Here is a 72,089-nt window from a genome sequence, read left to right on the forward strand (position 1 = left end):
TAGGGCCCCCTGATTCTCACTGTTCTTCCCACCTTATACTTTCTGAAAATTCTGAAAGTGACACCGTAACTCCTTTAACTCTCAGCCCGCACCTGCGTGCAGTGATAGGCTGCCCTGCTATTTGCTCCTCTGCTTTCATCTCCCACTTTCCACACCTCGTTTAACTTTAAATCAAAAGAGTAAGTATGACTCTTGTTGTAGAAGGCGGTTGCATGAGCTTAAAAATTAGCCATTGCCGCTGGATTTGGACTTGGAGGAAGTCCAGATCCTGCAGGCAGCAGACACCAGCAACGCCTGCTTGCGTTTGCATCATTTTGTGAAATGTGAAATCACTCCCTTCACACCAACAGCGGAGATATTCTTAGTGTGTGGATTTTGTTTTTTAAAAGGGGGCAGGGGGATGTGCTTTGTTTGCAACTGGAGCTATGCAGTGACCCCAGAGTCAGACCATACCTCCTGCATTTCTCCCCCAGCTGCTCACCGAGGAGCTGGTGTGTGGAGCCACTGCTTCAGATCGGAAGTCAGGAGACCTGGGCCCCTGACCTGCGGCGACCACGACAGGTCTCTAGGGCCTTGATGGTCAGTTTCACCATCTGAAAAATGAGTGATTTGGACTTCGGTGTTTCCTGAAGCATATTTGTGGCTGGAGAGAAGGTCTCAACTCATCTTACATCACAAAAGCATGTATGTGCCCAACATTATGTGTGCTTCTAATTTTCATTATTGTTGGTATGCTACTATTTTCAAAAATATGGTTCTGAATGTACAAAGAACTAAAAAGTGGCCTTGCACATGTGTTAAATTACATATATATATAATATATATAACGCATATTTATGTTAAGTGCACAAAGTATATTTTATAATATGATGCTTTGTGCATTTAATTGAGATTTTCATTGAAATGACCCTGTCAAAGGCTACAATGAGAACATTTGTTTGTATTCAGGTTCCCAGCATTGAATAATATGTTGCTCTATTTATCTTATAATAAATTGTTACTACCCCTCAATAGATTAATCGTTAACGAGAACTTTACTAGGAATTAAATTCCTTAACAAATGATTTTTACCTTTTTCTTATAAGTTAATTTTCTACATGTGTTTGAAAGATGGTTATGGCTTTTGTCCCTCTGGAGGAATTTAATGATTAAGAGTAATTTTACAAAGTAAAAGGCAAGATGAGTCTAACCCAGAAAAAGCTCAGGCTTACTATGTGTGCTGATAATCTTTAAGGAGATCAATCAAGTTCTAATTTCATTCTTATCTTTTTAGACATTTTCTCTCTTTTCATGCCAAGTTCCTGATGAAGATGGTGTCGAAGAGTCACAGTGTATGTTGATTTCCATGCATGGGTATCTTTGAAGTTTAAAATCTTGTACAATGTGCCCCACCACCCACCAAAAAAAACCCTAAATCAAGCTGCCCTTGCATGTGCCTCAGGGACTTATTAAAGAGGCAGCCATCTAAAAATAATGTGATAAAAGTTCCACATCTAATCTTCTGAGAAGCAGATAACGCTTTAGCTTTTAGAACTTTAGACTCTAACCTTTTGTACTGATCCTTTTTATGTAACAAAGGTGGGAAAAGATGGAGGCAGACAGTGCCTTAAAGGGGGGTGAAGAAATAGAAGTGGGATCACTTTTGTCAGGAGAACGAGCTTTCCCTTTGTTAAGATGGTCTCTTCAGATTTGAAGAGTGAGGGAAACACTTGCTTAAGTGTGTACACCTTCAAAAGACTCACTGAAAGGTAATCTTGGCAGGAGTGCCCCTGTAACCACAAGGCAGGCTGATGGCACTTCAGTCTTTGGTCTGTTCGTGCCCCGTGATGCCATATGAGTCAGGATTCAGAGAAGCAGAACTCTAGATCAGATATACACATAGATGGACAGATGGACGGACGGACGGATGGATGGATGGATATGGGTTTAGTACAGATTTGGTTGTACCTAATTGTGGGCACTGGACATGTAGCCTCTCTAAGGCTGTTGTCTTCATTTCTGATACTGGTGCTGATATCTGCTGGACTGGAGGTTGCAGTTGGCAGGGACACTGATACCCAGTGTGCGGCAGTGAGGACAAACTGGACACACAAGAATGGACAGAAGCTCACATCAACTCTCATTTCTTCAGATCATAATGAGCAGGGTGTCCTCCAGAAGCTGTACCCTTCATCACAGAATGGAACACACACCTGACCCAGGAGTGGGAGACACTGAAAGGGGAACCAGGGGAAGTGGGTCATTAATAGACCCAGACGCTGTCTCAGGCAAATAAGGAGACTTAGCAGGTGGGCGACAACAGGAGTATGCAACAAAAGTGCTGGGGCTTCACTTCACCCTCCGGATCTCACAGCAGAATCTCCCAGACCACACACCTCCAGGAAAGAGGACTCAGAGAGGATGCAGGTCAGCCTGGCCATGTTGACACACACAAAGCTACCGCAGATATCGGGCTGCCCTATCTTTGCACCGGAAATATATCAAGAAGTTCAAACATGTGAACTAACTTGAGATAAGGCATAAATCTTCAACATAAGTCTATTGTGCTTTCTCCAACTTTAAAAATAGTACAACTACTCAGCTCATTCAATTAGAAGAATAAAACATAAAACAAATTCCTTATGAATTATATTTTAGCATAGTATTAGTTCTGAGCTTAAGTTATTCAATAGGGGTACCGTTTACTTACACACAGATGCTCTCTCACTTATGATGGTACCACTTACAATTTATCAACTTTACGATGGTACAAAAGCAATACGCATTCAGTAGAAATGGTACTTGGAATTTGGAATTTGGATCTTTCCCCAGGCTAGTGATATGTGGTCTAATCCTCTCTCGTGATGTGGGGCAGCTGCGGTTTTGGTCTGCCAAGTGATCCTGAGGGTCGACAGCAAACACACTGGTAAACACCCTCCCCATACAGCCACTCTGTCTCCCTTTCAATATAGTATTCAGTAGATTACAGGAGACACTCATCACTTTAATATCAATAGGCTTTGTGTTAGATGATTCTGCCCAACTGTAGGCTAATGAAAGTGTTCTGAACAAGGTAGGCTAGGTAAAGCTATGATGATCGGCAGGTAAGGGGTATTAAATGCATTTTCGACTTAAGGTATTTTCAACTTTTGATGGGTTTATGGAGAGGTAACCCCAGTTTAAGTCAAGGAAGATACCTACTCAGATTAAATGCCTTTTGAGTCCTCTTCCCGCTGATTTGGGGAAGCCTACTCTCTGTTTCTTGAGGACTCACTCCCAGGACCCAGCAGCTTCGGCGTGCTAATGGTGATAACAGGAAGGAAAATGAGACTCTGTTCTTCACTGCAAGTGCCTCTCTGTGTGTCATTGTTCCCCAGTGAGGAAGGGCAGCCTTCTGGTATTAGATATAAAACAGATGATATGGAGGTCTTCCCCCACCCACATTCATGGTGCCTGTGTAACTGGGTTAGGAAGGGAACAAGTATAACTCGCCTATTAGATGTCTTGATAGCAAAATTTAAAAGGTTGGTGTTTTGTCTGGGACACTAGCTTTAATCCCTCGATTCATTATGGTTAGCACCCTTTTGGGGTTTGTGTTTTGTCTTCTGCCAGTGGGTCCTAGTCATTGTTCCTTCTAACATGGTTTAAGAACACAGAAACTCAAGGGGAAGAGATCTGGATCATTATCCTCTTTCCCAGGGCTCCATACAGTTACTCTTTAAACTGTAAGGCAGGGAAAAAAGGATTTTTTTTTTTTTTTTTTTTTTTTTTTTTTTGTCTATTGGTATCTGATGATGGCATAACAGTCAGGATTCAGAGAAGCAGGACTCTAGATCAGATATACACATGGATGGATGAATGGATGGATGGATGGATGGATGGTTAGATACATAGATGATAGATAGATATGGTTTATCTATGATAGATAAATGGACGGTACTATCTCTAGAAATGGAAACAAGCAAGGACTTTTTAAGTGTCAATTTCCTACAAAAAGATAGAAAAGAAAAGACAAATAAAGAAAAAAAGAAAACAAAGAGAAAGAGAAGAGATTAAAGTTCTATCTCACTGGGCATAATGCTTCAAATGATATCAGGGGAAAAAAAAAAGACATCACTTGAAAAGGTTACTTTGTTAGTAATTCCAGCTGAGCATTTTGTAGTTAAGGTTTACTGCAGGCAAGAACAACTGCAGTGGGAAGAAAATTATTCATTGCATGCAGGATTTTCAAAATACCTTTTGTTAGCGCATATATAACATGCCCTCACCTATCATTATCAAATCTGGGCACTGCCAGAGATATCTAAATTTAACATGACAAATAACAGATGGAGAGAAACATCACCCCACTTAGGCTCTCCTGGTGTGAACTGTGATTCATTGAGGGGAAATTACGGGTCATAAACAAATTGGTAACAGAGTAACAGGCTGTGCCAAAGATGGAGGGATGGGTGGATGGGTGGATGGGTGGATGGGTGGATGGAAGGAAAAGAGGAAGGGAGGCGGGAGGGAGGCAGGAAGGAAGGCAGGGAGGCAGGAAGTTAGGTTATCAAAATCACCAGTGTGCTGTTATTAGGAAAGACATAAAATAATTTTGTAGGATTAGAATTCAGATGACAGGGAGGAGGTAGACATCAAGAGAAGAAAACTGAAATAAGACATTTCCTTGGAAAATTCTTACCCATTTGGAGAGCTATTAATAGGTATAGGATTAAAGTGGCCTTGGGGACAGTACAGAAGAAAGGAAAAGCTGGTTTGTTATTCCAGATTTTTTTTTTTTAATTTTTCTATTCAATTGACAGAAAACCAGGAGATATGCTTACAAAAATTACTATAGTCTTCCCTCAGCACTTTCCAGAAAGTGTGGAGACTGCGGGGCAATCTTTTTTGCCTTTTAAATTTTCCCTATTCTAGATCAAATCATATTTTGTAACAGTTCATAGCCAATTCTATTCTTTTCATTTTCCTTTGTTTCAGCAAAAAAAAAAAAAAAAAAAAAAAAAAAGGATTTGTAGTAACTTAATATCTTGAAAATTAGCTCAGAAACTGTTGCTATAACTCAGAAAGACTTATCGTACTTTTTTAGCAGTTTAATTCAACACTATTGGGACCACTGAAGGAGAATTCTCCCTGCACTTACAAATATAATGTGGTACTGTGTTTGTATCACCACTGGCAATTCAAGAAAAGGATTTGATTCAAGCAAACGTTAACAGCGGTTTTAATATACTAGAAGCATAATTAAATGATTATGACTGTTCTTCACACATATCTGTGGAAATTTCTTTGGAATTGTAAATTAAGAGGAATCGTGCATGTTTCTCTTGTTTATTTAAGTAAAACTGATATAACTGATAAATCACAGCTCTTCAAATTATAATTCCACAGTAGTCTCTGAGTTTTGAGACTATGATAATCTGCATCATAATGGTTAGGAGATACAGTAATTTTATTAAGTTTGGGGAAATCAACAGTCAGAGTGATTCACCAGTGTGAATGAGAGAAAAATCTGATCAAAATTATGACTATGGCTAGTTTCTCACAATGAGTCCAGAAATCTGGAACAAAAAGAAAGTAGCTGGGGTCGGGAGAAGATGTCCCACCTTCACCCCCAAACTTACCAACTTTAGTGTGAAAGGATTTGTTTGATTTCTTTATATTTGCCACTAGAAACTGGACATGGCATGGAGCATATTTGGCTATGAACGTTTGTGCAGTCCGAAAGTACACAAAATCCATTCATTTAATAAATTCAATCAATATTTATTAAGAACTTACTTTGTAGCAGGTATCATGCAGAAGGATACGAGGAAGGCGGGATGTCCACCCTCACGGTATTCACATGTCGAATGGTAACAACAGGCATGCAAATGATCAGGTGCAGTGTTCTGTAGAATATGGTCCGTGAAGATGGACAACCACGCAGCATCACAGTATCACTGAGGAAGGGCATCTCACCGAGGTCAGGGGTGCAAGAGCTATTTCTAGGAAGAAGGAATATCTACACCGAGACCTTCAAGAAGAGGAGGTAGATGGTATGGAATGCATGTTCCAGAAAAAAAGGAATGGCCAGAGATGAGAGAAAGCTTGAAGCATTGGAAGAAGTGAAAGAATTTTATGGCCAGAACTTACATGGCGAAGGTGGGAGATGCTGAAGAATTAGACCAGTGAGGTATACTGTCAGACCACCAAAAACCTGGTAAGTCCTGTAAAGGAGTTTGGGCTTTATCGAGGGGTTTAAGCAATAGCAACAAAACAACAGCAACTAACACTTATATGGTTCTTAAATAGCATGATTTTCCTATATTCACTCATTCAGTGGCCTAACAACTGCATGAGATAGGTATGATCATCATTTCTATTTTATAGAAAAGAAAACTGATGCACAGAATGGTTAACTAACTTCAAGGTTATGAATGACAGACCCAGGATCAAACCCAAGTAGTCTGGCTCCAAAGTCCCTGCCATAAACCCTAAACCATACCAGGAACAAAGGAGTGGCATGCTCAGATTTTCATTTTTGAATATTCCCTTGCTTTATAACATGGAGCTTGGCTGGGAGGATTGGGCAAGGAAAACAAAATATAGAAACCCCTTTAGAAAGCTGGTGGATTGATTCCTGAAGATAGATGCCAGAGACTGTACATTCATGGCAAAAGCAATGGGGAAATGATAAATATTTGAGAAATACACAGGATGGAAAGTCACTGGGTCTTGGTGATTAATTGTCTGTGTGGAAGGAGAAGTAGTCAGATGTGGTGCTCTGGTACCTGGCCGGCCACAGGACGGCTGATGGTGCCCTTCACCGAAACGAGAAACATGGCCTGTGACATTGGTCCTTCCTTCCTCCCTCTCCCCTCCCTTCCCTCCCCTTCCCCGCCCTTCCTTATTGTCTTTTTATTCTTTCTTTACCAAATTTGTCACGTTTACTTTCCAGAGAGGCGATGGAGTTCATTTCTGGACTTGTTGAATTCTAGACACTAATAACGTTTCTAAATGCAGAAGAAATGGTTGGAGTCAGGGAATGGAGCACCAGGAAGACAAACGCGCTGGGGGTGGGTTTTAGAGACAAGCGACATGTACATAATAACATAGTCCGTGCACAGGAGTGAGGTCACCCAGGGAAAGCAGATAGAGAGACGCAGGGACTACACTGGAATCTTAATGTCCAACAACCCAAATGTGAAAAACTAGAGTTTAATGTTGAATTCCACTATTAACAACTTCTATTTTATCAATAGCATATTTCGACTCATAGAATGGAAGCTAAGAAGACAAAGCTGTGGACGAAACGGATCCTAGGGTTAACTAGATTTAACCATTTGGGCTCCTTGGTGTACATTTTGTTCTCTTTTCCATGTTTAAGAATAATATTCTGTGAGGAAGAATAAAAGGTCAACAGGTTAATAGTGAATAATTCCCAAGCTTGTAAGAGAATAGGAATCAAGTGAGTTTGTTAAAATATTTTAAATGGCTGAATATATCAGCACAGGACATGGGGTCAAAATGATAGAAGTTCAAATCTTAATTTCACCTCTTAGCGTCTGAGTGACTTTGTGCAAATGATATCACCCACTGAGTCACAACTGTCTGGACTGAGTAGGTGGTACCTATTCTCAGTCCCAATGCAGGATAAATGAGGTAATGTTTGTGAAATGCTCAATGATTAATGATTGCTATTTTTCTTTTCTTTCTTTTCTAATTAATTAATTAATTAATTAATATTAGGGCTATTGCTTTTTATTAATTCTGCCTTTTCTGTTATTTCAAAAGAAGAATTTTTCTGTCATCATTTGGGGAATGGAAAGAAAAAACAGGGGTCCGTCTGCTCAGAAATTCCATAAAGAGTTGCTTAGGGTCATAATCTGAACACAGGAAACTGATCGACTCAGAAGTACTTGACTTTATAAAGAAAAACATTATCTTTGTCATTTTAGATGTTGAATCCAGAGAAAATAATGGCTAATTCCTTTTGGTAAGAAGACAACTTAAGGGAAAGGGACACACAGTGGCTAAGATTTTCATGTAGCAAACAATAGCTTCTATGAGTTTAGACTTAGGAGTAGACGTGTCAGTAGGGGGTCGGGGAAGACACTAGGGCTTCTACACACCATCTTCCCATGTTTCAATTTTGATTATTAAATGTACTTGTTTATCTCAGTTTCAAGAGGGTGACACAAAGGATTTTGGCACCATAAAGAAGTTTTCGCCATAATGATATGGCAGTTGTTCACAGTGTCTTCGAGAGTAGAAACACAGACTCTACTGGTCTTATAAACTTAACTTCTGTTTTCTAAGAATTTGAGAACACATTCCTTCATTGTGTGCCCACAAGCCTTGGAAACGGCAACCTACGTATATTTAAATCCACCTAAATTTGATGAGCTCATTTAGCTTGAAGTAACTAGCACTTAGATGTATAAGTGGGTCCTGAGAACCAGTCTAAGTCACAAACTCAGAGTCTGCCTAGTGGTTAAGGGTGCCAGTTTCCTCATTTGCAAAATGGCAGGGGTTGGGGGTGTGGCTAATACTGTAAATCCACAGGGTTACTGGGCATGGAAGCACTGAAATTATCAGCTGAACTTACTGTGATTATTTTAAATACACGTTAATAAAAAACATATTTTGGCACATTTAAAGGTAAACTTACATTATTGTGAAAAATCATTTAGATGAAAGAACCCTTTCTCATGTATATATATCTGAGTAAATACTTATTTAAAAATTTGTGTTAGGTCTATTAACATTTCTATTAAATCCATCATTCTAGCAATATGTACATTTAGCTTTTCCCAGAGAACACAATAATGTAGAATAAATGCAACAAACACCCATAGTGGGCTGCTGGCTATTTTTTTTTTTAATCTTTTTTTTAAATCTTTTTTTTTTCATTTTATTTTATTTTATTTCTTTTCAGTGTTCCAAAATTCATTGCTTATCCTCTCTACTTTTATACCGAAGACAAAGGGAATAATAACTAACCTCAGGTGTGAACTTTGGCCTTTTAACAGAATGTATGAGTTCTAAAGACATCTGAAATCCAGAAGTAACTATAAAATGTTAACATAACTCTCATCCTCTGAATGGACAATGCTATTGAATTTTAGGATGGTCCATAAAATGTCTTATTTGGAATTAAATAATAATGTCTTAAGTATATAATACTTTTCTATCCATTTTTAGATGCAAATTTACAAGGGTGAAATACACAAATTCTTCATGTGTAATTGTAAGAGGTTCTTAACCCAATTCCAACATGTTGTGTGAGGAGGTTTTCCCCCACCTCCAACAATTATTTGAACACCAGCTGGGTGTCCTTCAACTCAATTCAATTCAATTCTAACGCTACCTACCCAGAGGTAGCATCAAATTCCCTCAGGTTAAGGACTCAGTCTTGCAAAACAGACTCTCCCTACCCCTTTTCCCCTCAGACACTAGTTTCAAGTCCAGGTTATTACTTATGTTTCTGACCAGCCAGCTATAGATCAGATGTTCTAATGATCTTCACCTTGGGTTTGATTACTTTCCTAGAGCAGCTCATGGAACTCAGAAAAACATTTTACTCACTATGTTACTAGTTTATAATAAAAGAATATAACCCAGGAAAGCCAGATGAAAGAGATAGGTAAGGCAAAGTAAAGGGAAAGGTCACAGAGCTTCTATGCCCTCTCCATGCCTGCCACTCTTGCCAAATCTCCCAAGTGTTCACCAACACAGAAACCCTCTGACCCTGTTCCTTTTGAGGTTTTATGGAGGCTTCCTTGGGTAGGCATGATTGATTAACTCATTGGTCATTGATGGCTGATCAACTTCTATTTACAGAGAGGTCTGGAGGTGGGACTGAAAGTTCCAACTCTCTAGTCACCAATTAGTTCCCCTGGCAACCAGTTTCTGTTCTCTACTCCAGTCCAAAGCCATCATTAACATAACAAGAGACACCTTTATTGCTCTCACCGCTCTGGACACTCCCCAGTGTTTTAGGAGCTCTGTGCCAGAACCCATTCAAAGACCGAATATGTATTTCTCACCATAACTAACACACCGTAAGTTCAGAAAGATTTGACAAATGCATATACATTGTACTGCATATCTCTTTAGAGATACAGAATATTTTTGTGTTCAGAACATTTTTGTGCTCAAGGGAATTCCCTTGTGCTTTTCCAGCCCATTCCTGACCACTAATTCAAAAGCAGCCCTTGTTGTAATTTTTTTATAAAATTGGACTAATTTTTCAACTATTCTAACACTTTAAATACTGGAATTATCTAGTATAAATTCACTTTGATCTGGCATTTTTCATTCAACACTTAATTTGGGGGGATATAACCATGTTGTAAGATATATTACTCTGCCCCTTTTATTGCTAAGTGGTATCCATTGAATGGATATACCACTTTTTAAAAATTCTACTCATGGAATGCATGTTAATTTTTCTTAATAATGTCTAATGAACAATAGTCAAATTTATCACATTTTTGCTTATATGCTTAGTGTTTCTGTGTCCTAAGAAATCTTTGCCCAACCTAAGGTCATAAAGATATTTTCTTATGGGGCACCTGGGTGACTCAGTGAGTTAAGCCTCTGCCATCGGCTCAGGTCATGATCTCAGGGTCCTGGGATCGAGCCCCACATTAGGCTCTCTGCTCAGCAGGGAGTCTGCTTCCCTTCCTCTCTCTGCCTGCCTCTTTGCCTACTTGTGATATCTCTCTCTGTCAAATCAATAAAATGAAAAAAAAACATATTTTCTTATCCTTTATTTAAAAAATGTTACAGTTTTAGCTCCTATATTTAGGTCTAAGTTTATCTTGATTTAAATTTTTTGCTAGGAGTGAAGAAGGCATCAAGATTCATCTTTTGTTTCATATGCATCTCCAGTTGTTCCAGCATCATTGCTGAATAGACTTCCTTTTCCCCATTGAAATGTTTTGGTAACTGCAAAAATAATTGATTGGTTATACACATGCGTGTCTATTTCTGGATTCTGTGTTTCATGTCATTTATTTTTGTGCCAATGCCACACTAGCTTGATGAGTGTTGAATTACGGTAAAGCTTAAAATCAGGTACGGGAAAGTCTTCGTTATTATTTTTTTAAAGATTTCATTTGTTTGAGAGAGAGAGAGAGAGAGAGAGAGCGCACACAAGCGTCTCCTCCCCCAACCCCCTACCCCTGCAAGCATGAGTGATGGAAGGGCTTAAAGAGGAGCAGACCCTCAGACTCCCTGCTGAGTATAGAGCTCCAGGCAGGGACTCCAAAACCGGCTGAAGGATGAAGAGGGGCTCTATCCCAGGACCCTGAGATCATGACCAGAGCCAAAGTCAGATGCTTAACCAACTGAGCAGCCCCTGAGCCCCTGCTATTTTTTTTTTTTAATATTGCTTTTGCCTCAGTTAAGGTCTAAATCTTCTGTATTTCTACATAAATCTATAGAATCTGTCAAATTAACAACCACAAAAATAGTCACTGAAATTATGACTAGGATTGCATTGATTCTATAAATTTGACAGTTAAAAATACAGACTTATAAAACATAGTTCTATTTACTTAGATTCTCTTAATTTTATCCTCAGTAATACTGTGTGATTTCAGTAGGGCAGTCTTGCACATCTTTCATAAAATTTATCACTAACAATCTTATGGTATTTAAAAACTACCATATTGTTTAAAAATATGGTATTTAAAAAACTGGTATTTAAAGAATAAATTAAGTTTCTTTCCACATATTGACATTGGCTCTTGCAATCTTGTTGAACCCCCTTATTAGATTTAGTAGTCTTAGAAAAATCTACATAAACAGTTATATACTCTGTAAATAAAAATACTTTTGGGCACCTGGGTGGCTCAATCAGTTAAGTGTCTGACTTCAGTTCAGGTCATGATCTTGGAGTCCTGGGATCAAGCCCTGCCTCTGGCTTCACACTCAGAGGGAATTCTGCTTCTCCCTCTGCCTGTCTCCCCACTTTTGCATGCCATCTCTCTCTCTCTCTCCCTCAAATAAATAAAATCCTTTTTAAAAGATACTTTTACTTATTGATTTTAATGCTTATAGCTTTTCTTTTATTAATGTTTTTCATGTATCATATATATGCTTACTGATTTTTGTGTTATCACAGTTGCTGGTGCTTCTGGTACCATGTTGAATAAAATCAGGTGTTCCTGATCTTAAGGAAAACTTGTTTTGTCTTTCATGACAGATCTTCAAGAGGTATCTTTCAGATATAATGATACCTGTGTGTTTTTCATAGATTCCCTCAGTTATAATGATACCTGTGTGTTTTTCATAGATTCCCTCTCAATTTACAGATTGAGAAAGTCTCTGATTTTGTTCCATGCTTTTCTTCATCAGTTGTGATGATTATATGATTTTTCCTTTTTCTATGGATGGTTGAATTGAATTGAAGGCCTCAAATATTTTACCCCATTGTATGGTTCTATTTGGTGGGGAGGGGAGATAAGTCACTCATTATTCTGTTATGGTTGAGTTGGAAATCTGTTACCCACTCATCTGTGTACAATATGTTTATGATTTAATTGGTGAACATTTAATAATAAAAATAACAATGATTGGGGCACCTGGATGGCTTAGTCGGTTGAGTATCCAACTCTTGATTTTGGCTCAGGTCATGATCTCAGGGTCCTAGGATCCAGCCCCGTACAGGGCTCCATGCTCAGCAGAGAGTCTGCATGAGAATTTTCTCTCTCTCATTTCTCTCTGCCCCTCTCCCTTACTGTCTCTAAAATAAGTGAATCTTAAAAAAAAATAACAGTGACAACAATGGTGGAATCAACTAATAATGCATGGTGACATACTTACTATGTGTTGTACACATTCTCTCATGCAACAGAAACAGCAGCCCCACAAGGGAAGCCTTTGTGGAGATGTATGTGAACCCCAAGATTTCATTCAGCATAAGTCACGTCTCAAGGAAACATAGCTCGGAAAAGGAATAGTCTGAATTTGAATTATCTTATTCCCAGAACACACTTGTTTCAATACTAGATAATACTATTATTATCTGCGTCACCAAGGTTCTTTTAATGGATACCTACTATGTGTAAGTATTGTTGAGATATGGACTTTCTTTCCAAAGATACCTTTGAACTGCTGTTATGTCTACCTCACTCTGGGTACATTAATTCTCCTTGTAGACAGATTTTGTATCAAAATGTCTGCCCAAATTCTGAGTTTGACAGTACAACCTTCATTTTTCATTTCTAGGCCTTGGCTTGTAGATAACATAAAATATGCATGGATACTTTACACAACTCAGCCATGGCTCTATAGAAATGCATTCTACCAAAAATATATTGTCTCACTCAGATAGATACAATATCTACACACAACAAGCTACAGCCTCCCTTTCACCAAGTCTTCTCATCCACAGAATGTTCAACTTTGATGCAAAAAATAATGGTTTAATTCAAAGAGCCTTTAAGAGATTGTCATCTAATTGAGAATAAATGTGAAAGAACACATCATATCTGGGCTACAGATCATTGGAAACCAGCAGGTAAATGGTTCACCTGAGTAACTCATCAATTACATACTGAGCATCTGCTTTTTAAAAAAAATTAATTTAATAAGTATTTATTAATGGTCTACTATGTGTAAAACACTTGGCCCAGCAGTGGAAAAACAAAACAAAACAAAACAGTGATGAGCATTAAATATGGTTCCTATCATCCTCCAAAGAATCTAGATTTGCAAGTACCATGTGCAAAGCTCTCTGCCATGATAGACTGTATAGGTTGAGGATGACAGTGGGAGTTCATAAAAATCACTAACATTTAATGTGTTTGTTAGGTTTGAGGCTAGGAGATAATGGCCTATCTTAGGCATTTCTTATTTTAGAGACTGGGAGACTGAAGCCTAAATGTAACTTGCCCAAGGCCACGCTCCATGACATAATAGGGCTGAGGTTACTACCCGGTCCTTGGATTCCAGATCCTTTGCTCTTAACCACTGTGGTTTACAAACTCCAACGATGACGTATGTTAGATCCATACAGGCAACTGAATTGTTTGAAAAATGATAACAATGTATAAGGTTAAATCTCCCTAGAAAGGAGTCCTTTCCTTGGAATCTTGATTTCTCCCCCCTCTCCTTAAGCTCTCTTACTTTTCCTTTTCTTTACCTGAAAATCATCCAAATGCCTTTCATTGCACGAAGAATTATTTCAAACCAATGTCAAGTGTGACCCACCCCACCCCAGGTCTTCCATAAACTAACTCCTCACTAACTCTGAATTAGCTGCATGCTAGCCTACCATGTGCTCCCTGGTCATAAGTCACTGGGGACTTCTATTCATCCTCCTAAGTCCCAAGCTCTTCCTCCCACCGACACTAGCTGTTTCTCTGCCCACTACAGATGGCTTCCTGATATTAGCATTGTTGGTTTCTCCTCACCAGGTCTTGACTCAGAGGTCACTTCTTCCAAGGATTAGGACTTCAACACATTCTTTTTGGGGAACATAGTGCTACCCATAACACACTCATTCCTACTAGTCCTGGCTTACATAGGAGAAAACAGAGAACGGAGTAGAGGAATTTGCTTGAAATTACAGAGTCAGCAGATGGGGCAGCCTAAATCCCAATCCTGTGTATTTGACTGAAGAGTCTGCTCTCCCACAGTGGGGCTCACAACTTTTGTAGAAAGCACATGAAATTGTAGGAAGTGGAGGGAACACACAGCCCAAAACATCCGAAGACAGATCATAGACCCGTGGCAGTTCTCAGCGGGGGCAATAACCCCCGCTAGGGAGCACTTGAGAAGATGTATGTAGTTCCTGATTATAATGGCTGGGTGTTTTGGGAGGTCATGGAGAAACAGAACAAATGGGTAAAAATTGCTGGGGCCCAATGTCTCAATGTGTGTCTCTGGCCTGTGTACAGTTACCTTCGCTGGAATTGGATGCTTCTGCCACTGGTGATAGGGGCCAAAGGTACACAAAGCTGTGGTAATGTTTGGAACATTTCTCCTTAACAGAGCATTATCACACCCAAGATACCAGTTGCGTCCCTGTTGGTAGGTGGTCCTTACACCTCTCGTCTCCATGGGATCGGCATTTTTGATGCCTTCTACCTGCACTCGCTTTTTCTCTTTGTGCCTTTACTCAAAGTATTTGCCTCTTCTCCCCACGCTGGCATCCTCTTTCCCCTCCTCCTTTTATCCGAGTCTACTTATCCTTGATAACTCAACTGAAGTCCCATCTTCTCCAGTGTACTAATTCTTGGAGACCTCTTCTCTACGAAGTCCTGAAGCAGTGTTCACAGCACACAGTTTAACATCTCATTATATATTGTTTCATTTTGTTTTGATGGTATCATGTGTCTAGGTCTTATTTCCCCAATTAGATTCTGAACTTTTCCCTGGGTCTCCATGGTACCCAGGACAGTACGGGGCACACAGATAGTGATTTTTAGAAACAGGCAATATCCAGAGCAACGTTCTTAGAGAACAGTTTATTCCCCTTAGGTCACCTAGTGTGTTTTAGTTCTCAGAAATCTTGTTATGCAGAATTTAGAGTTAGAAAGGAATTTTCTGTGGTGTGTTTGGCCTACTCTGCTCTTTACTATGTCATCTGTATACCAACAACAAAACTTTGTATTATAAAAATATTGCACATAATGAAGTATAATTAAGCATAAGAAGAAAATGAAAATAGTCTGCAATCCTGCCATCTTGCATAGCCACGATTTTTGCATATACTTCAAGATATATATTTCTTCATACCAGAGAATGGGAATAAAGTGGACAAACCTTGGAACTGGCTTTATTCACTTAATATTTCATGAGCACCCAACCACATTAACAAACATACTGAAACTCTCACTTTGAAACAGATGGATAGCATTCTCTTTTATGAATGGAGCGTCATTTGTGCTGGATGTTTCAATTATTCATTCATTTCACAAATATTTACTGATTTCTTGCTATACAGCAGACACTATTGTTCTAGTGAGGAAGCATTTCCAGTCCATGCTCCTTGTCCAGACTATGTCAGTGATTCTCAGGGTGATCCTCCAGGAGTGATGTGTCCCCCAGCAGACATTTGGCAATGTCTGGAAAGGTTTTTGTTTTGTTTTCTGTTTTGCTTTGTGTTTGTTTTTGTTTTTTTGTTTTGTTTTTGTTTTGTTTTTTTGCTGTCACAGTTTACCAAGAGGCAGGTAGGGTTGGTAACTAGTGGGTAGAGGCCAGGGATGCTCCTAATGTCCTCCAAGGTCTAGGACAGACTCCCAAGACAAAAAAGTATCTGGTCCACAATAGCAATCATGCCAAAGTTTAGAAACATGGCTCCCCTTTGAGGTAACATACTTTTAGTCAAAACAAATACAATTATAATTTACTCTCCCTGTGTAGAAGCCCTAATAGGCTTAGGCACTTTGCTAAGAACTCTGTTCCCCTTTGCTGCTTTTTGCCAAGAATTGAGGCCCAGAGTCTGCCAGTTACAACCTATTCGTTGATCAAAAGTAAGAATATTAAATAATAGCATTTCAGGCACCAAAGAATAACTTAGGGAAGATGACTGAGCAAAGGGATAGAAGAGACCCCCGTTATCTTAGTGTTCCTCATTTGATTTACATCCAGCACCCCGGGTAATGATGACCCTGATAGCACGGGTGTTGTTTGAAAATTGTAGTGGGCTAAGTGTAGTTTCATTACAGAAAAACTAACTCGAGACCTCTTTCTCCTTATTGCTGTGACTTTTTAAAAACTTCCTTCAGAAAAAGAGTGAGTATTCACCTGAGTGCAAAAAATCAATGTTTTAAATTTTTCTTTTTTTTTTTTGATGAAGGAAGGTTATTTCACATATACTTTGAAAATACATTTTGTTTGACCTAGAAAGGGAATGGATAATTTACAGAGGACATAGTGAAAATTAAGCAGGTGGCTTTGAGCTACATATATGGTGCCAGAAGTGAACCGTTTATTAATATATGGGTTGGTAGGCATATGTACCCAAATCTTATCCCAAATCTCACCCATCCTTTTTGGAAGGAAGAGAGGGGGAGTAGGAAGAAAGCATCACACAACCAAAACAAAATTGTATTACAATCTCTTAAACTTACGCTTTGAGGAATTAATCATTTTTATTTATTTTGCTGCCATAGTGGTCATTTATTAAACTGAATTTATTGGTTTTGAAACATTTTATCCTACATGATTTAGACATGCAAATTGTTAAAAGGTGGCTATTATGAACACAGGAGGTCATGACTGAAATGTATTAATGGGCAATATTTGGGGGTAAGAGCAGTTGCTATATTATGTTCTTTTGTATTAAATAAAGCAGATTTTTAAAAAGATTTTATTTATTGGGGCGCCTGGTGGCTCAGTGGGTTAAGCCTCTGCCTTCGGCTTAGGTCATGATCTCAGGGTCCTGGGATCGAGCCCCGCATCAGGCTCTCTGCTCAGCAGGGAGCCTGCTTCCTCCTCTCTCTCTGCCTGCCTCTCTGCCTACTTGTGATCTCTGTCTGTCAAATAAATAAATAAAATCTTTAAAAGATTTTTAGGCAGAGAGGCAGGCAGAGAGAGAGAGAGAAGGAAGCAGGCTCCCCGCTGAGCAGAGAGCCCGATGTGGGGCTCGATCCCAGGACCCTGAGATCATGACCTGAGCCGAAGGCAGAGGCTTAACCCACCGAGCCACTCAGGTGCCCAAATAAAGCAGATTTTTAAATGGTGAATGATGCCCCTTCATTATGGGTTTGAATATACAGGATCATGAACTTACATGTAAACAACCAATTCACATATTTCATAGAGTAGAATAGTCAAATAATACCCTCTGTTTTCCACTTTACTTTGTGCATCAAATATGATGGAGTTCTTATATGAAACATAAAACAATAGATTCTTTCTGATTCTTTAAACCTGAAAACTTCAGTGTGTGAAACAGAAATTCCTAGTACTATCTAATGTCTAATCTTAGATATCTAATTAGATGTCTAATAGATAATATTATCTTAATATCTCCTATGTGAGATCATTTCTATCGTTTCCTAGAAAACTAGAAATATTTATTTGGTCCATTTTATAACTAAAAGAACAGCATATATTTATCCTCCCAAATAACCTTTCAACTTGATATGTTGCTTGGTGTGATGTCGTATGAACTAAGCAAGTTGTTTATATTCTATAAAACTCATTTTTTCCAAATGTGCAAGGACAAAAAATAGGAAAGATAAGATCAATTTCTCAAGCTTATTGTAAGTTTCTAATAAACTAGACAAAAGTCGAATGGCTTAGCACAGACTTGTATCCAGACAGCTGGTACAGAGATATTAATGACTCTCTTTCTTTAAAAAAAAAGTCACAGGTTGTTTGAATTAAAGCTACATATATTAAGATTAATAAATCTTGGAAACACTATGTTGAGTCAAGGGCTAGGACAAGGAGAGGGTGTAACTGGAGAGGACAACATAAGGTGATTTTATCCCTGTGGGTAATGAGGTGGGGTGGTAGAAGCCTCAGTACTGTTGCATCATGCTTTATAATTTGTTGAATGACTTCATTAAAAAATATAATTTTTTAAATTATAAAGCTGAGCCTGTTCCCTATTGAGTGATCAACAGGAAGTGGTTAATATTGGCCATACTTCATGGCTCCTTTCGCTTCATCTATTCCCCAGTGAGCAAAATTTGAGCTCAGTACAGTATTTCTATAGGACAGTGGATGGAAGCTTGGAACATGACTCATCCACTGTTCCCTGTGTATATTGAACTCAGTAATTTTTATACCCAATAAAATGGTTTTCTTTGTTTACTGCCGTTATAAGGTTCTTTTTCTCCTGTGCAAATCTCTGAAGCCAGGTGTTTATCTATGTTTATGTTTTGTAGCTCCCCACAAAAGCTCATGTCAAACAAGAGAAATATTATGTATTTTTAATATAGCTAGCAAGAATAGTGAGATTTAATGTTATTCCACAATAGCTGATGGGATGTTCCTGGGATTCCAAGTCCATAAGTTACCTCCAATTTGCCTATGCCTGAAACTTTTACTGGGCTATGTTTATGAGTTTCCGAAGGGTCTGTTTTAGGCTTGCCATGGTCCTGTGTTAAAAAAGCAAGGTTTTTGCATTATCTAAGTTTAATGCTCACATTAAAAGAAAAGCCTCACTTCGTTAGTATTTTTAATCTCTATTTTTTTTGGAACCAAGTCCTCCAATAAATACTTGACTGACTGACAGTTAGTAGGTGTTACCTTCTAATTTGAAAATGAATTTTAATTTAACCTTCACATTGTTGAAGGAAAGTATTACTATTCACTCAATAATTAGACTTAATTGGTCTGAGAATTTAAATGCAGCCTTGACACCAAACATTCAAACTGTGTATATTTCACAACTTTAAATGGACTCCTGAGACCACAGCTACCAGATACATTTTATCAGCTTGTGGTATACTTCTGTTAGCAAGCAAATGTAAAGCAAATTTGAAAGGATATTTGAAAAACAAAATCAAAATGAGGTAAAAACAATGGGTTTTATGATTTCTGGACTGCATACTATACTTTTTTTTATAGCAGAGATTGACTATATTGTTTTCTTATCTTTTAATTGGCATAATCATTAAATATCTACCAATCAATATGACACCAAAACACAAGCAGCAAAAGCAAAATTAGACAAGTGGGATTTGATTAAACTGAAAAGTGTCTGTGCAGCAAAGGAAACAATCAACAGAATGAAAAGGGAACCTGCAGAATGAGAGAAGATATTTGCAAACCATATATTAGATAAAGGATTAATATCCAAAACATGTAAGGAAACTCCTACAACTCAAGAGCAAAAAAATTAAATAACCCTTAAATAATGGGCAAAGAGTTTAAATAGGTATTTCTCCAAAGGAGAAATAGAAATGGCTAACAGGTATATGAAAAGATGCTCTGTGTAACTAATCACTGGAATAAGTGCTGATCAAAGCCACAACAAGAGGTTATTTTACTTATGTTAGAATGGGACTTTTCAAAGCAAAACAAAACCAAATCAAACACAACTCCTGTTGGTGAGGATGTGGAAAATTTAGAACCCCTGTGCACTATTGCTCGGAATGCAAACTGGCATAGCCACTGTGGAAAACTGTGTGGACGTGCCCCCCAAAATTAAAAAATAGAATTAGTATATGATCCAGTAATCCTGTTTTGGGCATATACCCAAAATACCCTGAAATCAGGATCTAGAAGAAACCTATACACTCTGATGATCATTGCAGCTGTTATTCAGGATAGCCAAGATACAGACACAACCTAATGTTCATTGGCAGATAAACAGATGAAGAAAATGTGGTATATACACAAGTAAAATATTATTCAGTATTAAAAACAAAGGAAACCATGATAAGAAGGATGAACTTGGAAGATATTTTGCTAAGTGAAATAAGCCAGATAGAGAAAAACAAATACTATATGAGTCTACTTATATGAGGTCTTTAAAAAAGTTATGCTATAGAGGGGTCTGGTGGGCTTAGTCGTTTAATATCTGCTTCTGGCTCAGGTCATGATCCCAGAGTCCTGGGATCGAGCCCAGCTTCAGGTTCCCTGCTCAGCAAGAAGCCTGCTTCTCTCTCTCCCACTTCCACGGCTTGTGTTCCCTCTCTTGCTGTCTCTCTCTCTCTTTGTCAAATAAATAAATAAAACCTTATAAAAAATAAAATAAAATAGTCATGCTTTTAGAAACAGAGAATAAAATGGCGGTTACCAGAGTTAAGGGAAGAGTGAAGTGGGGAGTTGCTGTTCAAAGGACATCAAATCTCAGTAACACAAGATGAATAAATTCTCGAGATCTGCTATACAACGTTGTGCCTATAGTAACAATACTTTATCGTGTGCTTAAAAACGTGTTAAGAGGGTAGATCTCATGTTAAGTGTTATTATCACAATAAAAATATTTCAAAGGTATATCTGCCAATCATAATATCTACCATTAAACATGTCCCATTTTTCAAATGTTCTGTCACACTTTTTACATGCATTAAAAATAAGCCTCACAATATTTATTGAGATAAATTATTGTTTCTATTTTAAAATAAGAGAGGGAATTCCAAGCATGATAAATGTTGCATTTGTCTGATACAGTTTTGCTCCCCTCACCCCAAAGACCAGTACATGGTCTAAGCCAGGATCGTTGTAACATCTACAGGGATTGAGTTTGTAATGATCACATGGTCAAACTTGGACCAATCAAATGAACTCGCTGGTATTTTATTCACTGAAACTGGCGAGGAAGACTTTTCTTCTATTAGGTCATAGAACTAGATATAAGTTGATCTCATGTAGACAGCAGCCATGTTTCCCACTATTCAAAAATAAAATCCAGCTTTGACCGAAGACATGCGAGAGGAATACCAAAGAACTCCTAATGACTTTGAGAGTTTAGACCTAATTATAATCAGAGGTTTAAAATTCTGGCACAGCTGACATTTTGGACCAAGTATTTCCCCACTGGGGAAGGGGACTCTCTTGTGGTAACATGTACACAGCACTAGATGCCAGAAGCACCCACTTTTCTGCAGTTGTGACAAGGATGTCATCTGACATTGTCAAAGTTCTCCCGAGGAGTGGGATGAAAAGGGGCAAAACCATCCTCTGTTGAGAACCACTGAGGGATAACTGAGAATATCATCACCACTGTGCTGGTGAATTATTTGAGCTACGAAATCTTCTCCATTTGCTTAAAGTAATCTGAATTTTCCATGTGAGTGAGTGAGTGAGATGCACTCCAGGCCTGGGGTGGAGAAGGACATGATGCACTGTGGGATCCGGGGCTGGGCGAACAGGGAGCAGGATAGAGGTGACCTTGAAGCAGCATTTGGAGGACATGATGAAGAACCCATCTATTGTTGGCGTCCTGCACACAGATTCACAGGGACCTAATCTGGGTTGTTGTGGGGCCCCATCAAGTGAAGCACACTGCGGGGGGTACCTGCTCTAGCCCAGCAAGCTGCTGAACTAACCTCAGACCCCACGGACTTTCCTGTGGTGTCTATAGAATCAGATAACGGGAATATTAGCAACCAGAAATATGATGGCATCACAGTGCCAGTGCACAAAGTGGCCTCTTGATAGCTCACATCATTTCTCCAGCAGCCTGTCATAGGGGGTTGATCCTACCTGTACTAATTATCTTGTAGAGAACTGTGAAATTTCCAGAAGTGAAGCCATTTATCTAGTGTGCATTGGGTACTTTTCTATTAATTATAAAGTAAGTTGCTTTTTGACACTCAACGGACTGACTTATTAAAATATTAGTAAGAAAGGCTCCTGTTTTGAAGCAGCAGGCTCAGGTCACTTTGTACACAGAATTCGATCATGTTCAATGAATCTGGTTGGAGGGAGAAAAGTAAAGTAAATTTTCCAGATTGTTGACCTATGAAACACGTTAATTGAGAGGCTCTTCGAAAAAAAAACAAAAACAAAACAAGTATTCTGAGTTCACCTGTGTTTGGGAAATGATTGGTTAAACTAGCCAGTCTGCTTTCTTTTTATAAGAGGATACCTCAGAGACTCTAGTAAGATGATGTGCTTTAATAATCTCCACCAGTTTCTCACGCTTCTTTGACAATTTTTTTTAATAGCCCCAGATAGCATCTTTTAAGACTAAGAGCAGACTCAACATGGTAAGTGCAGTGGCCTACCGATGTGAAAGGCAGGCCCCAGCAATGTAGGGATAAAGAATGAATGACATGTTCTCCGTCCATGGAGAAGCAGACATGTGCAAACTCATAGCCCCTTTGCTGAGTAGGTTTATCTGCATTTGGAGAGAAGGGGCGATTTATGACAGAGCCTCTAGTCTATAACAGAGTTGGGACACTTCCCTCCGAAGGCAACTAGAGTTCATGGGAGTCATCTGACCCCCTGTGACCTTGGGAAATCTCTCGGCCATGTGGTCAAGGGCAGATAGTGGGGTAAGACAGCAGGCAAGGCAACCATTTAGGACCCAGTAGAATAAATCACAACAGAAGTGGTAAGGTTTTTAACTAAACCAGTGGCAATGAAAATGGATGAAATAGAGTGACTTGAGAAATATTAATGCAAATTATTGCCTATTGCTAATCTTCCATTTTATAGTGCCATTTTTAACCACTTTGGTAGGTCATCTTAATTTCACAGATCACATTTTTGTCACAGCAGTGAAGAAAATTCTCTAGAAAGTTAATAAACGTATTGTAGCTTTCTTAAAATCTGGTCTCACTAGAAGAGGAATATTTTTTTTTTTTAAGAAATGTTTCTTGAGGGGCGCCTGGGTGGCTCAGTGGGTTAAAGCCTCTACCTTCAGCTCAGGTCATGATCTCAGGGTCCTGGGATGGAGTCCCACATTGGGATCCCTGCTCAGCGGGGAGTCTGCTTCCTCCTCTCTCTCTCTCTCTCTCTCTCTCTCTCTCTTTGCCTGCCTGATTGTGATCTCTCTCTGTCAAAGAAACACATTTAAAAAAAAATCTTAAAAAAGAGAAATGTTTCTTGAAGTCAATTCTATGAGCTCCATAATAGATGTCGATTTTATCCATAAAACATAAAAATACTAATGTATCCTATCCTGACATTCCAGTACATAGGTGTCATGTCTGCTTCGAGTCCCTTGTACATAGTATTCTTAGTAAAATTGCAAGTGGAAAGCATCAAGTCCCCCCATACCCTCCACCCCCTCCATGTGTTAAAGCCACTGGGGTTGTCAAGGGCATCTTTGGATCAGATACCTTCTGGCTCTTGCTGGTTTTGTTGCCTGCACGCTGGAAGATAAGGATTTGGCCAACCGGCAAGGGCTTGCACAGGGGAGCTCGCGGGGTCTCGCTCATGCCTGGCAGCATGTGAACACTCAGTGTCATTATGCAAGTTATCATCAATCAGCAGGCAGCTGCTTTTAGGACTTCCAGCCGGCAAGACAAACATTTGTGCTCCTGGCTCCCTCCCTGAGCATGCTGGACCTAGGGCCCATCAGACAACAGAACTGCACATACAATCACTACCCGCGGCTCTGGACCACTCGAACAGATGTTCCAGGCTGGTGCCGGGACGCTCACCTGGCAGCCCTGTTGGAGCTCAGAGGAAGATGTGGAGATTAGAGTCTGTTTGCTCAACACAAAGGGCTTTCTTTGGAAGGGTTGGGGAGGAAGAGGCAAAGCTGAGGGTAAATCCAACAAAACATTTTTCAATAAAATAGACCGGATGCTACAGACGCGGGCGTGCACAAGAGCAGCCTAAAATAAAATGCAAAAGATGACAAAAACCATTTGGATCCTGATGCAATGACAATGAGGCTGGTCAGCTGGGTTAAAGGAAGAGGAAGCATGAACACTGATTCCATAACCAAAAAATGCATCTGAGGCATAAACCATGGGCTCTGGCGTCTGAAGGATACAAGATAGAAGCTAGGACCTAGCTGCCCAAGAATTTGCTATGTTCTTGGGCAGAGAAGACAAGCCCAGGGGAACAAAGTAGGTATGAACAGAGCTTGTTATCTAAAGCTTGGCTTTACTCTATGGAACACACAGGAGGGGTGTGAACCAGAGTATTCTAACTCTGCAGTTTTCTGTGAGAGAAGTCCTTTAGGCCTCCCAGCAGATAGAGGCCTGTAACAGCCCTTCTTTAAAAGGGTGAGTCCAAATAAACAGGAAATGCCCGGGAGTGTGGGGTATATATACCAGAGTCTCCCAGGAGCAATTAAGATTTCATTGAACAAACACAGGATCACAGGGGAAGAGAGGAAAAAATAAAACAAGATGAAACCAGAGAGGGAGAGGAACCATAAGAAACTCTTAATCATAGGAAACAAACGGAGGGCAGCTGGCGGGGAGGACGGAAGAGGGATGGGGTAACTGGGGGACGGACATTAAAGAGGGCACGTGATGCACTGAGCACTGAGTGTTGTATAAGACTGATGAATCACCTGTACCCCTGAAACCAATAATACATTGTATGTTAATTAATTAAAATAATTTTTTAAAAAAAGATTTCATTTCACAGAATCACACAAATACGGTTGCTAAGAAGCAGACTCCTGGACCCCACACTAGAGCAACTCTTTAAAATTAGATCTGGGGGCACCTGGGTGCTTCAGTGGGTTAAAGCCTCTGCCTTCGGCTCAGGTCGTGGTCTCAGGGTCCTGGGATTGATCTGCTCAGCAGGGAGCCTGCTTCCTCCCTCTCTCTCTCTGCCTGCCTCTCTGTTTACTTGTGATCTCTGTCTGTCAAATAAATAAATAAAATCTTAAAAAAATAATAAAAAATAAAAATAAATCTGACATGAAGCCCCTAGGAATCTGCATTTTGAGCAAATAGCTCACATTTTCTAACGCAGTTAGAAAGTCTTTACTTTGAGAAACACTGCTTTATAGGTAAATAGTTTAGACTAAAGTTGTCCTAGATTATTAACCTGTCCCTGATGCAGAGCCTTCTATAATCTCTTTGGAGCTTCATTAAAGAACTCGTGTGTTTGTTTAAGGGCATTATATTCTTGAGGGAGAAAGTCTATAGATTTCATTACATTCTTCAAAGGGTCTGCCCACAACTCCACCTAGAGCTATTAATCTCTAATGATATTTCTGCTTATTTTGAAAACAAATTCCTTGTTTAATTCCTCCATCTCCAACCTAGACGTGGAAATCTCATTTTCTTTAACTTCTGTAGTTTCCAGCATTAAGAAGTCCTCTCCCAAACTGAAGGCCGTAAATCCCTCCAACATCTAAGCTTTCCAATCCTTGATATCTATCTGTCTTATTGGATTCATCACATTACATCATAATTATTGGCTTATGTGTGTTTCCCAGTGGAAATCTGAGGCAGCCGATGGCAGGGACCAGGCCACTGAACTGCTCTAGACAGTTTGCCTAACCAAGACCTAAGATGTGTCTGGTGCACAGAAAGAGTTCAATTCATAATTTTTAATAATTGAATGAATATGTGTGTATATATCAATGTTGAGAGATATAGGGAATAACGGAAATTTATTCCTATTTTTAATTCTTACTTAAAGCTATGATTGAAGAACAGTCTGGTATTGAAGACAATCTAAGACAGAGATTGCATAAAGGCATTATGTCCCGGGATATTGGACCAGAATCCTGGCAACTACCAGTTCCAATGGTGTGTGGTCCAGCTTTTCAAAAAGTCAGGGAAAAGAGAACCCTACATCAAATATGATACAATTGCCAATTATAGGCAAACTCAACCAAGAGAGATTTGTTTCTCCAATGACAGAACTAACCCCATCTCACGTTGAGAGGAGAGCTCAATCTTAGTGCTGCCGGCCTTGGCTGATCTCAGCGGAGGACCTCCCTGGTTTGAGGAACAACCGCTAGTTATCACTCCCCATGCCTTTCCCAGGCCTGCAAGCCATGCTCCCTGCCACAAGTCCTGCCTAGATTTTCCTCAAAACACATTTATTTTCAGCTGTGGAAGATATTTACTTTCCTTCAAACAGCGAACTGTTTCTGGCCAGAGGCTTTTAGCAGATGAGCAAGGGCTATAAACAACTCTTCACCCCCTTCTGCCTGTAATCTGGAATTTTCAATCACTCGACCTCGGCATCCGTAGACTTCAGCTTGGCAGGAGCAGCCACTTCAAACCATGTTTGCCGTTACCAAGTAATGAGGCTGTTTGTGAGGCTGACAAGAAGAGACTTTATTGGCACTACTTCTGTTGTGTGCCTGAGACTGCATTCACATCTTTGAAAAGGAACAAAGATACCATCTTGGCAATACCGGGACCCCTTGTGAGAGCGTGGTTAATCTCAATGTGGGAGATATACAGCCGTAGTCCTTGTTCTGTGTGTCACAGATAAGTCTACTAGAAGCTTGTGGTGGTAGAATTCTGGGGAGAGTGTTACTCTGGTTGGGAGAAACAACTAAATGGGTCATCTGAGAAAAGCTAGTGGTGGTGGTGGAAAGAGTTGAAAATGGCCCCCAGTCCGGGAAATGCTTGGGTCTTGCAACAGAAAAAGCAAACAGTAATTAAGTGAGATAAAATCAATGACTATTGATCTTTGGTGTTTATTGATTTTTTTTTTTTTTAGGGGTGTGTTTATCTGTAGTAGTTAGCAAGAACACTTTCAATTGCTTTTTGTTTTGCTCGAATTCTGTTTGATTGGTTTTATTGTTTGTTGTTTTTTATTAGTCAACCAGTGGCACAGAAGAAATTCTCTCAGGGTTAAGGATAGGGGAGTGCCCATCTATCTCAGGTTACTGTTCTTTTATTAATTATTTCATTTTAAATATACAACACATACTTATTGAGCACCCACTCTCTGGTGAGGTCTCTCTTCTAGATACTGAAGATTATAGATAGGAATGAGATGGGCATATCCTCACCTCCTAAGATATTATATTCTAGTCAGCAATAGCAGACAACATGAAAGTTACCATTGTAATCACTAGGAAGAAAATAAATCAGGATTCATGATAAGTGACTAGCGTTGAGAAAGTACTTTAGCCCGATGTCAATGAAGTTGTCTCTTAGAAGAGCTAAGGTCTGCGAGGTATGGAGCTAGCCACAGAAGAATAAGGGAAATATTTAAAATCAAAGAAAATCATAACAAATTCAAAGCCTGTAAGATGGTTAGGAATACAAAAAATTCACGGAAGAGTAAAGTGCCCAGTACGGTTTGAACAGACTGACCCAAAGAATAAATAGTATGTGGTGGGTGTTCTTTTGTATTATTCCTCAACTTTTCTACTTATTTTATAATAAAAGCAAAGCAAAACAAATAAAAATGGTATGGAATGAGAGTGAGAGCCAGGTAGAAGCAAGATCTTGCAGGCTTTATGGACATAGCAAAAGGCTTGAGTTGTGTAATGAGTGTAAGGAAATGAAAAACCAAAGAAGAATTTTATGCAGCAAAGTTGCACAATCAAATTTAAATTACCATACGATTAGTTTTACAACTGTGTGGGAAAGGACTGTGGAGGGACAGAGGAGGACAGCAGGCTGAGGACACAACTGTAGTTGTCCACAGTGGAGATCATGGTGGCTTAAACAAGAATGGTGGTGGTGTAGATGAACAAAAGATGGTGGATTCAGAATATATGTAAGAGTATATCTAAAAGGACTTGTTGATAGACCTGATGTTGAGTGTGTGAGAGAAGAATCAAAGATAAATTCCAGATTTCTAAGCTTTTAGATTTAGCAAACTTGCATATTGCCAATTTACTCTTTCTCTAGTCGGCATTTCTATTATGTTTTTCAGTATGTTTAGGGGTGACTTTGGTGATCACGATTATTTCAGACATATACAGCTTAGTGATGAGAAGGAGAGGAGAGGCATAAGCAGATGGCTAACTTATGCATGTAGAAGTGGCAAGAAATTAAATAAATCATAATGTAGATGGAAACAGAGACTGAGAGAAAATGGATTCTACATAATCAACTTTGGAGACAATGCTTCCAAATATACCTCCGTGTCCATCCGCTGAAAACCATGAACTAGTGATCTATAAGATCTTCTCCACCTCAAAGTGTTCATGATTTCATGAACATTGAAAAGACACGAAGTAGTCATGCAGGACAAGAATATATGTTAGTTAGGGTATGTTCAACTGCATATTGGAAATTCAAAATACCAGTGGCTGAAATAAGAAACTATTTCTCCCACATGTAATTGTACAGGAGAAAGCAATCACAAGATGATATAGTCTCCCTGTTAGGGAACCATACTCCTTCAATCTTAGGGTTTTACTCTCATGCCCACAATCCAAAATGACGCACCACTATGTCCACATTCCAGAACACAAGAAGGGAACACTTTTTCCCTTTGAAGGAATGACTGATCATTTTGATGGACACCCTGACCATCAGAACTTAGTCACTTAGCTAACTAAATGCAAGTGATACAAGGCTATTTATTTACTTTATTCTAGTTCAGGCTTTTGCTTAAGGGAAAAAAAAAGGTATCCTTAGAAGAAATCAAGTAAATGATCATAGGGTATAAGCACAGCTACATTTTTAAAATTAAAATAGAGAATTCCTTTCCTAGGAGTCAAAAAAATATAGCCCTGACCAGCTGTTTATTGTTTACATTAATTGCTGTCTCTTTCTCTCATCAAAATGTTAGGTCATGCGAGTAAGGTTCTTTTCTGTAACCCCATCACTTTGGGCAGTGTGTATTCATAGTATACACTCAATAAAAATTTTTCTTAAAAATACAGGTGGATGGAATGGATAAAAAAATGATTATCCAGTCTATGAAAGATCAAAAGAAGAGTGGAAAAGAGCTGAGGACTTATTTGTTCATATATTTTCTTTTGTCTTTGTTTTCTTTTCCTCTTTTCCCACAAAATGGAACCCAATCTTCAGGCTAGATGAAGGATGGTGAAGAAGATACACTTTTTTTTTTCTTCTAAGATTTTATTTGTTTATTTGACAGACAGAGATCACAAGTAGGCAGAAAGACAGGCAGAGAGAGAGAGAGAGGTAAGTAGGCCCCCTGCTGAGCAGAGAGCCCGATGCGGAGCTCCATCCCAGGACCCTGGGATCATGACCTGAGCCGAAGGCAGAGGCTTTAACCCACTGAGCCACCCAGGTACCCCAAGAAGATATACTTTTATGTGTAGAATATCAGGGAGACAAAGAAGTTATTCTTGCTTCAGGAGAGGTGGGGAATAATGGTTATAGTATTTAGCAAATACTCAAGACATGTATGTTGAATATTTAAGGGAGTAGAGTATCAGACAAAAAGAAATTGAAAGGCAGAAAGGAAGTCCATGGCCCCATAGGATAGGGCAGAGATAAAGAGTCTTCCTCCTCACCTGGGGTTATCTCAGGGTTTGGTGGGGCTGAGGAACACGAGACTCTCCTATGTGAGATGAAAGTTTGCATTTGCAGCAGTAGTGGGGCTCCAGATGCTTCCACCTCAGTGATCACCACTATAGAGGGAAGAGCCCTCCAGAACAGCTACCTTGAGGCAAAGCAAATACAGGAGAAATCACATCTTACCACAAAGTGCTGCCAAGTCAAAACTTTTGCCAAAAAAGTTTCCATAAAAGAAAGACTTCATGATACTTATCTCTGGGGAGTTAGAACCATCACTCTTCTTGTTTATAGGCACTATATATAGAGACTGAAGAAAAATTTCAAGGTCCTTGTACTAGAATGCCAGTCAACATCTATGAATCAGGCTGTGTCATGGCCCTACCACTCTTCATCAGTATGTATCCTGCTTTCAGTTTTGGTGGCTGATGAATCAGCATAAAGAATATCTCTTAGAAATCTATGGGCCAGATCCTTATTTGTCTCTAATGGCAGACTGTTGGAGATGCTCTGTCTTGAAACAGCCTTATGTCTTATTCCAAGTTCATAAACTCAAGAGTCATCATGATTTTTTGGTTGGTGCTGGCCATGATAGCAACACCAATCAGTTGAGTAACATTTATAATCCTCTGACAACTTCATGGTGCTGGTGGGAAGCCTCTTGCCCCTGGTAACACACCCATCCATACTCAATTGATGGCCACAGTGTGGCTTCTCTGAGAGATGTGAGATTTTCTCTTGGGTTCTCAAGAATTCCTATCACTTAGGTTGTCAACCCCAGTGGCTGGACATAGTGGACCTGAGCATAGACATAAAGTACTGTCCTTAATCTCTCTTGCTATTCTTTCTTTAAATATTTGCCTCTATCTTCTCTATTTTGGATGCTCCATGTTCCGTGCTCCTGCTCATGAATCCTGAGATGAATATATCCCTGCTGTCAGTGAGTACACAGTCTAATGAGCAGAGAGGAACCCAGAAATAAGCACTTAGAGTGGCTGATCAAGTTAGATACTAGCAGGAAATCAGAATTCGTCCAGATCTGAAAACAACATTCTCCAGGACCTGTGTCTGAGCTTTGTCTAGCTCATGATACAAACAGAATGAAGGGGAGGTGATAAAAAGGAAACAGTACTAATCAAGCATCTTTGCACAAGACTTCAGTCATATTAAGAAAATAAACTTGTTCTCAGAAAAAGCTGAATCTATACTTATATTTCTAACCATGATATGAAGCAAGGTTCACCACAGAATTCTTCAAACATGGGTTACCTGCCCGCCTTCACAATGAACATCTTTACCAGCTCTTCTTGTCGCTTGCTCTAAATAATTTGTGATCTCCAGGAGACGCTCTCTCTCCCTTCCTCATCATTTTCTACCAGAGCAATTTCCTTAAAATGCACATTAAATCCTAAATGAGGAATGGCAAACTGCTCATGCTTTGAATAGGAAAGAAATCTGCCAGGTCTCTTGCTCTAATCCTGCAAACAGCCAAAAGATGGGTGACATAGGTGAGAGCCAAAGAAGATCCATTATCATAACACCAGTGTCTAATACCGACAGTTGTGTCCCAGCACAGTGCTGAGACTTCTACATTCAGTGGGCATTTGGGTTCCTCCCATAACTTTTTTGTTAACGTTATCTGATGATTCTCTATGTCTAAAGATCCAAGAAGTGGATTTCAGCCATTGGGAAAAATTGCTTCCCTACTTGCATCTGACTCCACACCCTATAGTGCCATAGACAATGCTAATACACTGGCTCTTTCTTTTCTCCTCCCTTTCAAAAACAAGGTGCAGACTCCCTACCAGCCATGGTTCTTTGTCATTATTATTGAGATCATTAGTAACAATAAGTTGGTGTTGTAGACTGCTTTCCTTAGCAACTTAAAGCATTTCCCTTTGATATTAACTCAACTACTCTTCCAAACTATTTCTTCTTCTTCTTCTTCTTCTTTTTTTTTTTTTTAATGAAAAGATATCTTAATGATGGGGTGGGTAGAGGAAGCAATGTAAGATGCATATAGGCTCCTTAAAATTTTGAAATTACACTATTTACAATAAAACCCATTCTTCCCTTTGCATGGCTGCTCCATAACCAATTTTCTGTTTCAATCAGATTCTATTCATTTCTTTACACATCACCTTTCAAGAACTGTTAATGGAAAATGTAAGTATGGAAATAAATATTCCTATCTTGGTCCAATTGTACCTATTTTTCTGCCACTTCTTCATAAGTGGGATTATCTTTCTTATACTTAAGAGTCTCAAATTCAGAAATGATCTTTTGTGATAATGCTTTCTCTAGGTTCACTGTACATCTAATATGCTTATCTTCACTTATCCTTTTCAGCCTTATGAGATCCAACAGAAATCTCACTAAGACCATTTTAACTTTTATCATGGTCCTCACTAGTAATGTTTTTCCTTGTTTTCTTAAGATTCACAGTCACCATGACTTTATCCTTCTGTAATTTGACCCCAATCAATTTCAATTTTCCCATTTTTTTCATGTATTTAATATTCTTTCCTGTACTCTGCTGCCCTCCTGTTTCTGCAGGACTTACTGTCTTTTCCCCTTACTAAAATATTCTCTGTCCCCTGTTCCTAACTTGTTCATTTGTCTTTGAAGACGCAACTAAAAATCATTCTTTTTCTTTAATTCTTTCTGGACACCTACAATTATGAAAAACATAGTTCTTCTATGAACATGTGTGTCATTTTATTTATCGTTCTCATATATTATACACAGTATGACATTCACTTACATTTATGGATGTGTTCATAAGTATACTAAGACTAAATGTACCTTGAGGGTGGGAAATAGTCCTGGCCACTACTGTGTCTAACACATAATGATAATCAATGGATACTTGTTCTAAGTATTAATGCCAAGCACGTATTATTTACTCTCTCTCTCTCTCTCTCTCTATATATATATATATATATGTATATATATATATGTTGAGTATGAGGTAAATGAATGGCTTAATGAAGAAAGGTTTCAAAATTAGATGTCATCAGAAATAAGTTAATTGATAATGAAAGACAAGGACATTGTGGAGGGGGCAGTTGAGTCCTTCCTTATTCCCACCCTCCCCCCTCCACTCCTGTTTCTGAAGTTTCATCATCTCTTTGTGGATAGAACACCCTATGCTGATGGTAGCACTATTCTCAGTTCAAATTTAGGATCATAAATTACTCTTTAGCTTCAGAACCAGACTGGCCCATGTCATCAAACCACTATGAAAGCTTGCAGTATGATGAAAAATGCTAATCTTTTTTTGTATGTGTGTATTTTAAGACAATTTTTATTTTTAGAGTTTTAAGTTCATAGCAAAATTGAGAGGAAAGAAGAGAGATTTTTCCATATACCCACTGTCTTTACACATGCTTAGCCTCTCCAGTGGTCAACATCACACACCAGAATGGATATTTGTTACAATTGACGAATCTACATTGACACATCATTTTCACTCGAAGTCCATAGTTTACATTAGGGTTCACTCTTGGTGTTGTACATTCTATGGGTTTAGACGAAGATATAATGACATGTATCCACAATTAAATTATCATACAGATAGTTTCACTGCCCTAAAAATCCTCTGTGCTCAACCTGCTCATCTTTCCCTCCCTGCTGATCCCTGATGACCACTGATCTTTTACTATCTCCATAGCTTTGTCTTTTCCAGAATATTATATAGTCAGAATCATGTAGTGTATACATACACACACACACACAAGGGTATATATATACATATATATATGTATATATATGTGTGTATGTGTATATATGCATATATGTATGTATACAATATATATTGTATGTATATGTGTGTACATATACATATAAACATATGTATATGTATGTATACAATATATGTATGTATACATACATACACATATATGCATGTATACAATATATATGTATGTATACAATATGTATATATAATATACATATTGTATACATACATATATATGCATATATACACACATACATATATATATATACACACGTGTATGTATATATATAAGTATATATAAAAGCTTTTCAAATTAGCTTCTTTTACTTAATAATATACATCAAAATTCCCTCCATGTTGCTTCATAACTTGATAGCTCATTTCTTTTTAGCATTCAGTAATATTCCATTAGCTAGATAGACTATAGCTTATTTATTCACCTACTGAAGGACAGCTTGGTTACTTCCAAATTTTGGCAATTCTAAGTAAAACTGCTACAGACACCCACTTTTTGTATGGACATAAGTTTTCAGCTCCTTTGGCTTAATATGAAGGAGCCTGATTGCAGATCATATGGTAAGATAGGTTTAGTTTGGTAAAAAAAACACCCAGCTCTTCCAAAGTGGCCATGCCATTTCACAGTCCCCCAGCAATGAATGCAAGTTCCTTATACTTCCATATCCTTGCCAGCATTTAATGTTGTCAGTGTTCTTGATTTTGGCTATTAAAATAGGTATGTAGTTGTATCTCATTGTTGATTGGTTATTCCAATGATATATGATGTGGAGCATCTTTTCATATGTTCATTTGCCATCTCTATACATTCTTTGATGAGGTATTAAGGGGTATGGCCCATTTTTAAATTAGGTTGTTTCCTTTATTATTAAGTTTTAAGAACTCCTTGCATATTTTGGATAATAGTTCTTTGCCAGATACATCTTTTGTACACATTCTCTCCTGGTGTGTGACTTTTTTATTCCCCTGATACTGTTTTTTGCAGCATTTAAGTTTTTAATTTTAATTAAGTCAATCTTTTCAATTATTTATTTTATAGATTGTGCCTTCAGCAGTATATCTAAAAAGTCCTTGCCATACCCAAGGCAGGATTTTCTCCTATGTTTATCTTCTAGGAATTTTATAGTTTGGCATCTCACATTTGGATCTGTAATCAATTCTGATTTAATTTTTGTGAAGAGTGTAAAGTCTTTTTATAGATTTTTTTGCATGTATATGTCCAGTTATTCTAGCACTATTTATTGAAAAAACAATCTTTTCTGAATTATATTGCCTTTGCTTCCTTGACAAAGATTAGTTGACTGTAAGATGGTTCCCCTTTCTCCACATCCACACCAACATTTGCTGTTTCCTGTTTTGTTAATTTTTGTCATTCTAGCTGCTGTAAGGTGGTATCTCACTGTAGGTAGGAATATACACTGTTACAGCCACTCTGGAAAATAGTATGGAGATTCCTCAAAATGTTAAGAATAGAACTACCCTGTGACCTAGCAACTGCACTACTAGGAATTTACCCCAAAGAAACAGATATAGTGAAAAGAAGCAGCAGGTGCACTCCAATGTCCATAGAAGCAATGCCCACAGTAGTCAAACTATGGAAGGAGACAAGATGCCCTTCAACAGATGAATGGATAGAGAAGATGTGGTCCATATATACAATGGAATATTAGTCAGCCATCAGAAAGGATGAATACCCACCATTTGCATCAACATGGATGGAACTGGAGATTATGCTAAGTGAAATAAGTCAAGCAGAGAAAGACAACTATATGGTTTCACTTGTATGTGGAATGTAAGGAATAGCATGGAGAACATTAGAAGGAAGGGAAAAATGAAGGGGAGAAATCAGAGGGGGATATGAGCCATGAGAGACTATGGATTATGGGAAACAAACTGAGGGTTTCAGAGGGGAGGGGAATGGGGGATGGGTTAGCCTGGTGATGGGTGTTAAGGAGGGCACGTATTGCATACAGCACTGGGTGTTTTATGCAAACAATGAATCACGGAGCACTCATCAAAAACTAATGGCGTGGGGCGCCTGAGTGGCTCAGTGGGTTAAAGCCTCTGACTTCAACTCAGGTCATGATCCCAGGGTCCTGGGAGCCCTGCATCGCGCTCTCTGCTCAGTGGGGAGCCTGCTTCCTCCTTTCTCTCTGCCTGCCTCTCTGTCTACTTGTGATCTCTGAGTGTCAAATAAATAAATAAAATCTTAAAAAAAAAAAAAACTAATGACGTACTGTATGGTGACTAACATAACATTAAAAAAAAAGAAAGAAAGAAAAAAAAAGATTAGTTGCCTGTATTTATGTGGCTCATTCTCTGAGCTCTCTATTCTGTCTCATTGATTTACTTGTCCATTCTTTTACCAATATTTCATTGTCTTGATTGCTGTAGCTTTATAGTAAATCTTAAAATTGGGGGCCATCAGACCTTAAGCTTTGTTTTTCTCCTTTAATACTATATTGGCTATTCTAGATTTTTGCCTCTCTATATACATTTTATAGCCAATTTACTAATATCCATAAAATAACTTCCTAAGATTTTGATTGGGGTTGTATTGAATCTATAGAGCAAGTTGGGAAGAAGTGACACCTTGGCAATATTCAATCTTCTTATCCATCAACATGTATTAATTTACTTCTTTGATTTCTTTCACCAGGGTTTTGTAGTTTTCCTCATATAGATTTTCACATATTTTGTCAGATTTATATCAGCATTTCATTTTGGGGGGGTGGTACTATACATGATATTATGTTTTTAAATTTAAATTTCACTTGTTCTTCGCTCGTATATAGGAAATAATTGACTTTCATTTATTACCCCTGAATCCTACAATCTTAATAAAATTGCTTATTAGTTCCAGGAGTAGTTGTTGTTGTTGTTGACTCTTTCTGATTTTTTTAAATAGATGATTGTGTAACCTATGAACAAAGACAGTTTTCTTTCCTCTTCCTCAATTGCACACTTGTAATTTCCTTTTCTTTTCCTATTGCACTAGCTAAGACTTCTAGCACAATGTTGAGTAGAACTCCTGAGAGGGAACACACTTGACTTGTTCCTGATCTTTGTGGGAATGCTTCTAGTTTCTCACCATTGAATATGATGGTAGCTGTATGTTTTCTGTAGATATTCGTTATCGTGTTGAAGAAGGTTCTGTTTATTCCTAGTTTATAAGAGTTTTTATCCTGAATGGGTATTTGAGTTTGTCAAGTGGTCTTTTTTTGCAGCTATTGATATGATTATGTGGTTTTTCCATTTTATTCTATTAATGAGATGGGTTAAATTAACTGATTTTTGATGTGACTTAGCCTTCCATACCTGGAACAAACCCTACCTAATTATGATGAATACTTTTTTAATACACCATGTATTCAACTTTCTAACATATTGAAAAATTTTGCATCTATGTTCATGAGAGATACTGGTCTGTAGTTTTTTTTGTTTTTGTTTTTTTTAATAATGGCTGTCTCATTTTAGTATTAGTGTAATGCTGGCATCATAGAATGAATTATGAAGTATTCCCTCTGCTTCTATCCTCTGAAAAAGACGATAGAGAATTGGTATAATCTCTTCCTTAGATGTTTGGTGGAATTCACCAGTGAAACCATCTGGAACTGGAACTTTCTTTTTGGAAGGTTATTAATAGCTGATTTAATTTTTAAATAGACATAGGTGGGGCACCTGGATGGCTCAGTGGGTTAAAGCCTCTACTTTCGGCTCAGGTCATGATCCTAGGGGCCTGGGATCAAGCCCCGCATCGGGCTCTCTGCTCTGTGGGGAGCCTGCTTCCTCCTCTCTCTCTGCCTGCCTCTCTGCCTTGTGATCTTTGTCTGTCAAATAAGTAAATAAAATCTTTTCAAAAAAAAGATTAAATAAATAAATAAATAAATAGACATAGGCTTATTAAGACTATTTATATTTTCTTTTTAAATTTTTATTTTTTTTTTAATTATATCTTCTTATGTGAGTTTTGGCAGATGTGTCTTTTTTTTTTTTTTTCCTAAGATTGTGTCTTTTAAAGACTTGGTCCATTTCATCTAGGTTATCAAACTGGTACGTATAGCATTGTTCATAATAACAGTCCTTTATTTTCCTTTTAATGTTCATGGGAGTTATATTGCTGTCCCTTCTTTCATTTCTGATATTAATAATTTGTGTCTTCTCCCTTTTTTTCAAAGCTAGTCTGACTAGAAGCTTATTAATTTTATTGATCTTTTCAAAGAATTTGTTCTGAGTTTCATTGATTTCTCCATTGATTTTGTTTTCAATTTTATTGATTTTTTTTCCTCTAACAGTTTATCTTTTTTAAGCTCACAGTCACAGAATCCTGTCTCCCTGACAATCTCCCCACCTAAGGATATTTCCTGCTATCACTTGGGAATATGTCTCAAAGTACAGACCTATAAGTGCAAAACCACAGGGGAAAAAGGGGGCTTGCCTTTCAAGTTACAGTGTCTACTTTGAGCACCTGACCTTCTCTGCCTGGGGGGCTGAGAGTAAGAATTTTCCCCTCTCTGCAAGGAAGATGTCATCTCCTACTCACAGGGGTGTCCGGGGATTTTATTCTAGGAAAGACAGCCAGGTCATAACAAAACAGTATAGTATCCATAGGAAAAAAATGTTCAAATATAGGAAAATTATTCAGTTTTCAATTTCAATTTAATTATTAATTGAATTATAATATTATAATTCACTTATTCAGTGGAGGCATTCAGCAAATATCGGTAAACTAAAGAGATGTTTAGATGACTGAGATTTTACATAGTCTTCCCAGGCCTTACATCAGTGGCTTTTAAGGTGTACCAGAACTCTTTACCTGAGAAATCTTACCCACTGTCACTATCTCTGACCTATTCACTCAATTTTGGTTCTTTCTCCTTACCAGAAAGTTTAATATTGTAAACATCATCTCCATCACCTCAGTTCCTCTTGTCTCTCCTAAACAGCACTTATGCTCTCGAGTAGAGGAAAACATTATATTCATATAAGCAATGGGGAAATTCAGGAATTAAAAAAATAACTATATTGGCCTACAAAGAATATCTTCTTTGTTAGCTCCCAGTTCAATAGATCTTCCAGTTCAAAATATTCCCATTTTATTTTTTTTAGATCTTATTTATTTATGACAGAGAGAGAGATCAGGCAGGGGAAGGGGGAAAGCAGGCTCCCTGCTGAGCAGAGAGCCTGATGTGGAACTCAATCCCAGGACCCTGGGATCATGACCTGAGCCGAAGGCAGAGGCTTAACCCACTGAGCCACCCAGGTAACCCTATCCATATATTTTTTTAACCACAGATAAACAATGCTGTCTTTCTTTTCCTTGATGTTACATTTTCAGCTGTGGATGTCTTCACATTTGGAGTTTTAATGGTTTTAAAGAAGAGGGATTGTCAGGTTGATAAACCCCATCCTGAAGTTGTCCTATGAGCCTCCCAGACACCACCAGTGGCTGGTGACTGAGGTCCGCAGAGGAAGAAAGGTAGAAATGCAGAGACCCCAGGAAGAGAGAAGAGTTTGAAGCAAGTGAATAGGGAAGATGGAAAGTGTACAGAAGAAAGAAAAGTAGTTGGGGAAGGAATAATAATATAGGAATTGACGACTATCACAGGTTCCCCATGGCATTTAAGCACTTAGGACTTCCCTAAAATAAAAGCTTCAGCCTCACCAAGACATAGATCTCCTTCTCGGTTCACTTTCTTTCATCTCCAGAGCTATAATTCTGCTCCCATTTCTAGGATATATAAATGCCTTCTGGAAGGCATTCAATGCAAGGCTAGTAAGGTTCTGAAATAGTTCACTTCTGAATGAATAAGTGGATAAATGAAGGACAGAAATATCATACACTCACTTGGATTTGTATCTACATATTTTATAAGTAGGTATTTTCTGTAGGATTTAATCCAAAAGATTACTTGGTTTTTAAGTTTTCTGAACTTTACTTATTAAAAGCAAACCTTGACATTTCCTAAATTAATATTTCCCTCCATTTTAAGGGAAATATCCTAATATTTCTGTATTAATCTCTTAACCTCGATTGGATCCAAAAATAAAGACATTCATGTTTATGTAGAAACTCTAAAACTAATAAGAGGAAGTTACATTATTCAGTTTTCAAAATGAGCAGACATTGTCAAGCCAGTCCTAAATCCATCCAGGGGAAATAAGAGGGCTCTCCTATACAACAATATATTTATATTTTTAAGCCAGAAATGTTAGATCCAAATATTTTTAAAAGAAAATAAGGTATCTCATTTAGTTATCTACACGTACTCCTTAGGACACAGATCAAAAGACAGATAAAAATTTTTTTTTTAAAAAGATTTTATTTATTTATTTATTTATTTGTCAGAGAGACAGAGACAGAGAGAGCACAAGCAGGGGGAGTGAGAGGCAGTGGGAGAAACAGGTTTCTTGCTGATCAGGGAAGCCCCAGGTAGGACTCGAACCCAGGACACTGGGATCATGACCTGAGCTGCTAGGACCTGAAGGCAGACGCTATACTGACTGAGCCACCCAGGTGTCCCAAGACAGATATACAAACTTATTGCAGTCCCCTAGTGTTTGCTATTATATACACACTTTTGCACATACACCCTCTGCCCTGTTTACTCTTCCCCTCCTCCAGCCAAGAGCTCCTCCAACTTTCTATCACCTTTCTATACTTATGTCCTGTGCATCCCCACAGCAACTCAGGAAATTTTTCTAAGGAATATGTACAACCATATTCCGCATCGTAAGGTTCAGTAGTCTTCTACTGTGAACTGTAATTATATCAAGGAGGGGGCAAGGAGAACCCAGACCATTGCCATTTGCAAATACGGCTCTTAGAGGGAAGCGTGAGGAAGTAGAATTATGGTGACAAACTCTAAAAGCAATAAGACAAGTTTATGGCAAGTAAACGTCTAAGAAAATGTTTATCCTTCCAAGGTACTAGAGAAATAAAAAGGAAAAGAACAGTAATAATTCACTTTCAACCATCAAAGAGGCAAAAACAACTTTTCCTCACTACTAGCTAAAGTTCAATGTAAAGAGCAGCTAATACTGATGGGTAAAAATTAATTAGAAAACTGTTTCTGCTTTTTTATGTGCATGTGTAAACATAATTTTACTTTTTACAGTATTAGTTTCAAGTATACAATATAGTGGTTCCACACTTCCATAAAACACCTCGTGCTCACCATGACAAGTATACCCCTTAATGCTGACAGTATTTTTCACAGAACTAGAATAAACAATTCTAAAATTTGTATGGAACCACAAAAGACCCCGAATAGCTAAAGAAAACTTTTCTAAAAAAAAGACATTTGCACATGTATCATGTGCCTCAAATTATGTATGTATGTAAGTATTCTTCCACTAAGGTACCCTAAGGAAATAATTGAATTCAAAATATATATGTATTTTATGTAATTATTTTTAATAATCACCATACAATGAGTCATAAGTTTTTGATGTTGCTTTCCAAGATTCACTGTTTACATAAAACACCCAGTGCTCCATGCAATACGTGTTACATATGTGACAAAATTAGAAAAGAGTGTGTACTTTGAGTGATAAGAAGTTTTTTAAATGGCAGGATAGCCATATCAGAATATGATACAGAAATACCTTATTAAGATATCACTTGCCCATTAATACCATATTTAAAGTAATTTTTAAAGGAACCCTCTTAGGCTGTTGGTAGGAATGCAAGATGGTACAGCCACTTTGGAAAACAGTGTAGAGGGTCCTCAAAAAGTTAAAAATAGAGCTATCCTACAACCCAGCAATTGCATTACTGGGTATTTGTCCCAAAGACACAGATGAAAAGAAGGAGCACATGTACCTCAATGTTCATAGCAACAATGTCTACAGTAGTTAAACTGTGAAAGGAGCCCAGATGCCCTTCAACAGACGAGTAGATGAAGGAGATGTGGTCCATATATACAATGGAATATTACTCAGCCATCAGAAAGGATGAATGCCTACCATTTGCATAGACAAGGATGGAACTGGAGGAGATTATGCTAAGAGAAATGAATCAAACAGAGAAAGGAAATTATCATACAGTTTCACTCATTTGTGGAACATAAGGCATGGCATGGAGAACATTAGGAGAAGAATGGGAAAAATGGAGGGAGGGGAATCAGAGGGGGAGATGAATCATGAGAGATTATGGATGCTGGGAATCAAACTGAGGGCTTTAGAGGAGAGAGGAATGCGGGATTGGCTGAGCCCAGTGATAGGTAATAAGGAGGGCAGGTATTGCATGCAGCACTGGGTGTTATACGAAAACAATGAATCAGGGAACACTACACCAAAAACTAATGATCTACTGTACAGTGACTAACATAACATAATAAAAAAAATTTTTTTAAAAGAATGAACTTAGGAAATACTCACATATACAGCTTAATTTAAAAAAAAAATACTGAACATAGAATGACCCACACTTGAAAAATAGAAACCATATCTCTACGTACAGAGAATGTCTGGAATGATCTAAACCAAGTTTAACAGTTAGAGGTCATATATTTTTCATTATCTTAATTATTCCTTCCCTCAGTTATGTATCTCTTTAATTATTCAACAAATGCCCATTGAGCGTCTTGCTCTGTCTTATAGAGTGCACCAGACACAGGCAATCATCATCAGTGAACAAGAAAGCTATATTTTAGGTCCTCACAGAGTTTAAAAATTTTAAAGAATTTTCATCCCATATTTGTTCTCCTGGCTATTATGATAAGCCTTTCTTGGGGTATGTCTCACCCTATAGAGAAATTGCACCATCATATGTACATGCCTTCCTGGGTATTATGTGTGATTCACAATCACATGTGCTCCAATTGAAAAATAAGTAACTAAAATATTTGAAAATGTTTTAAGTTTATTTACTCATTCCCTTAACAAACTGATAATACCTACAACATATTAGACCCTATCCCAGGTCAGTGAAAAAGACCCCATCCTGCATATTGGCAGTGTCTGCTTAGAACAATAAATTCTCCACACTTGTCCTTAGATGGCATTTTATCTGCAAAACAGGAAAAGTAAGACGGAATTCATATATTTTCAAGGAGCTATATATATACTTAATAGTTGGCACTAAAATATTTTTGTTACCATTTGCAATCACTCCCAAAAGCATAAAAGAATATTAGATATAAATCTAACAAACATGTACAGAATCTGTATGATGAAAAGTACAAAATGTTAATGAAAGAAATCAATGAAGACCTAAATAGATGGAGACATTCTGTGTTCATAGGATGGAAGACTCAACATAGTAAAGATATCAATTCTCCCCCAAATTGATCTACAGCTTTAACACAATTACTGTCAGAATCCCAGGAGGATTCCTTAGAGATACAGATAAATTGATTCCAAAATTTATATGAAAAGGCAAAATAATTAGAACTGCAAAAGATTTTTTTTGAAAAAGAATGAAAGTTGGAAAGAAAAAGAATAAAGTGGGAAAGAATCACACTACCTGATTTTTATGACTCACTGTATAGCTACAGTAATCAAGACAATGTGGTAGTAGCAAGAAATTAGATGCATAGATTGATGAAACAAAAGAGAGGGCTCAGAAATAATCCCACAGAAAGTATAATTTTTGATATAGGTGAAAAAGTGATTCAACAGAGAAAGCATAGTCTTTTCAAAAAGCAATGCTTGAACAACTGGACATTTAGAGGTAAAACAAAAAAAGGAACCTAGAACTCAAACTCGTGCCTAAAAAAATGAACTTGAATATCAGACTACAGATCTAAATATAAAGGGTAAAATTATCAAACTTCTGGATGAAAACAGAAGAAAATCTTCATGACCAGAGACTAAGCAGAGTTCTTAGACATGACACCAACCTCTTGATCCTTAAAAGGAAAAGTTAACAAATTGGACCTCATCATAATTAAAATGCTTTATGCAAAAGACAAAAAAAAAAAAAAAGAAGGGCACAGATTGGGAGAAAATATTTGCAAATCACATGTCCAACATACATAATGAATTCTCTAGACTAAGCAGTAAGAAAACAAACAACCCAGTTAGAAAATTGGCAACAGACTTGAACAGATACTTGACCAAAGTTGATGTGTGGATAGCAAGTAAGTATGCAAAAAAAAAAAAAAAAAATGTTTATTTGGCATTTGAGATACTTCAGTCAATGTGTCTACTTTACTGATCTACGGGCTGCCCAGATAGCCGGTAAGACATTATTTCTGGTGTATCTGTGAGGGTGTGTCAGGAAGAACATTCATTTGAATTGGCAGACTGAATAAAGGCAAGACATTGCCCAACATGGCGGGCCTCATGCAGTCTATTGAGGGCCTGAATAGAGCAAAAAGGTAGGGGAGAGGCAAATTTGCTCTCCATTTGAATTGGGACATCCACCTTCTCCGGTCCTTGGGCATTAGCGCTCTGGGTTGTCAGACCTTCAGACTCAGACTTACAACATTGGCTCCCTTGGTTCTCAGATTGTCAGGTTTGGACTGGAACTATAGCACTGGCTTTCCTGGGCTCCAGCTTGCAGAGAACGGATTGTGGGACTTCTCAGCCTCTCTAAGCACTGAAGCCAATTCTTAATAATCAGTCTACACATGTATCAGATTGGTTCTGATTCTCTGTAGAACCTGGGATAATATACGCACTGTTCTGTAGGAAATTCTAATGTCTGAGAAGATCTGCTGTAGTGAATATTGATTATTCCCCACAAATCCCAAAGTCCACTTTTCCAACTCTTGCCTTTCTAAAACACTTGAAATGTGATGATCCCAAAAAAGTAACTCTAATGGGATCTGATGAGGGCAGAGACCATACCTAACCTTTCAATCACCTTCTTTTGACTAGTACTCACAGCACAGTTGATGCTCATTTGTATAATGAATGAATGAGTGAATGAGTTACGACTTATGACTTCATGTATAATTACGACAAAATGAGAGTAGGGTGCCAGGTGGTGCAGTAGGTAGAGTGACCAGCTCTTCGTTTTGGCTCAGGTCATGAACTCCAGGTTGTGAGATCCAGCCCTGCGACAGGCTTTGTGCTTTGAGTGGAGTCTGCTTGAGACACTCTTCCTCTCTCCCTCTGCCCCTCATCCCTACACAGTCTCTCTCTCAAATAAATAAATTAAAAAAAAAAAAAAGAAAAAGAAAAATGAGACTTATCAAGGCAGTGTTTTCTTTCTGTGAGGATTTTCAAACCTGAGACTCCTCAGTGGACATGGCATGAGGATCACAGTTAATAATATTGTATTGTATAACCTGAAGTTTTCTAAAATAGATCTTAAGTAATCTTACCATAAAAAAAAATAAATACTAACCACTAGAGGTGATGGATGTATTAATTAACTTGATTGCGATAATCATTTCACAATGTATATGTATATTAAATCATCATGTTGTATACCTTAAGTGGATAAGACTTTTGTCAATTATACCTTAACAGAATCTCTGGTCAAGCATTAAGTATAATTGCTTGCAGAGTTTTGCATAAAACTTTTTAAAATATTATTAAAAAAAAAGTTTTTGGGGGGTGCCTGGGTCGCTCAGTTGGTTAAGCATCCTACTCTTGATTTCACTTCAGGTCATGATCTCAGGGTCTTGGGATTGAGCCCTGCATTGGGTTCTGTGCACAGCACAGGGTCTGCTTGAGATTCTCTCTTTCTCCCTCTGCTCCCCCCCACTCACACTTGCACACTTTCTCTGTCTCTGGCTCTCAAATAAATAAACGAATAAACTCTTTAAAAAACAGAAATACTGGGGCGCCTGGGTGGCTCAGTGGGTTAAGCCTCTGCCTTCAGCTCGGGTCGTGATCTCGGAGTCCTGGGATCAAGCCCTGCATCGGGCTCTCTGCTTGGTGGGCAGCTTGCTTCCCCTCCTCTCTCTGCCTGCCTGCTTGTTATCTCTCTCTCTCTGTCAAATAAATAAATAAAATCTTTTAAAAAATAGAAATACTGTTAGATATTTTTAAAAAAATTATTTAAGTGTCTTCTGGGGCACCTGAGTGGCTCAGTTAGTTTAACATCTGCCTTTGTCTCGGGTTATGATCTCAGGGTTGTGGGATCCAGCCCTGCATCCGGCTCCTTGCTCAGCAGGGGAGGCTGCTTCTCTCTATCCCTCTTCTTTTGTTCTTGCTCTTGAGTTCTCTCTCTCTCTTTTGCATGCTCTCTCTCAAATAAATAAATAAGATCTTAAAAAATATATTGAAGTGTTTTTTAAACAAAAATCTTTTGAAGAGACACATTTTCCTTAATTGTTTTTACTTTCTTCTTTTTTAATTGTCTTTCCTTTAAAAAAAAAAAAGGGCTGGTTCTACGAATACTATTGCAAGAACAGGGCAAAATTCTAAAATCTAATCAGAAATGCTCCCATTTTTGCCTGGTACCTCCACCCTGTTTACAAGGTATTTTAACCTCTCCCGTTCCTCCAATCACGCACAGCCCGTAATTAGCTAATTGAGAGCATTAAGAGGATTTTAAAGTAATTGAAGTTGTAGCTATTCTGTTGTGAGTGTAATACATTTCTAATATAGTTTCATGGGTATTTATATTAACACAAAAAGTCAATTAGGGATAGGCAGAACTTGTCAGGAGTCATGCTGCCTTTCTGATTAGGGCTCAGTCTAGAATTATGAGAGCTGTAGGTAGCACAGAGCCCACATATCCCAAAGCAGCACAAGAAACAGGCAGAAAAAGAAAGTCACAAGTGAGAGATGTGGGCTCCTGCGTTCCCAGGCCGGGCAGTACTAGGGCTGTATTTCAGGGCGCACGGAGGGGACACGAGGAGTGTCTTAGGCTGAGCACGGACAGCCTGGCGGTTGGGGGCGGGGGAGGGCTCATTCTCCTGACTCCTTTCCGCCCGACCTGACATGACTCCTCTGTTACACTGCAGCTTTTCTATTCGAGACAGATTCACAAATTCAGAAATCCTGACATCACCGCCACAGACATTTTGTCATCTGGCTTCAGATGGCTTGGCACAGTTTAAGAAAATCAAATATGCAAAAAACTTGAACGCAGGGAAGGCACACATTGGCTGCAAATACTACAAGAGAAAACTCAGCCAGAAAGATCTGTTGAGGGCGTGTCTCTAAACACAGGGCCTGGGACACATATTCTGACTGTGGCCGTCACAAAGAACAGGCTCTGGCTTTTCCCGGAGCTGTGGGGGCCAGATCTGTGGAGTTGAAGCATGGCAATCCACTGTTCAGTGTTTATCTGGAGTCATTCCTCAGCACCCTAACGCTGAGCGTTACTGATTTAAAGAAACTGGTATCTCACTATTTCAGAACATGTGATTCAATTTATCAGGACAATTTGTGTGTTTTCATCCTCCAACACATAGAGGCACAAGCACCCACCACTGTCGGGCAATTTAATAATTATTAGGAAGATATGGAGGGACTTCCTCCTTACCTTCTCTGTCCTCATTCATTCTCTGGGTGTTTGGATCTCATGCAGCTCTGTGGCTTCAAATATCATTCCCAAGTGACAACCCCCGTGTATAGATCGACACCAAATGTGCTCCTCCAGATGCCGGCTTCCTTCATCAGGATGCCCACTCAAATCTCCCCTCGTGTGTCTTACGGATATCTCAAATTTTGGCAGAACACAATGGAATTTATGATTTTTCCTGCCCACCTGCTCCTCTTAGGGTTTTCCTTCCTTTGTAAGTGGTTAACTCTTTTCATCCAGAACTTTAGGTCAAACTCCAAGAAGCACCACTGACTTCTCTCCATATTTTCAATCCATCAGGACACTAACTTGATACCCTAGGTTCTGCCTATTGTCCTTGTGTACTTTTTTTTTTTTTAAGATTTTATTTATTTATTTGACAGACAGAGATCACAAGTAGGCAGAGAGGCAGGTAGAGAGAGAGAGGAGGAAGCAGGCTCCCTGTTGAGAAGATAGCTCAATGCAGCTCTTGATCCTAGAACCCTGGGATCATGACCTGAGCCGAAGGCAGAGGTTTAACCCACTGAGCCACCCAGGTGCCCCGTCCCTTGAGTATTTATTAATAACAACTGCTTTCACTGTGAAGTGTTCCTGGTTTGGGCCACCCAATCCAATGTCAGATATAGTTTCTACCTCAGAAATACAATCAGAATCTGACCATGTCCTGCATCCCCATCTCTGTGGACTTTGTCTTTCGTGCTGACAATGGGTTAGCCCCCTACTTCCACGTGTGTCCTCTAGAGTCCTCACAGAACATTCATTTCGTAGGGCTGCCATAACAAATTACCACAAACTGGGTGGTGTACAATAGCAGAAACTTACTCTCTCACAGTCTTGGAGGCTTGAACACCAAAATTAAAGTGTTGGCAGGGCCCTGGTGCCTCTGAGAGCTCTAACAACCTTGCAGTTACCAGTGATTTGGGGTCCTCCTCGGCCACTAGATTCATCCAATACCTGTCTTGGTCTCTCATGAATTTCTTCTCTACCTTCAGACTTCTCTTTTTCGCAATGACACCAATCGTATTGGATTGGGTGTCACTCTAACCTAGAGTGACTTCCCCTTAACTTGATGACATCTGCAGAGACCCTATTTCCAAGTACTGGGGACTAGGACTTGACATATCTCTTTGGGGATACAATTTGACACCTGAGGGTGATTCATTTAAAAGAGAAGAAAGAACAAATCACTTCTCTGCCTCAAACTCCACAATGCATGCCATCTCTCCAAGGATAAGTCTCCAGCTCTGGCACAGGTCTACATAACCCAGCCTCTGACCATTTCTTTGAACTCATCCTTCCCATTCTCAGCCCACCTACTCTGCACCAGACACACTGACTTCCTTATTCTTCTTCAAACATCTCAATAACATGACCGTTTAGGCCCCAGTGCACGCTCGTTCTGTGCCTAGGACTGTCTTCTCTCAGACACCTACAAGGCTCACAACACCACTGTGTCAATGGATAGTCTCTCTCCTTCCATTTCAGCAAAAACTGGGTTTTCTCATGGCTATACCCCTAATGTACAGATAGGGCCTTGCATGTGTTAGGCTCATTAGAGAGGAAATTAAAATTAAAAAAAAAAAACAAGTAAATACAAAACAAACAAACAAAAAAAACCCTGAAAGGATGAAGGGGGGAAAGAATCCACATTTCCTGACCACTTACTATATGATAGATATTATGGAGCGCATGAGAAAATAAATTCTTATTGAATCTCGAGGCAACCCTGAAATCCGAGTAACGTTAACTCCTTTGATGGAGAAAGTAGGTCAGATTCAGAAATCGTGAACAACTTTCCAAAGATTACACAGCCCACAAATATAGACTCATCTTCCTTTCCTGGTTTACCTGTTCTCCCAGTGTTGTCCCAGATAGAAGATACTATGTGTTTAAGAAACGGAATCATCGAGTGCTTGGGTGGCTCAGTGGGTTAAAGCCTCTGCCTTCGGCTCAGGTCATGATCTCAGGGTCCTGGGATCGAGCCCTGCATTGGGCTCTCTGCTCAGCGAAGGGACTGCTTCCTCCTCTCTCTCTGCCTGCCTCTCTGCCTGCTTGTGATCTCTGTCTGTCAAATAAATAAATAAGATCTTAAAAAAAAAAAAAAGTAACGGAATAGTTTACCAAGATTTTGTACGATTTTAGTAAGGGGGGGAAATGTCATATAAAGAACTTGAAATAAGAAAGCAAAAACTGGATTCTCACCCTAAATATAGTAGGTGCTAGGGCAATTTTTTTAACCCATTGGTTTCTGTTCACTTAGAGGTCAAATAGGCTAAGGATACGTGTGTTTATTTGACCCAAGTTATTCAGAAAAAGCAAATATTAGAAACAGGCTATATAGAAGTCTCTAAAAATCCTCTCCCCAAATTACATATTAATTACAAACAGAAAATAAAACAAACAAAGAAAACTTTTACAGTGGAGAAAACTGGTGGGTACTATCTCAAACTTGAAACCATCTTAACCAATGTTAAGGTAGTGATCAATGATTCCATCAAATTTGGGACAGACCAACTTCATGGGCATCCTAACATGGTGCAGTAAAAAAGACAAAAAAAAGGGGCAGCCGGGTGGTTCAGTGGGTTAAGCCTCTGCCTTTGGCTCAGGTCATGATTTCAGGGTCCATGGATTGAGCCCTGCATCAGGCTCTCTGCTCAGTGGGGAACCTGCTTCCCCCTCTCTCTCTCTCTCCCTACTTGTGATCTCTCTTTCTCTCTCTGTCAAATAAATAAATAAGATTTTTTTTTAAAAGACAAAAGAACCGTGTATAATAGGTGCATAATCTGAATCTAATCATGCAGAAAAAGTCAGGATAATTCAAATTGAGGAATATTCTACAAAATAACTGGTTTATACTCTTTGAAAATATCAAGGTCAGAAATGACAAAGAAACACAATGCAACTGTCCAGTAATACAGAAGTCCAAAAAGGACAACTAAATCTGACACATGATAGTGTATATAATCTGAGCCAATGAGAAAGTAGTTTAAAAGGAATATCATCAGAGAAATTAAAAAGAAATTAAACAAAATGTTGATTACATAGGGAGAGAATGGTTGGGTGATGGACATTGGGGAGGGTATGTGCTATGGTGAGTGCTGTGAAGTGTGTAAACCTGGCGATTCACAGACCTGTACTCCAGGGGCTAATAATACATTATCTGTTAATAAAAAATATTTTGAAAAATGTTGATTACATAACAGTAACTATGTTTCAATATTAAATTTCCTGATTTTGATCATTGCATTATAGCTATGTAAGAAATGTCTTTTTTGTTAGGACATACACCATAAAATCTAGGGAGAAGGACACAATGTCTTCAACGTCCCCTATAAAGAGAAAAAGATAGAGCTAATGAGGCAAAATATAAATAATTGATGAGTCTAGGTGAAGGGGAAAGAAAATTGCTTGCACTATTCCTCTGACTTTATATAATTTGGAAATTATATAAAAATAAGGTCCCAAAGAAAATGATGTTTTATAAATTTGTTTTGAACTCATTTCAATATAAAAAGAGAAAATTCTTCATTGACCAATTCCACCAACGTGGTGTACAAAATTCCAGGAAGAAGGGAAAGACTCTGGTAATATGAAAAACCAGGAAACCCTCCTGCTCATCATACTGACTTTAAAGAGCTTAACTTATTATAAAGTTTGGCAATTATATAGAATGTCCTAATAAGTGGCTATTTAAACACTTATAATAATCAATACATATGCTGAGATTTCTGATAGTTTGCCTAATTAAATCAAGATAGAGTAATTATTAATGGCCTGTTAACCTAATCAAAACACAAATGAAGACAATTCAGTTAAATAAGATGTCAATGCAAGGAAAGCATCTTTGTGAAAATACAATGACAGGAATCAGAATATCGGAGGCAACATTTAGCAACAGCTCCCCAGAACATACTGGGGGTACGGAGAGGAGTATGCATGTGAGCCTATTTGAATGACACCCTTCTAGGCACATGTTATACTACTGCTGAAACACATTTATTGAGAATAATAGTTATATGTCACAGAATGCCCTTATATAATGAATTCCCCTGAATAGGATTTCATGTTGAACTATTATTCTACTGGTTTTAATTTATCTTCCATGAAGCTTTATATAAGGAGGTGGTCAGCAGAGCTCTAATTTTCGGATCAACTGAGAAGTTATATTTCTTAGAAACAATGAAGAAGCCTGAGTTCTAGTTTATGTGTCCGTCCCTATGAGTTGGGTTGGCATAAGCCAAATGGCCCCTCTTACAATAATAAATGAGATTTTAATTTTTCTTAAAGATTTTATTTATTTATTCATCAGATAGAAAGAGAGAGCACAAGCAGGCACAGTGGCAGGCAGAGGCAGAGAGAGAAGTAGGCTCTCTGCTGAGCAAGGAACCTGATGTGGGACTTGATCCCAGGACGCTGGGATCATGATCTGAGCTGAAGGAGGTGGCTTAACCAACTGAGCCACCAGTTGTCCCTAAATGAAATTTTTAAGTGTGTAAATCTAACAATCAGACTCTGGGCCACAGCAACTTTTTAGGGCAAGTCACCATGAGACCCAAATTAGGCAGCAAGGCAATCTTCTGTCTACATCACCCAGTGGAAAACTGTGTGGACACTTTTCTGTATTCTGGTAACAACAATCAGGTTTTCCTTCGGGAAACTCCTCATCTCCCATCTTGATTTTGCAGCTTAAATGGGAATGACATAAACCCTGATTTCAAACCTAGCCAATTCCATTATCTCCTTGAATTGGTTAAATGAATAGACAACTACCCCAATGTAATCCAATGAACACCTCTCCCTGACTCTCATTATAATCACTGGGACAGACGTATTCTCTTTCCCCTGGGGCAGGGGGACGCTGCCTGGAGCTGCTGAAAGCTGTTCTGCTACAACTTGAGAAGGCCTATTTTAAGAATGAAGCCTGCCAATCGGAGATGGCATGGAAGAGGGGAAGGCACACATCCTTGATAATATCCTGTCTGTACCTGGATCCAATCATGCCAACAACTTTCAACTATGTGAACTAATAAAAGATTTTTGTTGGCTTATGACTGTTAAGTTGGAGTTCTCTCATTTTTGACCAAGAAATCCCTCTGTCATACACACCTTCAAACTCCAATAACTGAAACCAGGATGTGCTTTAACATTAAACCACTTCTGAAAAATCATATAATATGTTTCTGAAAGAAATTATATTCTAATTACTTTCTAATCAGCATTTCATGCTTAGTAAAGTTATATTTGAGTGAGAGAGCACCCAAGGTCTTCTAGGACATTCTGAGAGGAAAAGAGGAATGCCTCCTGGTTGGGGTAATGCTGTGTGTTTACCACATTCTACTTCCATCTCCTCCTATGGACACACTAGAATTAATCAAGCTGTTTTTTATTGACTCAACTGTGTTAGAGTTTCTGCAGATGGGAAACTTGGGTCAAGAACATGTGGGTTTCTCATGACCAAGCATGGCCTGCCTACTTTCATCTAATTATTAGACTTCTTAGCATCCTCTGCAGTTAAGTGAGTAGATCGTGGTAGACAAGATACAGCTACTTCCAAGCCTCGACCTTAAGAAACAGTATGTGTGATTCCCCACATACCTCCTCTTTCATTATTGGCTTAGTGGAGGGGATCTGGCAGATGATCCTGAGACACTGGAAAATAATCTCTTTGGTTGAAGGGCTTGGGTCTCGATAATTCTATGGAGTAGATGCCCTTCCCACCAACACATCTTATCAACCTGTATTAACTGTGATATAAACAACAATTGAACTAATTTGGTGGTGTTTGGCCAGGTAACATACTGTAAATGATGAAAGCTGGAGATTCTTGGGTGTGAGTATAAGACCACTGTATTTAAAAGGACTGGGAGATTCTGAAAGTTGAGGCTATGGAGGGAGTTTACAGAGACTAGATTTATCCAAAAACGAAGTCAACAGGTGCAGCTGCTGGTGGCTCTAAGTAAGTAAGACCTGAGTGATTTTATGGGACTTTGCATCTATGGGCATTATGAATACTCAGTTCTAGATGCAAGTCAGTGGGCCCATCCAAGGGGCAGCAGTAGACATAGCACATTCCCAAAGCTTTCATCTTTTGGATCAATACTGATTAACTGATTTGACTGGACCAGTGTGGACCAGTATGTTGAGAACAGATCAAAGGCAATGCTAAAGTGCAGTGGAAAGGCATACATTAAATGATTACCCATATCTGCCATGGACAAAGTAGTTGGGGTGGAGACCGCCTTGATCCACAACTGACACTTGTCTTCTAAACATCCCTGGGATTTCTCCCACAGTTTTGCACTGCAGGGTTCCCACAATACCTGTTGGATCATCGGGTAGGTTAAAGGTTGAAAATATCTTTAAGAAATGGACACAGGCTTGAATGAGCTCACGTGTCTACAGAATGAGAGACTAGATACAGGCTGGGCCTCAAAAGGAACACTCACAATTTATGTCTGGTCCAGAGAAAAGAAGTGGTCAGCTCTGCTTGGAAGGAGGGCTGGGTTCTCCCAGGATGTACGTATACAAGTCCCTCTCTGCTAGGCGGGAATCCTGTTTTCTTTATCTTCGTATGTTTAGCATCTAGGCTATTGCTATCAGTAAATACAGGAATATTGGCTCTCAAAGAATATTCTCTGAATAAATGAATGAGCAAATTAAGAATGCACGGGATTCCTATTACAAAGCGTAGTTTGAACTCTAAATCTATGAATCTACCTGCATAGATCAAATTTTGAGAGCAATAAAAGATCAATAGCAGAGGTGTTACCGCATAATTAAAGACATTGATGAAAACTTCTGAATAATCTTTTGTGAATCCCGGTGAATTTGTGACTTCCCAGATCTAGAAGGAAGGATGTTGGGGGCTGCCTGCAAAGAGGCAGCAGAGGTAGCTGTCTTGCCTTGCCCAAGGCATTGCCAGCTGCAGCTGGAGGGCATTTAACACTGAAAAAGACTCTTCTCTGTGTTACTGAACCCCCACTCCAGAGGCACTCCTCCTTCTTCATTCTTGATTAAAAAAAAAAAAAAAAAGTAGCTGTAACTCTGGCTTCTGGATCAGATGACATTTTCTCATCCCTGCCTTCTAACAGGGCTGAGAAAAGTGGTACCTTTAAAACAGAAGCAAACCATCAGAAGGGCTTTTGCTGTGCTACTCTCTGATGTGGCAGGCAGAAGAGAGTGTGTCTGCACGTTTGTTGTTGCTTTGATTATTTATCTGCTTGGCCTGGCTTTATAAGTGTGGCTTATCGGATATGAGCAGCGATAACTGACTTGGAAATAAGCATCCGTGAACCTACACGTGCTTTACTTGAATATAAAAACTTTATCATCAGAAGGCAGAGACTGCAAAAGAGCATTTGTGGGTATGTTTCCCAAGCCCTGGGAATACCAGGTAGTGCCTCACGGATCCTATGTAAGTAAAGCTATTTCTGTGTGTAAAGGGCACAAGCCAACTTTGACAGTTGCATGGACAGATGTGTTTCTATACACACCAGATGCAGGGTTTGTAAGCTGCACATAAAAAATACACCGCCTGTCCACAGCTGAGGTTCTCCATGCTCCCTTTGAAATGATGTGATGCCGTAGTTCAAAAGAGAATTCCCAGAGGAAGGGTTCAGAATAAATAAACCATTTATTGGGCTGTCAATACAAACTGGAGCTCATTTAAATAAGATATCAGCGGTGACTGTTTGAAGTCACAAAGGAAGATGTAGCTCGGGTATTTTCCAACACTCTGGGGTCATGGTAGGAGCGAGGAAAAGCGCTGGAAATGGACAGCTGCCAAAGAGCATCACTAAGAACGATGAGATGGCAACTTTTAAAAAAGCACATCCAGGTGCCTACTATTCCCCTTCATAATCTCACAAGGCTATGGGAGTCAGTAGGGCAGAGGTCACTTCCAGTAAGTAGAAAAACAAACAAACAAACAAACAAGACTCAAGAAATAAATTTGACTCAAGGACATAGTTCAAGTACAGTAGAACCTACACTTGAATCTATTCATCTTGACCAAGTGAAACCTTCTACTGTCTGCCAAAAGACATCATAGGGACACCTGGGTGGCTCAGTCAGTTAAGCATCTGCCCTCAGCTCAGGTCTGATCCTAGCATCTTGAGATCCAGCCCCAGGACAGGCTCCTTTCTCAGTGGGGAGCCTGCTTCTCCCTCTGCCTGCTATTCCCCCAGCTTGTGCTTGTTTTCTCTTTCTCTCTCTTGCTTGCTCTGTGTCAAATAAATAAATAAAATATTTTTAAAAAGAGACATCATAAAGCATAGTAAATAAGATTTTGTTAGTTTGGTTTTTTTTGTGGTTTTTTTTTGAATTTTTAAAATTTTTATAAGCATATAATGTATTTTTATCCCCAGGGGTACAGGTCTGTGAATCACCAGGTTTACACACTGCACAACATTCACCATAGCACATACCCTCCCCGATGTCCATAACCCCACCACCCTCTCCCAAACCCCCTCCCTCCAGCAACCCTCAGTTTGTTTTGTGAGATTAAGAGTCACTTATGGTTTGTCTCCCTCCCAATCCCATCTTGTTTCATTCATTCTTCTCCTACCCCCTTAGCCCCCCCATGTTGCATCTCCACTTCCTCATATCAGGGAGATCATATGACAGTTGTCTTTCTCTGATTGACTTATTTCGCTAAGCATGATACGCTCTATCCATCCATGTTGTCGCAAATGGCAAGATTTCATTTCTTTTGATGGCTGCATAGTATTCCATTGTGTATATATACCACATCTTCTTGATCCATTCATCTGTTGATGGACATCTAGGTTCTTTCCATAGTTTGGCTATTGTGGACATTGCTGCTATAAACATTCAGGTGCACATGTCCCTTTGGATCACTACATTTGTATCTTTAGGGTAAATACCCAGTAGTGCAATTGCTGGGTTGTAGGGTAGTTCTATTTTCAACATTTTGAGGAACCGCCATGCTGTTTTCCAGAGCAGTTGCACCAGCTTGCATTCCCACCAACAGTGTAGGAGGGTTCCCCTTTCTCCACATCCTTGCCAGCATCTGTCATTTCCTGACTTGTTCATTTTAGCCATTCTGACTGGTGTGAGGTGGTATCTCATTGTGGTTTTGATTTGTATTTCCCTGATGCTGAGTGATGTGGAGAACTTTTCATGTGTCTGTTGGCCATCTGGATGTCTTCTTTGCAGAAATGTCTGTTCAAGTCCTCTGCCCATTTCTTGATTGGATTATTTGTTCGTTGGGTGTTGAGTTTGCTAAGTTCTTTATAGATTTTGGACACTAGCCCTTTATCTGATATGTCATTTGCAAATATCTTCTCCCATTCTGTCAGTTGTCTTTTGGTTTTGTTAACTGTTTCCTTTGCTGTGCAAAAGCTTTTGATCTTGATGAAATCCCAATAGTTCATTTTTGCCCTTGCTTCCCTTGCCTTTGGCGATGTTCCTAAGAAGATGTTGCTGCGGCTGAGGTCAAAGAGGTTGCTGCCTATGTTCTCCTCAAGGATTTTGATGGATTCCTTTCTCACACTGAGGTCCTTCATCCATTTTGAGTCTATTTTTGTGTGTGGTGTAAGGAAATGGTCCAATTTCATTTTTCTGCATGTGGCTGTCCAATTATCCCAACACCATTTATTTATTTATTTAGTAAATAAGATTTTAAAATGCATTACTTAAGGTTAGATGTTTTCAGTCCGTAATTACAAAAATAAATGCAAGAGTTACAATCTATTAAAAAATATTGAATGGCTTATATAGAGGAATTCAGACATGTTAATTAAGAAGTCCAAAGAGAGGTACATAATGAGCCCTAAAATAAATAAAGGAAGTTCTGTGTTTATACAGGGGTTCTAGTATTACTGCTCCGATAGGGCTACAATCAAAATGATATCACCTGGGAGCTTGTTAGAAATGCAGGAATTTGGCTCCTTCCCATAATTACAGAATCAGAGTCTAGACTTCCAGGAGACACAAAGGGGATTCACATGCCCATCAGAATTTAAGAAACAGTGTATTAGAAAATATATAGGGCTGCAAATCCCCAGAGCACATTTTGGATTAAAAAATGATAGGTTTGGTCAACTCCGTGATGATGGACATAGAGTTTGATACAAAGAGAATATGGGGCAATTGACACCACCAATTCTTAAATTTAAGAAGGGTGCTGCTTAGTCAAGTTTCAATGTGGAGTGAAGATATTGACTGAAGAAGCAAAGTCTCCAAGTCCTTGCACCCAGAAAAACTCCAGTAAGTGAGAAAAGGAATTGGGGAACCCTGAATTATTAGAAATTAAGTTCCTATTACCTAGCAGGAAGAGGCCTCAAAAGAGAATTTTAGTCTACGAAAATAATAAAGAAAGTTACATGTCTTCTCAATTCTGACTTGGTAAATGAACAACTTTACCCACTTGCTAGGTGTGTCTCATAGTACCACAGGGAGAAAGGGGATTAATGGATGGGAAGCTGGGATTCCTAGTTCTTGGGAGTTTTCTGCTCATAGTGCTTTGCCAATTACATATTTTTCACACAGAACTTTTCTGCTCCCCCAAACCTCAGTATCAGAAAATATGGTCGTCAGAGGTCATTCAGCTCCCCAGCAGAAACAATTCCCAAGTGATGGTTTGGCCCCAATATGGTCTTTTAGGTCCAGTCAACTCCTGCAAGTAAGGGGGCAAGCTCACTTTATAACTGTCCCTGCTGTATCTATGTACATAAATAGTAAAGAAGAAGTAACAGAAAGGGAAGGTCAAAGTACAGACAGGACAAGTATCCACTCCATATCCTAAGAATCCCCTTCTCGCCACTGGCTTTTTTACTGATAGAATTATTGAGAATAGCAGCATGGAATTCAAAATCCAAATGAGCAATGGCTTAAATCCACATGGATTTAACCTGCTATATTAAAAAAAAAAAATGTCCAGGAACAATAGCTCAGAGCTAGTGTGGCAATCTTCGCTGCTATGTATCCAAGAACCTCACAAATTTCGACTTCAGCCTCACGATGATGTGTACCTTGTCATCAAAGTCCAAGAAGATTGTGGGATTCACCAAAATGCCCATGTTCCAACAAGCAGAAGAAAATGCAAGGAAAAGAGGAAGGCATGCACCCAACCTAGAAGAAATTACATCCATAATCTGTGCTTACAACCTTTGGTCGAAAGTTGATCACACCTGGTCAAATTTAGCTATAAGGCAGGGTAGGAATTAATTCTCAATGGTCATATTCCCAACTAAAACTTTGTGTGTAGGGAACGTGCAGTTTTTATTGATGCAAATCAGGAGATGGGACACTGGGGGAGACAAGAAGTGTCTAAAGTAATTACCCCCTCAATAGATAAAATGTATTCATTTTTACACAGCCCCTTTCTAAAGATGGTCTCCCGGGACATATTCATAGGAAGGCACCGCTGGAGTATAATCCACCAAAAGGGGAAATGTTATCACCCTAAACCCTAAAAGGTCAAGAACATTTTTCTGCAATGGGCTAGAAAGTAAATCTTTCAGTTTGTGGGTCCAAGGGGCTCTCTTGTAACTGTTCAACTCTGCCCTTCTGCACAAAAGAAGCCACAAGCAATGAGTGAATGGATGGGTATGGGTTATATTCCAATAAAACTTTATTTACAAAAAACATGTGGCCCAGAGGCCAGATTTGGCCTGAGGGTTCACAGTTTGTTGACCCTGCCCTAAGTAATATTACCAATCATCCCTGTCTGATCGCCAAGCTGTCCAGCCAGCTGGCAATGTCAAAAGAACAGGGTATGTGCCAAATAATGGCAAAGAGACCTAAGTGATGGAGTTTCTCATAAACCCACAGTTGAACTGACGGACAAACATCATCTCTTAAATACACATAGAAAAAAAAACATTAAATTGTCCCAAGTTCATTGTAATAGTTTATCGGCTCTAGACTATAGAAATCCTCTGTTCTGTAACTATATCATTTCATTGCTTCTCATAATTTCACCCTATCATTTTCTACCCTCTACTAACAGCTGCAACAAAACACAGGAAAACAAACCAAAGCACCAATAACTATTTTTATTTGCTTCAGCATAAGCCCCTTTCAGCCCATGTTAGGATATTGATTATAAAGTCTCATAAAAGACTTCAGGTCTCCTATTGCAAGTCTTGTCTTTGATGGCTAGGCACAGCCTTCCCTCAGCACTGACAAGTTAACTGTTTCCAAGGTATATTTACCAGAGTAAATGCCAGTTGAAAAATGGTGTTATTATGTCGAGTGGGGAACCATTTGGAGTTGTAGTGAGTCATTTTGTTCAAACTGTATGCTTGAGGCAGCTGTCAGGAGGTTCACCACGAGAATGGACTATCCAGAAGGATTAGGAAAATACCTTTAAAAAAAATACGTGAACACATTGCTGAAATACATTATTTTTAAAAAATGCTATTTTATTGTCTGGAAAGACTTGGGGATAAATGATTGCTGACCAAAGTTTAGGTTGAATACCTTGTTTTGACCTTTATTCCTTTGAGTTATGTTAACATTACCTTCTGGGTAAGGTTAAAAAATTGACTTACAGGAGATCATATGATAGTTGTCTTTCTCCACTTGACTTATTTCACTAAGCATGATACCCTCTAGTTCCATCCACATCGTCGCAAATGGCAAGATTTCATTGCTTTTGATGGTTGCATAGTATTCCATTGTGTATATATACCACATCTTCTTTATCCATTCATCTGTTGATGGACATCTAGGTTCTTTCCATAGTTTGGCTATTGCAGACATTGCTGCTATAGATATGAGGAAGTGGAGATGCAACATGGGAGGTTAAGGGGGGAGGAGAAGAATAAATGAAACAAGATGGGATTGGGAGGGAGACAAACCATAAGTGACTCTTAATCTCACAAAACAAACTGAGGGTTGCTGGGAGGAGGGGGTTGGGAGAAGGTGGGTGGGTTATGGACATTGGGGAGGGTATGTGCTATGGTGAGTGCTGTGAAGTGTGTAAACCTGGTGATTCACAGACCTATATCCCTGGGGATAAAAATATATTACATGTTTATAAAAAAAATTAAAAATTAAAAAAAATTGACTTACGGGAAGAAAACCCTCTGATGACCACTGAAAATCCAAATTCAGAGACTATGATTGCTTGTTACATGAGGAGGAACAGATCTGGTTCTGGTTTCTTATCTGAATATGTATTTTATGTGTTACCTTAGGTTCTTAGAAGCAGAAGGCCCTCTACGGATCTGAGCACACAGTAGAGACAGATCAGATTTTGGACATTCTTTTACAGTCTCTCTTTTCTATAATTAAAAATACAGGGTACCCACTCGGGAACGTACCCAGCTATGTGTTTATTAGAAAATGCCTTTCCCATGAAATTGCCACCATCACTGCTCATATATATTTTTAGTTGGTGAATGAAGCAAACCGAATCAGACTTAAAGTATTTTATCAGAACAAACAATGCTACATGCTGCCTCAAACAAAATTCAAATATTTTTATATCGGTAGCAGAAGAAAAAGAAATATCTTAACAGGCTAATGTACTTAAATTTTTATTTATTTATATTAACAGTCTAATGTACTTAAATAGGACATTATAATTAGTGATTTGGGGTTTTCTATTATCTTTTCACCATAGATATTATATGTATTAACTAATATCAATATTATTCTCTAGAAGTAAACTAATTTAATATTTACTGAAAACCAACCTAATTTAGTCAATAGGGGAAAAAGTACATATGAAGTTCTATATAATAATTTTTAAACACGTACCATAGTAACTCTCTCCCAGACTACTGCATTTATATATAAAAACGTCCCCCAATATTGGCTAATGAGTAACTAGTCTAAGGCAAATTTATTGTAGCACCTCAGTATTTAAATAGCTGAAGAGATTTCCATGTGAAAACATTTTCAATGGACTCTTCATAAAAATATATATATATATATATGAGCATTTGAAAAAGTACTCAGCATCAGCACTTACTGGGGAAATGCATATAAAACCCACAACGAAATACTACTGCACACCCAGCAGACCAGCTAAACTTGAAAATACTGATAACCGAATACTGGTAAGGCTGTGGAACAGTCAGAACTTTCCCAAATTTTAGGTGGAGACGCAAAATAATCAATCATCTTGGAAAAGACTCTGGCAGCTTCTTACAAAAGTAAATATATACCTATCCTGTGGACCAGCAATTCAATGGGGTGTTTTCCCAAGAGAAATGAAATTATGTGTTCACTGAGAAAAATGTACAGAAGTGCTTACAGCAGGGTTATTCATAATAGCCTAAATTGGTAACAACTTAGATGTCCAGCAACAGAAGAATGGATAAGGAAATTGTGGTTTATACACACAAGGAAGCACTACTTAAATAAGGAGTCATCAAGTACTGATACCCTCACTGAATCTTAAAATTTCACCCATAAATCGTGAAAACATCACACTGAATGAAAGAAGCCATCCCCAAAAGAGGATATACTAGATGATGCAATTTCTATGAAGATATACATTATGATCACCCCGGGAATGAACGTTCACACAACATAGTACTCCACAAAGTACTGATTTTGAAAATAGCGCATGACATACCATCTGTTTTGTGTGTATGTCATCTTAAATTAAAAAGTGCATTTTCAATATTGTGGACAATTTTTATGAATGAATTTGGGAACCAAAACAGCTGAGCATATAATTCTAGGGTGGGCATGGGGTGCTAAGAAGTATGCTAGGTTACCAAAATCTGTGTCTTAACCCAGCATTCATTATTCTTGGAATGTTTTACAAAGGACACTATGGGAATCAATTAATTGGTTAATTATGATTAAGCAGCAAAATAGTCAAAGTAGGCTGACTGCTATTTTGATCTTGCTCTGTTTTCTTGGCCCTAAAAGACTGTTGGCAAACAAATTTTCGTATCCCCAAATACTATAACCCTGCATCATATATACTACTCTAATCCAAATGTATTTGAAGCTCATAGTCCTTGCAATAAAATCTTACAAATCAGTAGATACTTGAGGCAGTGAGTGATTTCAGTAACTCTACAGTCAAGGATTTTCTACCAGAATGGCCCTCTGGAGTAGTTTGTAAATATGTGGGGTATTTACCATCACAGTGGTTGGAAGGTGGCGCTGGTGTTTAGTGGGCAGATCCAGGCATGTAAATCATTCTATATCTTAGAATCCTAGAATCTGTTTTGCATGGAAAAGTATTCCTCAACCCAAAATGCAAATAGCATCTCTTGAGAAACAGTAACATTGGACCTGCCTCATCTAACTTACCTTTAAATTTTGGTTCTTTCTGTCCCTTCAAGTCTTAATCATAGTGATTCAACTAACTTTCTATATGTTAATGCCCCAATTTCATATCTCCAGTCTTGAAATCTTCCCTTAAAACTGACTCTCTCAATGATTCACCTGCCTATTTCACATCTTCCCCTGGGTGTCTAAGAAGCATTTCAAACTTCTTACTTCCAAAGTAACTCCAAATCTCAACACTCACGCTACTCCCATAGTGTTCACCAAACTAATCACCGGTATCGCCACTGATCAAGTTTTCATGCCAAAGATTCAAAGTCTTTTTAGAATCTTGCTTTTCTCTTCTAACCCATACCCAACTAATCCGTAAACTCTACTGAATCCTGATCTTGAAAAACATATCTTAAATCCAACCACTTCTTCTTCTTATTATTATTTTTAAAAAATAATTTTTTTTTTAATTTTATTTATTTATTGCCAGAGAGAGAGCGAGAGCACAAGCAGGGGGAGCGGCAGGCAGAGGGAGAAACAGGCTCCCCACTGAGCAAAGAAACTGGTATGGAACTCAATCCCAGAACCCCAGGATCATGACCTGAGCCAGAGGCAGATGCTTAACCGACTGAGCCACCCAGCCATCTCAAATCCATCCACTTATGACCGCCTTGGTACAAGCTACCATCATTACACACCTGGACAACTACATCAGCAGGTAACCAGTATCCTACTTCGCACAACTGAAGGAAGACTTCAAAATAAAAATTTGATCATCTCAGGGGCGCCTGGGTGGCTCAGTGGTTAAGCCGCTGCCTTCGGCTCAGGTCATGATCTCGGGGTCCTGGGATCGAGTCCCGCATCGGGCTCTCTGCTCAGCAGGGAGCCTGCTTCCTCCTCTCTCTCTCTCTGCCTGCCTCTCTGCCTACTTGTGATTTCTCTGTCAAATAAATAAATAAAATCTTTAAAAAAAAAAATTTGATCATCTCACTTCCATGCTGTAACCCTTCTGCAGCTTCCCAGCATCTGAAGAGTACAATCCAATCTTGACATAACAGTCTCGGTGTCTGATCCATGCTCGCCTCTCAGAAATCAACTTTCATCCTATTCCTTGCTCACTGCCTTCCCAGCCACACGGACCTTCCTGCTCTTCCGTGACCCTTCCTGCCATCCACTCCTGCCTCACAGTGTAGAGAATGTTCTGTGTGTGAATTGCTCTTTTTATGGCCTCCCGTCTGAGCTCTTCATCATCACTACGTTTAATATAGCCTCCACCTGCCTCCCACACTCTCCCTTCTCACTGTTTGCCTTTATAGCGTTTATCACTATTTGACATGTTACTGATTTAGTTTTTATTTAGCTTGTTTATTTTCTTTCTTTCCCCACTAGAAGGTAAGTTGATGAGAGTTGGAACCTGGAAAAAACAAAAACAAAAACAAAAAACTAGAATAGCTTTGGTACCTAATGAGCCTGGTGGTATTTTGCTGAATCAGCAAATAAATAAGCATGGCTCCATTCCCAAGTGTGTTTATCAGAATTCCTTAGGAAGATTTAAAATATAGATTTCCAGATCTAGAGCCCAACAGAGTTTCCCTCAATATATCTGTTGAGTCTGATATTTTAGCAAGGTTTGAAACCACTAGAATAGCATAATACCCTACTTGATACTACAACCATCTCTGTAGTATTCACACAGGTACCATACAGATGACAATATAGCCAAGACATTTCTATCTTCCTCATACATGTGTTACTTTGTTCATCCTATGATGATAACCAGTGGCTCTAATTCTTAACCTCGAGATACTAGATTATTGCTTCCGTTATTTAGATTTTGTTCACACGCTGTCGTTTGATACATTCCTCCCCTTCTCCTATCGCAGATATTCAATTACCCTGGATGCATCTTCCTATCTGATGTTGCGGAATTGGATTCCCCCACTTTCACATGCTCATTTTGGGCTCCAAGAAAGGTTCAGTAAGGTGAGAGTCAAGGAAGGAAATGAAGAAAGTATCTTTTTCCAGCTGAAATCCTCTCTCTCAAGCCAAAAGGGCATTGTTCTTTTTCCAGGGACTGAAATGCAGTCTGTGTGAAAGAGGGCTGTATTAACAAGCTGCGTGTCTGTCGTCAACTTAACCTCCTTGGAAAGAATGCAGTGGGGACGGGGGTTGCTCATTCTTCTCCCGGGCTGTACAGAACAGACCCTTTGTGAATTGGTTATTAGTAAATATACAACACTTTCAAACAGTTAAAGCGGGCTTAGCTGCTTTGAGAGACTCGAATTAAATGTTCAATATTTTATGAATGCTTTGAGTGGTAATGTTTACTTGATCTGATATGTTCTCATTGCATAGAAAAATGAGAGGGCTAGAAAGATGATCATCGTGTAGCAACGAGTTCTGAGACTCTCAACCCGGCGTTTCATTATTTAGGTGCTCCTTCATGGGACAGATGAGACCTCCCCTCCGTGAGATCATGGTTGAGGGGAAATCTGCTGCACGTGACTGTCATGAGAGAATTACCCCCAGAAAACTTCCACATGGGCGTGGCCAGAGTTCACGAATAAAAATAGAGGATGTGTGGTTAAATTTGAATTTCAGATAAAGACCAAAAACACTTTCAGCCTAACCATGTCCCATGCAATATTCAGGACATATTTATACTAAAAACAATATTTGTTGTTTATTTGAAAGTCAAATTTAATGAGGCTGTCTGTATTTTTATCAGGCAACCCTACTTCAAAAGCAAGAAAAAGTACCCCGACGTTATGTAGGAAATGTTTTAGGCTCCCAAAGAAGCCTTAATGAAGACACAGTGGGGTCTGGGTTAGAAGCACATAGGGCACCAGGGCACATAATTTAAGGAGGGCCTCAGGGTCAGAGTTGCTCAATCAGAGAGGCATCACTTCTGCAACCCCAGGGAGGAAAGAACCTCTTTCAACTCTGCATCCCAGGTGGGCACTCCAGGTCCGGGGCAGAGGTTTGTCATTCCTTTTCCCCAGCCCTTTTCATAGTCTAAGACGGAGGTAAAACAAAGTGAGGAGTACCTATTCCAATTCTCACCCAGAAAGTTTTCATCGGCCTCTGCTGCTCCCATGTGGAGGGGCACTGCCTCTTCCTCATCAGCACAAGAACAAGAAAGGAGGAACACACATGGAAGTTTTCAAAAAACACATCTCTTTTTGAGAATCCATCCAGTATGACACATTCAGCTCCGAGTTGACACAATACAGCACACCAGGGGTCACATTAAGGCCTCATACTGGAAAGGCAACACAAGGGCAACATGGTTGATGGCGGGGGTGGGGGTAGGGAGATGATATTTGACGTAGGCCATAGAAATCTCAAGGAAGAGGGGTTTTAGCTCCCGAACAGAAGGATGGAGGCAGAGAGAAGGAGAGAAGTGGAGGCCTTCAAGGAGAGCCAGCTGTGGGCGGTGGCAGCCGATCAGAAGGAGGGCAGAGGACCAAGAGGGGGTAGACAGAAGCTCCACGTCACTCCCTCATTTCTGGATTGGACTTACAATGAAACATGTAACCCTTGTAGGGTGTTTTTCAGGGGAGGTGGGGGGAAATGCGAGCCAAAAAGCAACAACCAGAGAAGAAAGCAATGCCATCAGTTAATTCTGCCCCCTTCACACTTTGCTACTGTTCCCCATGAGGCTTGAGGCCCTGGGAGAGATTTCCCCTCCAAGAGAAATTTCCTGCTGGTAACAGCTTTAGTTCTAGCTTATCCTAGTTAGCCCGGGGACTCCATTTCCCATGGCCGTGCATCATTCACTGACAAAACAAAACAAAACAAAATGCCCGCAAAATCACAAAGCAAAAGGCCAAAAGGGAGACTCTACCAATAAAAGAGAAATGTTTGTATGCTCACACTGCCTTCTCTTCCTTCCACGGCAGAGTGTCGTCCGGATGCCGTAGACATAGATTTGGGCTTCAAGGGAGTGGAAAAAAGATATTCAGTGCTAGATGGAGGAAGGATTTGTGTTTAAGTTAGAAAGTGAATAATCATCTCGGGCTGAATAATTTCTGCTTTCTTTCCTAGATAAGACATTATAAAAGAGATTTGAGAGAGACCTTATCTTTATCATGATCACACCGAATTCTAGTTTTATCTGCCTCCAAAGTGTTGGACAGGCATATATTTAAAAGGTATAGTCTCACTGGAAAATGGTTCTGGAGAAATGCAGGAAACGCCTGAACATGGATCAATGACAGAAGATAAAAATTCAGTTCCCAATGAGAGATTTGAGAAGGGGACAAAAAGAAGAAAGAGAAATTAAGAACTTTGGTTAGTTATGAATGAAAATGTAGTTCTTTGAAAAGACAGAATTCCTTGAGGTTGCCCATCAAGCAACCCCACACTGAAAAGGTAAGGAATAAGAGAATTTGAATATATCAGCATGAGAATATTGGTAGTTTACAGGTAGATACATGCTTATGTATATAGGATGATACTTAACATTTGCATTTTTGGGGGAAAAAAAAAAACTTTAGAAGAGAAAGATGATGATAGGGAGAGATACCCGAGTTTGGAAGATTTTATATGTGATTCGGGTTGAACTGTATTGCCCCAAAACGTATGTTGAACTCCTAAGCCCTATAACCTTCAAGTGTTACTATATTTGCAAACAGGGTCATTGCAGATGTAAGTAGTTAAGATGAGCCATACAGGAGTAGAGTGGATCCTCAACCCAATCAGACCAGGGTCCCTATAAGAAGAGGGAAAGCAACATAGGAGATGGATACTTAAAGAAAACCACATAGTAACTGAGTCTGGAAGTTGTGCAGCTGCAAACAGAGCCACGCCAAAGAAGGCTGCAGCCACAGCAGCTGGAAAGGGCAAGGAAGCATCCTCACCTAGAGCCTTCAGAAAGCACAATCTTGCCGACACAGTGATTTCAGACCTCTGTCCTCCAGAACTATGATAAAATAGACTGCTGCTGTCTTAAGCCAGCTGTTTATGGAACTTTGTTCTGACAGCTACAGGAAAACAAACACACTGTGCTTTGTCGAAGTTCTTCGGTCCTCAAGCCAAACCTGAAGAATTCTCCCATTTATTTGATAGTCATGATTTAAGACGTAAGAAGGCTCAATGGCGTCCGCACCTTTGTGAACCCTGGAGTAAGCTCTCTTGGGAGTGTAGGCAAGGCTTGGCCAAGAGAAACCAAAGCTCCCACCATTTGCTGTTTCCATCTGCTTTGGTCACAGAGTCCTCCTCTTAGGTTCAAGGTACCAAAAAAAGAAAAACTACATCACTAGGAAATACATACTAATCAAGGACAAAACAACATGTGAGCTAGTCATTTCCATTTTGAGGACAGAATTGGAATGATGTGGCAAGAGTTTATCCCTTTGAACAAGGATGCGATGACAAGAGTATGGATTTGATGGAAAAGAAAGAAGTTTTACAGAGGCTGTCTGCTCAACAGATTCCTGAGAACATCCATGGCTCATCTAAATGAGAATAAGGAAGCGTGTGTCATACAACTCACAGTGATGTGCCCATTCTGCCTGGGAAACTTCAGCTGGCTGGTAGCAGGTCTCTACCTTGGGAGCTGGGGATATTGGGTATTTTATAAGATTACTGCTTAAATTGCTCGCTCTCTGGCCTAGCTACAAACCAAGGATTTTGAGCCTATCTCAGGGAGTTACTGAAATAGAATAAAACAAAAACAGGGACAGACTACATACTAACTATTTTCATTGACATTGATTTTGGTGATATATAATATTTGAGGGACTGGGTTATTAAGCATCGAGTAGCAAGTGCTGTTAATAAAATGTTTTGTAAATAACTTAATGTCTTCTAAGTAGATTTTGATGGCTCCTCTGATATCAATTTTATATATTTGGGGCCCACACATTAACTTTTTAAGCACTCTGTAACATTCTACTTTAAGGTTTTTATGGGATATTTTTTTCCACCAGAATAACCATTTTGTTTTATGATCTTTAGAAGTTTCAGAATTCTGAAGCCATTTTGAGAATGTCATGTCAATATCAAATGAATGGTACTGGATAGGATTGGAGGCTAAACTACTGAGAAGATAACTTTAATTATATTTTTCGCTATTAACAGGTACTCAAGAGATTTTGTGGAAATTTGAAGTAAAAGAAAAATACTGGTTATAAGGGAGTTAAAATAGAAGACATATCATCATTCAGATCTCTGCCACATCACTTCCATTACCAGACGTAACAGCTGACAAGGACAGGACTCAAGCTCCTGCTAGAGAATTGGACAAAATACTGGAAACTACTGTTCCACATCACTGGACAACAGGCAGTGGAGGACTATGATCCATGAGAGGAAAAAACAAAGGAGGTGGGCTCCCTGATCCTCCTTTCTATCTGGAGGGGATTTTTTTCAGAGCACAGATACAGAGTGGGAGAAATTGACAGGAAACCCATTCTAAACAAGAAGATACCAATAGGATAAATGTTAAAAAAAAAAAAAAAAGTAGAAACAAGATAGACTATGCATACCCTGATCAAAAGGAAAGAAGTCACTATAATATGAAAGTCGACTTCAGAACAAGGAATATTGCCAGAGATTAAAAAAAAAAAAAGTGGTATTTCATAGTGATAAAAGACTTACAGTGCTATGTGTCACGGTCAACACTTTCCATAACTTACAGCTCAGTTTCCAGTGACACTTTATTTGAGAAGTATTAGTTTTATTCCCATTTTACAGGTAAGAAAAATAAAATGTTAAACATTTAAGCAAATTGACCAAAGGGATTTAGAGTGGAGGCAAATGGAAGCCCAAATCCCTGTCACCTGTCATAATACTGTAGCCACCAAATTGCTTTGCATCTATCTGCTCCTGTGTTCTTTCTTCACCATGTGTTTAGAGCGTTTTAAAATGCAGCTCTGGTCTTTCCCCTTCCCTGTTTAAAACCTTCCAGGGCTTGCTAGTGCTCTCATGCCTTCTTCTCCGGCTTCCCTTCCCAAATTCATTTTTGTCCACTCTTTTTTTTTTTTTTTTTTGGTACGAAGCTTTCTCTCTTTGGCATCAGCCTCTTCGTACATGCTATTCCCTCTGTCTGCAATGCCCTTCCATCTCCACTCGCAGATGCAAGCATCCCATTTGCCTACTTAACTCCTCTTCATACTTCAGGACTCAGCAAAAAAACTGCCTCCTCAAACAGCCCTCCCAGCTCCACGGCCTAGATCAGGTAGCCCGAATCATACTTTCACAACAAACGCACTTTTTTGTTATAATTACGTATCTGTAGATATGTACATTTGATTGTTTGATTAATGTCCTTCTCCAACTGTAAACTCACAGGAGCAGAGATTATGGTAAGTTCTTCCTTATTTTATCTCCAGTGACCAGAAGAGTGTTTCATACCTAAATACCTGTTAAATAAGCGAGTCAATAAAAAATGGGAAAAAGACCATGGAAAGAAAGATAAGAAAGGAAGGGTAATATGTGAAGTATATGGAGGAAATGGACCAAAGTCAAATAAGTATTTGTCAACTAATTCAACTAGACGATAAAGAAATATATAAATCAAATTATTTTTTATCGGTAGTGCCTATAGCATACTCTAAATATACGGACTTGTATAAACCTTTTGATATACCAACCTGACATATAAAATGATTTCAAATGTGTATTCAAGGTCACCAAAACACAGCGATTATTTCCAGGTTTGAATCTCTGAATTCTAAAAGCAGCAAGTTCTCACCAACTAGTTCATTTTATTTAAAGACGGTCTGGTCTTAGGACTGAAAAAATAGAGTGGTGAGATCAGACTTTTTAAAGGATTTATTTAATTTTGATGTGCCTTTGCTTTTCTGAGCCCCGCAGTTTCAGGATGTGACTGCTGTAGAAGCCGTCTGGCTCACTCAGCTCTGGACCAGCTTCACTCACTTCTCTCCGACAAGGTGATTTCTGCATAATGCCTTCACTGGTGTTAGTGCCTTCAGTTACAAAGGACAGTGGGGGAATCGGGTACTGCAGCCACTACTTATTGCCTGAATTTGGGAATCTATTATCCAAAGAGTATGAAAACTAGGAAGCTTTCAACATGTGTTAATATGGTCCCCACCCAAGGTAATACACAAGTATGTCATGTTCAACATAACAGTTCTGAGAATATGTCTATGTAACTACACAAGCATTGTCAAATCTCAGAGATTTCAGCCCACCAGTTGACTTACCTGATTTTTTAAAAATTTATTTACTTATTTATTTTACAAACATGGCTATTCTAGAGCTCCAAGAGCAAAAGCTGTGTAGGGAAGATGGGAATTTGTGAAAGACTGAGCACACTGGAGGAGTTATTTTCCTTTCCCTTGTTGAAGACCCTACCCATTACTCCATGTGGATCCCTACTCCCTTTTTGTATGGGTCGACGAAGAATCTGAACACGGCCCACAGGACAGTGGGCCTCTATTTCCGGGACAGGATGGAGTTGGGATGAAAAGAAATCAACCATGTGATCCTGTGACTAAGGTCCCCGATTTTAGGGATTCTTTTCTTTTATGAGGTCTGCTTTTTCAGCACTTCTATTCTGTGAATCCATCAAGTACTTTCTAACAAATGCTTTGATGCGGTTCTTTTTGTAGGAAGGGAACATTACATTAGTCAGCTGGTTTCCGTGGCTTATAAACACGCCAACTAAAACACAGGCACTGAGGCCAGGCAGAAGACCTGGATCAAATCTGAGTCCACTCTGTCCTAGAGGTACCACCTGTTGGGGCTCTCGTTGCTTCATTTCTAGGATTAAAATTACTTCTCACTCTCCTCTTCCTCTTCCTTTTAAAGTACAGCTTTATCAAGATATAATTTACATAGTATAAAACTCACCCTATTTAAAGCATACCATTATTTTTAATATACTTACAGGGTTGTATAACTATCACCATAATCTAATTTTAGAACACTTTCATTACCCTAAAGAGAAACCCTGTGCCCACTAGCAGTAACTCCCCATCTTCCCTCCATCCCCAGATCCCCCCCAGCCCCAGGTAACTAGTAATCTACTTTCTGTCTCTATAGCTTTGCCTAATGTGGACATCACATAAATGGAATCATATCACACATGGTCTTTTTTTCACCTAACATGGTGTTCTTAGTTCATCTATGCTGTCGCATATACCTGCTTTCTATTGATAGTGTTCAGTTGCAGGACTGTGTTCAGTTGCATGACGATACTACATTGGTTTACCCATTCATCAGTTGATGGGTACTTGGGTAGTTTCCATATTTCGTTATGAATAATTCTGCTATGACCATCCATATATAACTTATTGCTAGGCATGGAGAATAAATACCAAATAATATTTGGGAACCAATAGAAGATTCCCTATTTCCCTGGATCATATGGTATAAGAGTATAAAGTTTGGGATTGCTACACCATTTGGTATCAAAAGGGAAAGATCTGGAAATTCTGGAATTCTAATCAATGGAGTCAGAAGATGAAGATTATACCACAGAGCAGAACAGAGGTGGGAAATACTGGGTTCTGAAAAATCTTTTGAATTTTTTAGTCATCTCTACCATGAAACTAAGACTACTTCAGAACTTTTACTTCCATGAGACTGTGGATTCCTTTTACTATTAAAGCCAGTGTAAGTTGGATGTATGCCAACTGTAATTAAGAGCCCTAAATAATAGTACAGATCTGGTCACTTCAACTGACTGTCTCTTAATTTCAAAAATCTTATGAGACTTATTTGCCATAGGTCAATGTCACAGTTGAAAGACTTGATATGAACAGGATAATAGACTCATAGAACAATATGGTGGCCTCCACAGGGACCATGTGGTTAGATCCTCTAAAAGTGTACTTAGCAGAAGAAGGTCAGGACTGGGCTAGGAATGTAACATCATAGCTGTCGCTGTCCACTGCTGCCTTGGAGAGTTGTTAGCATAGTGGCTTACCTAGGATATGTCAATGAAAGATGATGGAATTATGTCCATGGCACATTTCTCCATGCTTTCATCAAACTTATCTAAAAT

Source organism: Mustela erminea, chromosome 7, assembly GCF_009829155.1.
Source record: "Mustela erminea isolate mMusErm1 chromosome 7, mMusErm1.Pri, whole genome shotgun sequence".
Lineage (NCBI taxonomy): Eukaryota > Metazoa > Chordata > Mammalia > Carnivora > Mustelidae > Mustela > Mustela erminea.